Genomic DNA, 72,089 nt, shown 5'->3' on the forward strand with positions numbered 1-72,089 from the left:
TGACTGTGTATCAGATGTGGCTTAATTAAGCATGACTACTGCACATACAAAGCATACACTACTGCACATACAAAGTGTGGTTACCTGCCTGCTACAAAATAATCAGAAGTTCAAACTGCTTAAAGAACAAAAACGTGAGATAATTCAACCAGAAATGACCCATATACAGCATCAGGACGATACGTACAGAGCATTTGATAACAGTGACATTGACCACTTTGGCTGTGTACAAGGGTGTGTACAAGGCTAAAGGGTATAGCTAGAACATGGCTATAGCTGCTTGTATACTGTACACTACAAGATGGCCAAGTATTCAACCTTCTTATTGTTAAATGAATAGGAGATGCACTTGACCGCACAGAGATAGACTGCCACTGGTAGTGTACAAAGTGTAACTAGAACATGGCTTCTGCATGCAGATACTTGCCTACAACAGAGTGATCAGACTTGAAGGTACTTACAGAACAAAATACTTGATAACTTGACCAGAAATTGGTCCTGCAGCATCAGTGGGGTATATACAAATATTCAATAACACTCGAATCAACAAAATGAAGCTCGGTACCAGTAAAATAAGAAAAAGAAGAGAGAGCCACAGCAGCTGCTACGCGCCCTGACTCTCCCTGCAGTGTAGTCTCTGAGTACCTCTGAGCGTAGTTTTGATAGACCCACCATCATCCCGCTTTCAGTGCACTTGGGTGAAAAAAGAAAAAAAAAACCCAGAAAAATATGTGCCTTGTATTTTAGATGTATATCTTTCCCGACAATTTTGCATTTTTGAAAACGGCCCATTAACGATCGCCCCGTCACTGTACAGGCATGCTAACCTGGAAACATTAAACTGCACATTACTTGAATATGAGACCATTCTGAAGCAAATAATTTTCACACGACAAATGTACTCTTCAATGAATCCCACAAGGATTGGAACAATCATCCCCCAGCATTCCCACTGATCAGTTACTAGCCATCCCCTTTAACCTGCCGTTGTTATGGTACAAAATTAATGTACCTGGAGAGGTGCTTCCCATCCGAGCATAAACACCGAACGGCAATGATAAACATTGATAACATTGATAAAGGTATAGACTTTACTTCTAGACTATTCTTTTCGAAAATCAGAACCGTGCCAGGACAGGAATTCCTGGATCCGTCCCTGTTTAGTTCTTCAAAATAGTCCTTAAATGTCAGTTAGAGATAGAAGCAATCAATGTAAAAATATTAATCAGTATCAATGTTAAGTACATGTATTACTGAATTCGAAAAACTTCATTCATTCTTTCTTTCATTCATTCATTCTTTCTTTCTTTCATTCAGATTCTTTCTTTCATTCATTCATTCATTCCAGTGGCGGATTCAGAGGGAGGAGCAAGTCGAGGCGCACGCCCCCCCTTTATTTATCGTTAAAAACAAAAGAAATAAAAAGGAACAAATGAAATGAAACCCGGAAGTGGCACCAGAAACATTAGTTACGCCCCCCTCCCCCCCCCCCCCCCCCCTTTACAGACTTCCTGGACCCGCCCATTCATTCATTCATTCATTCATTCTGCCTGCAAGCATTCTATTAGTATTACGTACCAGGTATCAAGCGGCTCAGGTTCTACAAGTACTAGCCCGACCAGACGCCGCCGCGACGTGCGACACTAAATGTTGTGTACAGCGACAGGGCTGTGTATCCTCCCTGGGTATTCTTTGTTGCAACTAGCAACGTCGTTGTCGTGTTTTACTCTTCTTCACGGTATTGGTGAAGATCAGACTTATAGAATCAAATCTACGATTTCTAAGTATACGGAATTCAGTAAAATGTACGCAATAACCTGCAATAAGTGAGATTATAAAAACTCCAGTCTTCACAGCGTCAGATGATCCTACAGTCCCACCAACTGATTTCTACGTTACAATGCATAACGTTGCAGGCAGGCAGAATGAATGAATGAATGAATGAATAAATGAATGAATGAATGAGAGTTTCTCGAATTCTGTAAATGTCGAGAAAGTGTAGCCTTTTTCGATTCTGAATTACAGCAAGCAACACTCATTACACTGGTGTAAAGTGACACATATTGCAAATTTTAGCGTACTTTTCCATACTTACCGTTGTTTATCGCCAATGCGCCGTTCGTTTCAGCAAGGAGCTTCAAACCTCCTTGGTTTCAGCGCTGGCTCCTCGATCGTACACCACAGACGATTGTATTGTATACAGTGTATTGGCCTGGGGCATACCAGGATTCATTTCGTCTGCAAGCGCTGCAGTAAAATACAGCAGGGGCCTGTAAATGTAAAATGTACTCAAGAGCAATTTTCTCCTGCTTACTCGTTATAAACTCTTTGAATGTACTACAGTCGGCTGGACGCAATGTAAGAATTTATAGGCTCGTCTACAATGATTTATTTCATTGAAGATTGAGAAGAAAACCAAGGGCAAAGTGGGATCAATGCACAATAAGTATGTTAACGCGACTCTTTCAGCAAACGGAATACACGCATGTACTTTGAGCTTCACGATCGGAAGTCGATTTTCTAGCAAAGGCCGGACTTTAAATTTCTGACATGTGGTACTGTACCAGGTACTTTTAGTATCAAACTTTCAGTCTTGGAACGAAGTACTTACTGCAGGGGTCACAGAAAGTTTGATAAGGGGAGGGGGGGGGGGGATAATATGGCTGCTGCTTAGATGGCGCCCCTCTCCTCCCCTCCCCTAGTTATTCCTCCCCATCCCCCCCCCCCCCCCGCCCTGCCTAGACGGGAATTAAGAATCCCAAAGGACGAAATTCACTTGTGTAAACATATTACACTGTATTCAGGGGCGGATCCAGGAATTCCGTAAAGAGGGGGCGTGTTTACAAAATTAAAGGGGAGGCGCACGCACCCCTCCCCCCATTTTTTTCTTTTTATTTCTTTTGTTTCAACAAAAAATAAAGGGGGGGGGCGTGCGCCGGTTGTGGTCCTCCCTGGGTCCGCCCCTGGTATTGGTCTGTCTATATCCGACCTTTTTTAGATCTTCGTTTTTGTAAAGACCATTTTTTTTTGGGGGGGGGGGAGGGAGGACTGCAGCCCCTGCGCTCCACTGTTATCATTTCAAAGGTATAGGCCTACTTCATCATTGGAAGCAGCTCATAACATACAACCGACTTTACGTTCGTTTTATCATCTCAGTCATGTCATCATTTCTTTAAACATCAAACAATTACGTCTTTTTTCATCAGTGAAAAATAATCTGTTAAACACAAGTTCTCCTCAGATGTTCCTCTTATTGTACTGTATAGACCTACCGTTGTGTCTATTCTCTCCCTCTTCTGCATTCTTATCGGTCTTATAATTAGGTGATCCGAGTATCCTCTCGTATCACCTTCTGTATCTGTACGGATTCTTTCTTCTTCTTCTTCTTCTTTCTTTATTTCTCCCCAAAAGTTGTGCAGAGGTTAGCTCAGAAAGCGCTATGCCTTGGCAAGTTCAAACTTATACCATGTATATATTGTGTCCCAAAGACGACAGATCTTAACTTATTTGTTTACTTTTTTTGCAATGTTTTCAATCCAGGTTGTATTTTGTCGTTACTATTATATCATAGAATCCAGTTTGCTTGGGTCCACGATGACACGTGCTGTAGTATTTCTTTTTTCCCCTTCTCTTTTTTTCTTTCCCAATTAGCCATTGATTTCATGTTAGTTGGCATTGGTTCGTTTAATTTTGTTTTGTATCGGTTTGTAGCTTTATTCATTATTCGCTGTCTTATAAAGGTTTTCTAAGGGTCCCATATCGTGCAAGCTTCTTTGTGGGACCCTCCATTTCCATCCCCGTCCTCAATAAACTTGTACTGTAATTATGCATAATACTAAGTATATTAAACAAAAATACAATTGTGTGTTGTTGTTTTTTTTTGCGTCTGTTACTCATTTTCACATGTAGACCCCACCTTGTTAAATCACGTTTATGGTTTTTTTTTTCTCACAAATATCTTCTGTGCATGCTTGTACATTGTATGTAATTTCTCTGTTTATTTGATGGAAATGAAGATAAATTTGAATCCTGAATCTTGAATTTGAAAAATGTTCGAGTTATCACATTGATGCATATGTGTAGGTCAGTTGTATCACAAAACATCTTACCCAATAAATATTTGGCAATGAAGTGTAAAATATTTTTAGATATCACTATTTTCCTCAGTAAACCATAACAATAGACGGCTTTTATTCTAGAAACAATTTTATTACAACTATTGTTCACATTTTGTATATTTGACAATAGTTAACATTGATTATACTGATTAATATTTTTACATTGTTTCTCTCTCTTACTGACATTTTAGGAGTTTTTTGAAGCACTAAACAGGGGCGGATCCATGCAGGAATTCCGTAAAGGGGTGGGGTAGCAAAATATTTCGTTGTAACTTCTCTTTTTAAACCACTAATGCTTTTTATTGTAATGCCTTTCATGCCTTAACTGTTTGTTGTCATATAATTTCTTATTGAGTAGGTGCCTTTACATTACCACACGATCGTGATACCGAAATCATAGGCCCATATCGGTTGAAATGGAAGGGATTTCTCACAAGACAATGCGGTTATTTGATACCACAATACAAAGTAGCACTATCATGATTTATCATTTCATAAGACTACACAATTGACACATATTTAACTTGATATCCGAGTCAAATCTCTTTATTCCCAATTTAACAATTTACCGTCAACTTTGGTGTCGGCCAAACAATGTCGGACTGTGCGCTAACGAAGCCCTCTTCAAAACTCTCGTACGCCAAAACTACCCCTTGATTATCATTCAATCTAACAATCCATTGCTGCAGTTTCGGTGATTTCATAAGCCTCGGAGCAAACATCTTTTTCACAATGCAGAAAAGAAGTTGGTCGAATTATATAGCAGTGGCATCATGCACGCATAGGCCTAAAATTTGCGAAAGTGATCAATGCAATATGAATAATATTTTAATGCAAAGTAAGAACTAACAAAATATGTAGGTAATGTTAATGATATCTTCTCCTGTTTGAGTGTAGGCCAACTTGACAATGTTGTCTTTGTCATTATCATTTTAGTATCAGCCCCAAGTTTCTCTGCTTTTACTGATTATTTTGCCTCCTTTACTTTCTCTAATTTTGCTAACATCTTCTAGCCTACTTAGTTATTCTTTCCTCTTTCTTCATAGGCTTTTCATTTGTGTCTCTGATTATCATCTCATTTAGTCGCTTTTCCTGTTCTTGAATTCTTTCAGCTCCCTTCTGCTTCTTCTAAAAATTCTTTTCTTCAAGGTAGTACTTGTTCAGTTTGCTTTTGTTGGTTCCAAAGAGTCCATGCAGCGACATGTCTGGTGAGAATTTGGACGCTCCGGTCGTCCGGCCAAGAGCCTCGGCCAGGGTTCTGGTGAAGTGGGGTGCGTTGCCACAGCACAGTCCCACGTATGGGATCTTGAGTCGGACGCAATCCTGTGCGAACTGCACAATGTCGCACCGAGAGCAGAGTAAACAATCCAGGTTGACAGGAAATGCCTGCTTGCCTGCCAATGACATATAATGTGAAACGATACCATCTATTAGAGTAGACCTACTTCTCATTAAAAAAAAATGTTCATTTGGTCAACTTTGCTAACTTATGCATTCCACAAATGGGGCTCCATTTCGGTCACAAGTAATTACTAGTAGGCCTAGTATCCCAGTTGACCAGGAATAGCAACGTTTGTCTATTTTTTTTATTCTGGAAAGAAGATTGTCCCCTTATTGTCAAAGATTGATTTCAGATACTAACACAAACGCTCAGTGTGCTTAACTTCCTATTTCTTACATTCGGAGCCGTGAATAACGTTTACAGCGTTATCGATAAGTTAGATTTTGAGTCAATAATGTTGTCGTTGACATTGATGTCGTTGACATAAACGTACAAAGTTGAGTTTTACAGCACCAAACCGCATGGGAAAAATGTTTCTAGGACTTGAATCTCGGGGTTGAATCGTAACTGATAAAATGACAGGGGCGGATCCAGGAATTCCGTAAAGGGGGGGGGGTTGCCTTTGCAATATTAAAGGGGATGCACGCAATTTTCTTTTGTTTTAACAAAAAAGGGGGCGCCTGGTGCGCTCCCCCCTCCCCTCCGGATCTGCCACTGCTCAGCATTAGACCATGCAAGTACTTAGTAGATACAATAATTGTACCTGTCTTTGGATCTGGAATGTGGAGAAATGACGGATGCTCGTCTGTGGTTCGGTAAGGTACGGGTAATGCAGCTATCGGGGCCTGCAGGAAATGATACGATCAAAATATATTGTTATTTTGAGAAAGCATAAAATGTATTTAGTATAGACCGATTCAATTTCGATGGCCTATTCACCTATCGCCGCTAGCGGCGCTATAACGGCCGCCATAACTGGGGGCCAACGGGGGCTTCCAGCAGCGAGCTATAACTACCCAGCGAGTTGCACTGGCAGCTAGCAGCCTAGCGTACCCATCGCGCAAAGTTAGCCGGGCGCGGCCGCTGCGTCGCGGCCGGCGACCGCCGCGCTAAAATTGTGATTGTTAACTCACTGTGGAAAAGTCGTTCAGTGGCATTTAATGCCTCTCCTATTAGTCCAGGCTAGAAGGCACCCAACCTTGTTTTTTGATATATACAATGTTTTTTAATGGTTTCTTGTCAATTCGAGGGTGCTGATTCCAAATCCGATTGATGCCACTCGCGTAACCTTGAGCATTTTCGGCAAAATGCAAAAATCCAAAATGGCCGCCAGATATGCTAATTCGGCCGTGATAAACACAGTAATGTGCATTATATGACCAATGATTCCACCAAACTCTGTACATTTCTGTTCCTAGAGTTCCTCCATCTGCATTTGCAAGCGAATTTTCATTTCATATAGGTTCATTAAGCATTTAAAGCTCATTTTTTTATTCAAAATGGCCGCCATTCTTATGCTTATGTACTATATGAATGGCAAAACATATGCATGGAAATATAGAACAAATTTACTGTATTTCCCGTACCTACGCTATTATAAAGTGTTGCACGTGCAATATGTTGGGTGTCACTTACAATATATAGGGGGCCTCTCCATATATGAGCATTTAATATTCATAAACCTTACGATGTTGAACACAATTTCTTATATATTTCATTTTGTCTCAAAAAAGTCTCAACAATATACTGAGTTCACTAAACGTCTCGCAAGGAATCAATATACCACCATATTTTACATGCCGGTTGAATATAAAAATGTAATACTAACACAATATATTAAGGAGCCTAGATACATGGTATTTATCAAATAATGTTGAAAATGGAGGGGAAGCTATAAAGCAAAGCTTGTATTATGCATTCCCCTAAAACCATACTAACAAAGTACAGAAAAATCCTATACAGTAAGTGCAGAGACACATGGTTGCAGACAAAAACACATCGGACATTAATGACACAACTAAAAACCCTTTACATTGTAGATTTTTTTTTTCCAGCAAGGAGTTGGGGGGGGGGGGGGGGAGGAGGGAGGAGTCCTGAGGCGAGTTCGAAATGGATCATAATCTCCATTACTTTGATATGATTTAATTTAGAAGTGCCGCCTTGATAGTATCGAGCAAACCTGATTTTCTTCTTGAATTAAAACAACAACAAAAACTGTTGAAGGCATAATTAATGAAACTGTCCTAATGCAGGGACGGATCCAGGAATTCCGTAAAGAGGGGGCGCGTTTACAAAATTAAAGGGGGAGGGCGCACGCACCCCTCCCCCATTTTTTTTTCTTTTTATTTCTTGTGTTTCAACAAAAAATAAAGGGGGGGGGGGCGTGCGCCGGTTGCGGTCCTCCCTGGATCCGCCCCTACTAATGCAAAACCGTACAAACTGTTCATTAAACATCAACCAAGAAGCAATGTGAGGTGCCTCTTTCAGTTCTCTCACAGTTCCAAGGTGTTGATAATATACACTTTGACATCATGATCTCATTCAGTCTTGTCTTAAAACCAAAACTGTCATTTTTATTGTCTTTAAAGAACCCTTTAATTTTATGTTTAGCAGCAGGCGACATCAGCCCCAAATTTGCAGAATTCTCAGGCTAAAGATGCATATCAGTCCTGCAATTGTTTTAATTGCAACCACATCTGGTGATGTTCAGCATTTCCTCAGGGGTCAGAGGGCGATTATTTGCCACAGAAACAGGATGAAGACATGAAGACTTGCTTGATCACCACCCGTTGAAGCCCTGTGGCTTTGTTGCCAGGCCAGAGACAGTGTTGTAGGTAACTTGGGTGGTATCAGAGATGACATCAGACCAGCATATGTCCCAACCTGTTTTGGGGTCAAAGCTTTAAAGTTACAGTAGGGAAATCTAGGCTTGTGGGATTTCAGGCGCATTGATGGCAGGTTGTTCAAGGGGGCATTTCATGAAGTGTTTTGGCAGATCTTTTCTTTTTGAGAAACTGTTATAAGCTATTAAATCCTTGCATCTGATTGGCTGAGAGCAAATTTGTCAGACAAAACGCTTCATGAAATGCCCCCCCCCCCCCCCCAATGCTATCGTGTTTGGAAGGTCAGGGTATGCGTTGACGGCACTGGTGACACTTGCCATCCTTTCCTTCCAGTGTGAGGGAGAGTGATCGAGTGCCAGTGAAGGATGGTGGACTTCCTTAGCCAATGCTTGGAAGGCTTGCCACAGAGGGCTACCTTAAACATAGCGTTGGCAAGATGGTTACTAAGATGGAAGGCATGGGTCTGATGATAATCTAATAAAGGTTGGGGCAAAGTATCCAGAAGATGAAGTACTCCACTATTGTCTTGAGATGGGTCAGTACTCGGCTCATGTCATCCAAGGACTTTCTATGAGACGTAAAGGCAAGATCATCTGCAAACTTCCTACGTGAAGTGAATGTAATGTCACCAAATATTATGTTAAAAAGACCTCTAGTGGAGTTAGTTTATAGCCACCATTAAGGAGGCCATCATTCAGAGTCCTAACACAGCTGGTCTGGTTACCGAGAGCAATCCTGAATCTGCAAATGCTGAAGATTAAAGACAAGCAGTGTGAAGTTGTTATAACACTGCTTTCAGAATGAGGCAGCACTGTACAGATCTCAGAGTCTCCCTCGAAATCATAGGCCTATACTCAAACACATTCACTCCGAAAAAAAACGGTGGTAAAATTCATCTACCATATATAATTCATCTGGGTTAACATTAAAAACTTTGGGGCATTGTTTTCATTTCAGAGATTTGACAACAGGAAGTGAGGTGGTCCCTTTTTGCACTTTCCCCTGCCTCATGTTCTTTCTCGGATGAGGGGACTGAAAAGTTTGTATAATATCGCTTTTAGATAATGTAGAACAGGACAGCTATTAATTGGAATTTTCATTTGTGTCATCTAGGATTCAGCCTTTTAATTCAGTAAATCAGAATGAATATTTTGATGTTGAACATCTCAAGGCAAGTAAGTATCAAATGTTCATATCTAATAATTCCTGATAAACGATCTTGATGTTGGCGTCAATTCAAGTTTTGGTGGATTTTTCCAAATACCTACGGAAAAATTCAGATTGAGGTAGCAAATTTGGATGTTTGCATCAAAAAATAAAACAGCCTTTGTTAGTAACAACCTTCTGATTTTTAATCAGCACACAAATTGGTAAACAGTGTACCTGAATGACAGAAAAAAAAAGAAAATGTGTTTATTTCACACGCTCTGCCGTTCATATTGTGCAGGGGTATATGAGTGGCATCCATTTTGAAGTTTTGTATTAAGAAGAATATAATAAGCCTAAAAACAATAAACTTTCTGTTTGTTTGCTTGTTTGTTTGCTTGCTTTGCTAGTGGCACTCATCAGATTTGCATTGCACATGCAAAACTTGATAAAAGCGTAGGTATGTGACTGAAAATTCGTCTTCTATTTCTATGCATATTTGTGGCCATTCATATAGTACATGAGTACAGGAGTGGCGGCCATTTTGAATTGAAAATAAGCTTAAAATACTAAATATATCTCTTCAAATGAAAAATTTCTTGCATGTGCAAGTAGAATTACTCAAGGAACAAAAATTTAAAAAACTTTGATGGAATAATTTGTCATAAAATTGACATAACTGGGATTATCATGGCCAAATTAGCATATTTGGCGGCCATTTTGGATTTTTGCGTTTTGCCGAAAATGCTCAAGGTTACGCGAGTGGCATCAATCGGATTTGGAATCAGCACCCTCGAATTGACAAGAAACCATCAAAAAACATTGTATATATCAAAAAACAAGGTTAGGTGCACTTTCCATGGAGCCTAGCCTGGACTATATGGACAAATTGAGTAAGTCAGACATATCGATCTAGAATGAAAGCTTCATAGGAAAGATCAGAAAAAAAAAAACATATCGTGCAGTTGTTGGGTGCACAAATAACAGGAAACCGGAAATGGAAGCTGCACGTCAGTGTGTGAAATTCAGACACCACTGACGCATGATGAATATAAACACACTCAAGTGAAATACAGCGGTATAAAAAAAATGCACAGATTTTCGAAACAAACTTTGGCCTATACCTACTAGATTCTCTATTTAATTAGGCTATCACTGCATATTCGTCAAATAAAGTTGTTCATTTTAGAAGACAAGTTCAGATCAAAGATTTTGATAATTCACTGATTTTTTTTTTAAATGCTTGGTGCAATACTTAACAAAGTTAGATTATAGAATACACTTCCTGGCTATATATGACAAACATTTTAAAGCCTACACTACAACTAAATGAATGTTTCAAGATGTGTTTAATTCTTATATATATATATTTTTTTACTTCTTCACTAAGTGTTCAGCATTGAATTGACCATATTCAATTTAGCCTGGAACTCTGAATTTGAATTAATTTTTGATAAAGTGATACTTATAAATATTAAACTGCAATGAATGGTGGCAAACATCCGTTTCATAATCATATTTAGAAAGTTTGATTTGAAAATCACTTTTGTAGATTATAATTTTAGGCGTTAGTGCGATGTTAAATGCAAGGTTACTTAGACCTAAACAGTAGAAGTTTTGGTTGTTGACATCAAGCGAAGTAAATTAACTTCTTAAGTTTATACGGCTTAGAAACGCCTAGATTTGCCTTCCGTTTGGTTTACTTAGTTAGGCTTGCCGGAAGTTAGTGACAACCGAAAATGATATAGGATGTAGCTAGGGTTCTAGAAGTCAGTATAGGTCTAGACGGTCTAGATCTAGTCTGTTTCCTAGAATTCTAGACAAGATCTAAAAAACGTTAAACAGATTCTACCCCCCCCCCCCCTGGCCCGAGAAGAGGCAAAAGCCTAAAAAGGTTTAAGTTAACTGATATTAGTTGCTATTTATAGCGTCATATCTAGCTCAAGATTCTGATTCATTATTTGTATTTAATTATATCAGTTAACTTCTCAGCAGTTAATAGGCTTACTAGCAAGACGTCTGCCTGCGCCTAGCCATGGTTCTCCCCAGGTGTTTTAATCTTCTTACACAAATGTGAATAGATCTAGGCCTATATGGGGCTTACACGCGAGTACCCAAGTCATCGATTAGAGTCTACAAACACTTACGAATCGTACCGATATTTACCTTGAAATTCAAATTTTGGCTACAGCCGTATGCCATCTACCCACTCGCTCATAGTCGGTATAAGTTGGTTGATTTTTTTTTTTTTTAAATTAGCTAGCGAAAAAAAAAGTAGACTCTAGTTGTCACAAAGCCAGATGCGTCGATTGCTGCCAGCGCCAGAGATAGCTAGCTGGCCGGCTGGCGCCGGGTGGTAAAAGCACTGCCTGCCGCTCGCTGACTGACACCCTTGCCACGCACGCACGGCGCTTGCCGACCCGGCCTGGTTGGCCCCCAGTTATGGCGTCGCCTTAAGAGGGCGCACTTCCATGAACAGTCGCTTGAATCGGTCTATAGAAAAGGGTTATACGCTTGTGTATCATCACTGTGCATAGTGGCGTGACCCTTTAAAGTGGAAATCCGCCCCCAAAATGAATAAATTTCAAAAGGAAGAGAGAAAAAAATATTCCCTAGAGAACGATACAAAAGTGTCAAAAATCAGATAAGAAATGAGGAAGATATGACATTTTGAAATTGAAGTTTATCCTCCCCCAAAATTAATGAATTTCAAAAGGAAGAGAGAGAAAAATATTCCCTACAGAACGACACAAAGAAAATATGACAAAAATCAGATAAAAAATGGGGAAGATATAACATGTTGAAATTGAAGGTTTTTTTTTTTGGTGGATTTTATTGAGAGATGCTTTGCAAGCATCCGTTGATTTTCAAGAATCAGTATATTGTGTCGGGACTCCTCTGTCCGTCAACAATCATGTATAGGCTCACATACACACAGAAATGAATGACAAGGGTTGTTTTTGCAGAATATCGTATGTCTATACGCTTAGGTCCTCAATCATTGTACAGTCTTCTCATTACATAATGCTCTGTTTACCTTATTCTCTGTTATCAAAGGAAGTGAGACATGTTTTGTCGAAAAATGAAATAAACTATTGAATTGAATTGAATTGAATTGAATTGAATTTCTATATGACAACATGAGGAAAGTCTTTGTTTTCGGAACTTTTTTTCTCTGAAGACTCTTTTATTTGTCTGCTTTTACTCCAAATTGCAGCAAAATACTAAAATCAGAGCTCGGATAGGGTTTTTTGCTGTCTTATTTAGTGTGTTTGTTTGTTTGTTTGTTTTTGTTAGTCCTTTAAGAACCCCTTCCTCCATTCACAGAACGTTTACAGGTCGACTATGGTGGCGTCAAAGTGGCTTACACCGATGTTGCTCTTGACAGCTCCCTCCAACAGCCGCGTGATTTGCTCCGGACCGCGGATGCAGTTGAAGCCGACGACGTCGGCTCCAGCAGCAACCAGCTGTCGAAGGGCATCGTTGATTTCCACACCTTCCCTGCCTATGACGAATTCGCCGTCCTTCTCGATCAAACCGTGAGTTGCAAGGGTCACGACAGCTGGAACACCTTAAGGCGAATTGAGACGAACAGAAACATAAATGTGCCCTCACACGCAATGTCATACATGCACAATTTTACATTATGAAAGTCATAGGCCTGTACGTAGACCTATATGTATGTATGTGTATGTCCCTACAGTCAATTTCCGTTATAGCAAAGTTCTTGAGACCGGCAGTTTTCTTTGGTTATATCGAAATTTCGCCATGACTGAACAATCAAACAATAAAAAAAGACATAGAGTTGATAATGTTGGGGCATGGATTCTTTTTCTTTGTAACCGGAATTTCGTCATAACCGCGTTCGTTATAACGGGCGTATCGTTTGTTGCAATAACGTTATAATGTCAGGAAATCATAAGCAGCGATCAAAAGTTTTTACCTTTTCCGAGTTCCTTGATTGCTTTCGTCGCCAGCAGAGCTTCCCCGAGATGGCCAAACGTCTCGCCAACAATAAAATCTGCCCCTTCTTCGACAGCCCACTCGATCTGTTCCTATAATGAGTAAACCATTCGCCCCGAAACACAAAATTACTGTTTCAATCATTATCATCATAATCATAGTATCATTCTTGGTAGCATCTTAATCTTTCTCTCTATTGGTTTCATTGTCACATCTTCACAGTATATTTTTCATGTTATCATATCTCTTATATATCTTAAAAAAATGCCTCGTCTCGTATGATTGTCATAGCATTTCGTAACTATAAATCTTATATTTTATCTTAATAAAGTATCTTCATATTTATCAGTCTTTCAATAACTATTTTGTAAAGCTGCGGTCCAAGTGCGCATACTCAGACATCAATGTTTTCTTTCATTCGTACATTAGATTTATACAGTCATTTCTGCGATAGATCCCATTTATTATCTAACAAAGACTAACCTCGGCGCCCATTTTTGCAAGGCTTGCCATGCTTAATTTTTCTGAAATTATGCACTTTCAACGAAATACTCCTTACAGTCGCACGGAGCGAAGAGAGACATTACACCTTAATAGCGGGATGACGCATTGAATTCTAATAAAACATCGTGATTTCGAGAAGAGTATTTTACCTTAAATAGCGCCCAAGTTTCAGCGATGGCTTCCTCGTTATCCGGCAGGTAGACGAAGGTATTGGAGATGTCTCCGCACATCAGCGTCCCGGTTTCGTCGGCGACTTCGCGGGCCATTCTGAGAGCCAGACGATTTTGCTTTTCGATGTCGTCCTCCCTGTCGACCAGCTTCATCTTGGAACGATTACCATAGTACTGCGTGACGTTGAAAACGTACACACGTAAATTTGGAGAGGCTGCCATAGTACAGCGTGACATGAATCATGACTAGAATGTACTCAAGATTTTCAATTTTAATGGCAAAGGAATATGATTACGTTGCTGCCTGTGATTCCTCTTACCTTTTCATTTCTGTATTTGTTGGTTTGGTTGGTTGGTTTTTTTTTCTGCATTTTTCAACATTTCAGTACAAAATAACATCATAGATAATCATTTTTCAACATTACTGACAACAGTTAGAGTTTATTTCAACTTCAACTATTTTATTTGTTTCATTCTATTGCGCATGTATTTATAAAAAGAGAATGAAGAAAATGGTAGTTCCCCTCGTGAGAGACATGGGGGAGAGACACAAAAAAGTGTTTCAAATTAGCTCTGAAAAACGCAAATTTATGGCTTGACCTGGTACCACTCAGGCACTCACCGTGAACGCTTGTACAACGTCACTTCCGGCCCTGACGAAGTCCCTGTACATCTGCTTGACGAGATCGGGGTGGTCGACCACGACCTCGGGGGTGAAAGGGCCGGCCTTGAGGTAGCCAAGGCGCTCGAAGGCGAAGACATATCCCTCCGCGCAGATGACGGTCTCCCCGTCCCGGATCCTTTCCATCAATCCTGTTTGAAAATTAAAAGGACGTCGAAGAAACAGGCATCAACATTTCAACATTCAAACTTTAAAAAATGACATAAAACAAAACAAAGCGAAACAGATAGGCCCCTCCTTTATTGGACTTCGAGAACTGAACGCATGCAGGCTATGACGCAGTGAGTTTTTTTGTCTGTTTTTTTTTTTTCGTCCGCCCAAATTGCAGCTATCTGTTCGAAGGGACTCTTTTCTACCTGGAGTGTCACAGTATTAGTACACGGGTATATTTACCCATGCATGGAGGCGTGTGTTAACATTTAAAAAAAAGAGAAAATAAATGTAATATAACTGGAAGAAATGAGTTCAAACTCTGTCCATGGATTCGCAAAGCCAGACTACGGGATCTTTTTTACTAAAAAAAAAAAATCACATATTTTCTGTACATGCACCCAATTATAGTTCCTTCAATTCCATGAGAAAAGCTTTCATCAAAATGCAGATTGTAGAGGAATCCATACTCAATATCTGCTGCTATTCAGTTTCTACCATATTGCCTTTTCTGATTTTTAATTACTTTTTTCTTCATTCATTTTAGTATCTTTGGTACGATTTTGTGATGAGGTTAGGGATATTCCATTACATTTACAGGTGTAAGCCCTTTACTCTATGTTCTACAGGATATGACTGGCCATTATGCTATTATGCTTACATCAATTTACTGTGTATCCATGCCGGATATTATGATTCACTACGTTTTATTATATTTGATGTACATTTTTTCATTGAGAAATATCAAAATAGATTGAATTGAATCGAATTGAATTGAATTGAATTCACGGCAGCGCCCTCTATAGGATGAGGGCGTACATTGAAGAGACCCTGGATTCAGGGACCCCTATCGTCTGGATCATAGGGGTTTTATTATATCATTTTCATAATAGCTGTGAGGCATGATAAACTGCTGACTAATGCATAAGCAAACAAGACGATGACATTATTTTGCTTTCCTTTGTTTGATTTTTTTTTTTTTTTTTTGTTCTGACGCGGTATGCCATGTGTTTATTCTTTGTGTGCTCTAGGCATGCTAGGCACCCTTTGGAATTTCGAAGTCCATGTATAATGAGCGTTATGCCTGGCTTATGTGTGAGTTTTGATTGATTGATTGCGTGTGTGTGTAGGTGTGTAAGTGTGTGCGTATGTGTGTGCTTGTGCACTAACCTACATGATCTACATTTCTCTTCGTTCAAGAAAGCTGTACTTTTCACTGTACTGTCCCCCTTTGGCAAAAGGGAACAAATTACAGAAGTGTTATCTTATTATTCCTTTTTTTTTACGACTGGACAGAATGTATCTTATAGAATAATAGGGTTCCTAACTAAAATTTGACTGAACGATATGTTTCAGGGGCCCTGTCCTTAGCCCATCGACGTTTTGTCTTCAGACCAACGGGCTCATGATGGACCAAGGCGAAGGATTACATTTCACGTCAAACAACACGAGTTCATGGGCCAAAAATTAATGGAACAGCGTGGAGAGACGCTTTATTGTCGAAGATCAATACAGAATTTGTGATCTGTTGCATTAATGTGCTCTTTATACGCTGTTAGAGGTGATTCTGCAATATTCTTTTCAAAGCTAAGTGATGCCATAAAAATTCGTTTCACTTCACAGAGGTCAACTGGCCGACTTAATTCGCATGTATGAAGTTAAAGATCATACAAAGAAGCAGTCGAGTTTAATGCGCTTTGATGATTAATATTGTTACTTTTAGTTTCTTATCAATTATTCTTATTAATTTCTTATTATCTATCGACGAAGGTAGTGATGCAAGGAGTTAAGGTTTAAAGTGTTGTAATGCCAAACAAAGAACATAGATTAGATAATGAATTACCGAGCACGAAGAAAAGTGATCGATGAATACACAAGATAAATTGATAATACAGGTGGATAAGATTATGTGGATGTTCAAGTGGTCATTACCTTTCGATTTTGGCATCTCGACGCAATCGTTTGTCGATGACGATCCAAATATTGCTAATGTAACGAGACTCAGGTGATCCAGGTGACTCTAGATTTCTTGGATTGCGTGGCCGAGCTCTCCTCATTAAGACCTCGAACAGTGTTGAGTGTGGCTTCGATGCAATGACTCTGTGGAGATTTGCGTTTCGTAATGGTTGATAGCGAGTCTTCGCAAGCATGACGCGGCCGTTATTTGAGCGTGCCGTGTGCAAAATTTGCTTCTACGCGTGATCAAATCCGAGAAACGTCTCGTCCTGGGGAAAACGAGTACGGTACTCGGCCGAAATAGCGTTCGGTCCCGATGCTGGGTGTCTCACCTCCCTGGCATGAGTGAGCCAGCCAGCCAGCCAGTCAGTCAGTCAGCCAGCCAGCCAGCTAGTGATCTTGTCCGCACGCCTGAAGCAAAACTGCTTAGATATGGGGACGGGAGTCCGAGTACGGGGACTGTCAACAGCTGATTGCTTCCGCGTGCTCTCGGTATTCCCGTCGTGTAGCGAAAACTCCTTAATCTGACCTTTGCGCGATGTCTAACACAAGTTCACGTGAATAAGAGAAAGGAAGGTACCTGGGGATGAGGTAACAGTCGAAAAGGACAGGAACAATGCAAACATGAATGCGACGGGGTGAAAAAAGGGTGCTGTTCGTTATTCCGAAGGTTCGTTTTTCCGAAGGTCGTTAATCCGAAACACACAAATTTACTTATACCTAGAGGATCGTTAATCCGAAAATGAAGAAGGGTTCGTTATTCCTAATTGTTCCGTTATTCCGAAGGTTCGTTTTCCCGAAGATTTGTTAATCCGAAAATGAAATTCGAAATAACGAACCTTCGGAATAACGAATCTTCGGACTGATGAGCCTTCTGAATAACGAACCTTCGTAATAACGAGCTGTAACCGAAAAAAAACCCTCAAAAACAGCGATGACGGAGATGGAATAATGACTTGTGTGGAAAGTATGTCAGCATATGGTGAAGGGAAATTAAACAAGAGAAAACAGTTCCTCGCCCTTTCTTGGCAAAAGGAAGCAGTGTTATACCTCATCTGTTTCGGTCATATATTGACAGCCGTTACAAATTTCGATGATTGACTTCAAAGGCGATTGACTCTATACAATAATTATGTCACATTATTATTCACAAATTTTAGAAAGAGGGTTATCATTAGCTTACCTTGTTGAGCAATCATGTATACTTATAACTTTAATCTTATGGAATTTTCCTAACAACTCTGCATTTTCTTGTTTATTTGCTCTTGGAAAAGAGATTAGATCAAAGTGATCAATGTAATTTAATCGCAGAAGAATGACAGGCACTATAGATAACTTTAATCACGTGACGAAGATGCAAGAAGTTGTAACAAAAGAGAGAGAGAAGAGGAACGATAGAAATAGGTAGGATATATTTCATGATGATATCAGTGAAAGTGCATGACTGAGATATATGGTACAGGTGGATGAGAAAGAGATGTTGGTAGTGATTGTTTGCGAGGAGAGAAACGGTGAAAAGTATGACAGGATTGGGTGCTGTTCGTTAATCCGAAGGTTCGTTATTCCGAAGGTTCGTTAATCAGAAACACACAAAGTCCCTATACCTAGAAGTTCGTTAATCCGAAAATGAAAAAAGGGTTCGTTAATCCAAACATTTGTGGCGTTTTTCCGAAGGTTCGTTAATCCGAAAATGAAACAAAGCTCGTTGTTCCGAAGGTTCGTTACGGACCCTATCACTTCGGATCAACAAACCTTCGGAATAACGAACCCTATTTCATTTTCGGATTAACGAACCTTCGGGATAACGAACCCTATTTCATTTTCGGATAAACGCAACTTCGGAATAGTGAACCCTATTTCATTTTCGGAAGTATAGGGTCCGTAATGAACCTTCGGAACAACGAGCTTTGTTCGGATTGACGAACCTTCGGAATAACGAATCTTCGGAATAACGAACCTTCGGAATAACGAGCTGTAACCACAGTATTCCATGATTACATTGAATTTTGATTGTCGCGTTTTTACTACAAGAGGTAAGAGGAGGAACCATATAGGATGATGCGATTTCCGGGAGAGCAAAATTAATACAGGAAAAATGATTGTAGCAAACGTTGTAGAAATCATTGCGCTGGTATGGATTTTGGAGGATGAAAGGGTGCAAAGAATTTGCAATGATCAGGGAGAAAGCATTTAGAACTATACTAGCATCATTTGATGCTTACGGAACAACAATTTTAAATTTTACTTTTAATTTCAGTTCGTCATTTATCTCCATCCCACAATAATTGGGACAAAATACAAAGCATACATATTGTTTTACAGTTTTGTAAGAAACAAATAATGTAAGGATCGAAAAGCATATGTAAAATGTATGTGCAATTACTGGAATCACGAAGAATTTTGAAAAGGAACATTATGAGGAGCGTACTGCTCTCCAGGGAATGTTTCTAAGTGCGTATATATGGCCATGTCCAACAAAACGAGGAGAATAAGTTCATGTATTCACAATATTTGGACAAGGCAGTCCCGGCATTGATACCCTATAGAGTATAATGCTATGACTATAGTACACGTGTATTATACTCTAGGTCTTATGTTTATGCTGGCGTCACACTGTCCCGAATATGACACAAGATGGCAGTACAAATGGATTTGTCGATTTCACGAGAGCCGCGGTCACAGTGGCAAAAAAAAGAAGCCAAGTTCGAGATTAACCACATATAAATCCGCGAACATTTGCGAAACTCCTCGCGAAACTACCCACTCAAACTCAGGATATTTCCCCACCCCCGCCAAACTTATCAATCTTTTGCCAGTGTGAACGCTAGGAACTGAAACTTCGTGAAGTTTGTCACGTGACCAGTTCATCTGTCCACCTGTTTTCGGGCCATGCCTCAAAAGCGCACGGCTGTGTTTCAAATGCAGGTGCTCATCGTTACGTCACCATCACTAGCCATCAGACGGCATACTCTTTCTTCTTTCTTGCGCGCGCGCACTATTATGATAACTCCAAAGAGGTTTCAAACTTCTCAGGCGATCCTAAAAGATCGAGAAGTTGGCTACAAGTGTGAACGGACGACAAAAGATCGGGTAGACTTCGCGACCTTACACTTCTCGATCTTTTGCCAGTGTGACCGCCGCTTATGGTGTAATATGTCCCTTTGCGTTCAAGAAAAGGACAGATTACACAAACAATTGCAATAACAATGATACCACCAATGGAGCTCCAGCAACAACTTCGCATTCGTGTTTTCTTTTCTTTTTCCTTTGTTCGTGGTTTTGGGGTAAATAGTGATTTATAAAAGATTCACATCTTCATGTAGTCTTGGTGTGTGATTCGGTTGTCATCGTGTTACCATCTATGGCATCGTTATACTTGCCTCGGTTGTTAACTGACTTTTGACCAAGATCAGGGCCAACTTCGAACGATATTGAAAATTAAATGTAAAGGCCGTGTCACACCTTTCCGGGCAAGCTACACGGGCTTGTGGTGAGGAGGTAGTTTTTTAGCACGTAGAAGATTTTCCGCGGGCGAACAAGAATATTTGCAATTTTCGCATTTGTTTCTTACCTACTAGACGCGTGCTACTTTAGCTTCTGCTTGTGTGCATTCCGTGTGACCTGCGTGAGAGCTTAGAAACCGATCCGTTTTCTGTTACGAGCGACTTATAATGGGTACTGAGAAGTACCTGCGTTGGGGTTGCCTGCGAGGTGCTGCCGGTAAGGGTCTCCTACTGGTGTTCTGCGTGTACCTCTGCGAGCGAACCTCCACGACTCACTCAGAACAAGTTTTGAGCATGCTCAAGGCCTTGTCATACGTACCGTATCTGGGGAAGCTTTGCGGCTTGCATATGAGGACTGCGAAGTACCTGCGTGGGAGTTGCCTGCGAAGTGCTGCCGCAAAGGGCCTCCTACTGGCGTTCTGCGTGGACCTCTCCGGGCATCCCCGCGACTCACCCGGAAAAAGTTTTGGTCATGCTCAAAACTTGGCTGCGGTTAAATTGGACTTGCGTGAGCGCCTCCGGGAAACTACAGGCGAGATACGCGCTAGGTACTGTCAGGTGCGGACCAACTGCGGAGAGCTCCGGGTAGCAAATTTATTTCCCCGGAAGTCATATACAGTAACAAATAAAGTTTAATGTCCAAAAAGTTGTTAGGTAATGTTGAATAGTCGTCATTTACATTAAAAGGTAAGTTCATAATTTTGTTAAAGCTAAACAGCTTTCAAGATGGCCAGCAACGTGAACCTGATAAGTTATACACTACACAGAAGACTTATGTATATGTTGGGTTCTGCTTTCGTGATTATGTATGCCTTTTTGTGAGACTGCATGTTGATACAGATGTGTTGAAACTTAAGAGAGTAGAGGGAAAAGCAATGTTGAAACTTGAAAAAAAAACCCCACAATTATTATGTTACGTGAAACTGTAAGTAAAGAGGAAAATATGCACATATGCTGTATGCTTCTTTGATAATGTATAATGTACATATGTCTTTTAATTGACTGTTGTTAAAGATATTATAATTATATTATCATCATTACCGTTCTTATAGCGCATAATACCTTTGGCAATGTATCTATGCGCTTTAGAGGGGGAACAAAAAGATAAACAGGAAAAGGTAATTTCAGAAAAAGTAACATGCTGCATAAATCATCATCTACAATCACTATGTTACTATTTTAACAGATAAGTTTTCAAAAACATTTCGAACTTATTGATGGAACTTGCATGTTTTATCACTTGGGATGCTGTTCCGCAGTTCTGGGGCGGCATAAACTTTACGTTTGCCATACATAGTTTGTTGTAATGGATCGAGGGTATCACATACAGATTTCCCTTACGATTTAGGAACTCTCATAGGCTCATATTTCACAAGGAGCTCTGAAAGGTAAGAAGGAGCAATTTTGTGAAAACAGGGACAAACAAGCAACAAGATCTTAAAATTCAATACGCCAAGTAATTATGTGAAAACTTAATTAAGACAGAGTAAAAAAGAGATATGTTGAAACAAGAAAGTACTTGTACATCACTCTTGATAAATAAACCTGCAAATGAACAGGAAACTTTGGAAACTATGTTGAATTCTGCTTTGATTTGTATGTCTTTTTAATGACAGTTAATATATGTACAGATATTTTGAAAATTAAAAGAAAAAACGTTGAAACTTGAAGATAATTATAATTGCTTGTTGCACAACTTATATCAATCTGTAAAACACAGGGAGTTACAATGTTCCGTAATTTCTTTAAAATAGTGTTTACCTAACAAAACAAAACGCTCCTTGTTGAAACCCATTGAGGACAAGTGAAAGGGCTCTTAGTGCATCCAAGTACATGGGCTTGGTATGGACTCCTCCATTTATCTTCCGGAGAGATCCGTATTACTACCGCATCAATCTGCGTTTGCTCCGTGTTCAAAACATGTTGAGAACGTAGTCACATCGCGTTTAAAGGCATAATTTACCATTATTGCAGATGAAACAAAAACCCAGCTTTGTCCTTTAAAATACTTCTAAAATGTGACTTAGGGATAGAAACAACCACTATATTATAAATTTGAATCGGTAAAATCGATGTCAAGTATTGTTGAATACACAAAATGTGAACAATAGATATTATAAGAATGCTTCCAGACTAAACCGTCGACTACAGTTATGCTTTGTTGAGAAAAATACTGTTATCTCCTTATATTTTAGGCTTTATTTCAAAAAATTTATATGGTAGGATGTTTTGTGATACGACAGACCTACACATATGCATTGATGTGATATCTTGAACATTTTGCTCCCAAAGGTAAACTGGACCTGTAAGTGCTTTCCGCCATCATTGGGACACGGTTCACGGCGGTTTGAGAACCGCCATGAACCGCCATCTAAACCGGCGATGTGTGATTAGTTTGCAGGCACAAACCCTTGGTGGTTGTAAAGGAGTCTACGCCAAGACTACTACATGCACCACTTTGGCACTGTCCCATAGGCCCTGTGTTGAAGCTGTTGGGAGAGGCTGCAGTGTAGTGGTGCGTGTGTTAGTCTTGGCGCATGCAGACTCCTATACGACCAACAGGGGTTTGTGCCTGCAAACTAATGTGTGATCGCCCCTTTAGGACGGAGGCGTGGGGACAAGATCGCTGATTGGCTGGCTGGCTGGCTGGCTCACTCCTAAAGATCCTGCCCAGCATTGGGACCGAAAGCTATTTTGGCTGAGTACCGTATTCGTTTTCCCCAGGACGGGACGTTTCTCGGATTTGATCATGCGCAGAAGCAAATTTTGCACGCGGCACCCTCAACTACCGGCTGCGTCGTGTAGCGAAAACTCCTTAAGATCAGAGAGACACGGACAATTTCGGCATTTTGCTGTCCTAAATTCCAACTTGAGACTGCAGCTGGTTTGATGAGCAAACGGATTGTCTGATTTCTAATGTTCTGTCCCATTTTTCTTGGCAAATTCATAATCGTCCAGCTGCATCAGAGAAAGAGTTCGCTTTTATTTATAAGACCATAGGACATAATTGTCGATCTACAAGCATTATGCCGAAAGTCAAAGGTAAGTGCATCGAGCTCCCAAAAAGGAATATTTGTGTTTGCTCTGCACAGACGTGATTATTGTGGCGAACGCCTACTTGTCTCGTAACACATAATATTCATGCCTGCTCTTCGAGACGAAGCCACAAATCTGAACGGTTATATATAAGTTCCTGGACTAAAGTCATGACTCGCTGGCATAAATTTGTTCCAGATATCATCAACCCTAGTTCAGATGAGGCAAGCAATCTGAAATTACTTCAAGTCTGTACTTTTATTAGGATTAGACATAAAATCTGGTTAAATGCATTAATGAATCTGCACAAAATTTAGCAAAATCTACGCCTTTTCGACACTTGAGATGTTATAACTTAAATACTTCAGAATGTGAAGAATGACAATCTATGGATAGGTCGTCAATTTTATGAGAGACTTGAAGACTTATGATAATTATTTAACTGAAATAACAGCATAATATGACGGAAAATGGCTCAATGGGAGAAGTTTTTGTTCAACACGAGCAATATTTCATGACACTTAAAACAAAAAGATACGACACTTCACAAGACAAAAAGGTTATTCTTGGAAGTTCATTGGTTATGAGACTTTTCTTTATGGGGGAGGGGGCATGGAGGGGGGCACGAGATATGTGAGTGTCCACTATAATGAATGGTTTGTTTGGTTTTGTGTGTGTGTGTGTGTTTTTTTTTGTTAGAAAGAAAACCGTTTCATGCTGGCTGTTTCTGTTTTATTCTATCTTGTTTTGTTTTGTTTTGTTTTGTTTTGTTTTGTTTTGTTTTGTTTTGTTTTGTTTTGTTTTGTTTTGTTTGCCCCCCCCCCCCCCCCCTCCATAGGATTAATGGAGCGTATTCGTGACGGGGAGACCGTCATTGTTGCGGAGGGATATGTCTTCGCCTTCGAGCGCCTTGGCTACCTCAAGGCCGGTCCTTTCACCCCCGAAGTCGTGATCGACCACCCCGATCTCGTCAAGCAAATGTACAGGGACTTCGTCAGGGCCGGGAGCGACGTCGTTCAGGCATTCACGGTGAATATCAAAATCAATCCATTGATTTAATTACCTTGAAAGTTCAATATTCCAAGTCTTCATCATACTAGTATATTCTTTCATTTATATCTCGCTTTGTTTGTACCAGGGAGTCAATACAAACTTACGTGATTACTGAAGACTATGTATACAATGCCAAGTTTTCGAGCTCAGTTTTGTTCTAGAGAGAAAATGCGTTATGTACTTTGTATGTTTTTTTCCTACTTGTTACTCGCTTTTTTTTTCTTTTGGCTCTCTCCCCCCCCCCCCCCCCCCCCCAACCTTCTAGTATTACGGACATCGCTCCAAGTTGAGGCTTGTCGGCCGGGAAGACGACATTGAAAAGCAAAATCGCTTGGCTCTGAAGATGGCCCGCGAAGTCGCCGACGAGACGGGTACGCTCATGGCCGGCGACATCAGCAACACGTGGGTCTACAAGCCCGACGACGAGCAGGCGATAGCGGAGTGTAACGCGATGTTCAAAGTAAGCCTCGTATACCGCCACGCGTACTTTCTATGTTCCCTTCTACCCAAAGGTGTAATACGCAGATATCGCAAACCATTCAGATAAGGGTGACGTCACAATGTTTCGAAATAGACAAGAGCGAATGGCCATACGAATTTGGAATTTTCAATTTCATGGGGCCCGAAATACGTAAAACAGAAAGCATTACTGTAACACCCTATAACACGAACCATTGAAGTTCATCACCCTCTACCTTTTTCACGGATTTTGTGTTTACACGATTTAGGACGATGATGAAAATACATGTAACTACGGTAAAATTTATATGATGAATAAGTTTTATAATGATGATGATCAAATTGATAATCTTTGTGATAACAGTTATAAGGATAATGACTACGAACAATAAACAAATGATGATGATGCTAATATAATAACAAGTATGACAATGAAAACAACCGCATCATCATCATCATACTCATCTTTTATTTTTCCAGGAGCAAATTGAGTGGGCAGTAGAGGAAGGAGCAGATTTCATCGTCGGAGAAACCTTTGATCATCTTGGCGAAGCTCTTCTCGCCACCAAAGCGATCAAGAAATATGGAAATGGTTTGTAGAAACGTACAACTTAGCCAGCCACACACTATACGACTCACGACCATACGACTTACGGACTTTGGATTTGAAATAAACAAGCGTGTGTATTCTCTGGCTATTGTGATTCATTTCGGATCCAAAGTCTGTCAGTCGTATAGTCGTGAGTCGTTTAGCGTGCGGCAGGCTTACACACACATCACATACTGGGCTTGTTTTGTTGCTGAAGGGCCCTTATCAAATTGGCAACACCGAATTTTATGATGTATTCCATATCAGAAAACTTTAGATGTTAATGGTTATATTATTCACAATAAATCTGCTCCAAATCAGAAAAGTATTTTCGTATTGTTATAAATCTTGTGTTGTCAATATATGGATCGTTTTATCGAGTTTTGGCTATTGATAAATCTGCAGCCGAATTTAATACAGTGAATTCCCGTTATTATGAAGTCGTCGGTTTCTTTTGTTTTATCAAAATTTCGTTATTACCGAGCAGTGAAGTATAGAAAGTTATATAGACGTAATTTTGGATCAGAATTTTTACTCCGTTGTTACGAGCATTTCGTAATTATCGTGTTCGTTACAACGGGGGTGAACTGTACTGGTATATGACCAAGTGAAAGTAAGTCTAAAACGAAGAGCATTAATTTAATTTCTTGGGAAATGCTAAAAATGAAGAGTACAAACTATGATAAAAAGATGCAATATACCGCAGATTTTCAGTCTTTGGTACCTGATGAGTTAGAGTTGCTATGGCAACTGGAATTATTGCCAATCATAAGATGGGTTCCAAATGTAGGAATTCTTGTGTGTTCGTGTGTATTGTGTCCATATCAATGGTAACATAGTACCTACGAAAATCTTGACCTTACAAATATAATTTTTCCATCACCGTCAGCAACTCGGGAACGTCATCATTTATCACCTGTTATCACTGCTTTGCTTGAAGGACACGATGTGGTTTGAATCGAATTTTGTGCAGGTGTACCGGCTGTCATCACGATGGCTAACCATTACAACGAAAAGACGGCGGATGGCAAGTCGTGCACGACGGACGGCGTCGAGTTCAACGAGGCCCTTCGTCGCCTCGTCGCCGCCGGAGCCGACATCGTGGGTTTCAACTGCCAGCGAGGACCGTCCACCATGATGCCGCTACTGGAGAACGCCGCCAAGGGTGATATTGGGGTAAGAGTTCTTGCAGTCCCAACTTCCGCTTCCGTCAAAACTGTGAATCCGCTGTCATTAATACGTCATCTTGCCACGAATACTTCTTTATATCCCGATAAAGGTCCCTTCCTCGAAACGTCTCATGTTCTACAAAATGATCCAAGGTTCACGTGAGTCAATGGGGATTGCCCGGACAACATATCGAGTAATGACTGTCGTAGGCTTCACGGTTACTTGCAATGACATATAGGCTATTTAGTCAATTAACTATTAATTTAGGCCTATCATATGCCACATTTTAACTTTAAAGCCCCGAATGAGAATAGCGCTGGCTCAATGGGTCAGCGAAAATACGGTAGGCTACAAGAGAGCTCCCTGTGCTTATCTCCTAACCCAAAATGGCCGTCCCAGCGAGCCACACTCACAGAACTGCTTAAGAGTTCTGTGGCCACACTGCGAGCCACGAGAGCTTCCGAATATCGAATGGACGCACACTCTCAGTGCGCATGCGCATGAAGAGAGGCCAAAAGAGCCACGCGTTTTCTGGCCTCTCTCCTCCAATCACCGCAGCTCGCGGTGACAATATTTGTGTATGATGCGTACACACACACGCACACATACACGCCGCAGCGTCTTCTGGCCTCTCTCCTCCAATCACCGCAGCTCGCGGTGACAATGTTTGTGTATGATGCGTACACACACACGCACACACACACACTTGTCTCAGTGGTAGCATTGTCCCACACGTTTATGGATATAGCACCGATCTGGCATTGCGCAATTGCATGCACAAACTTCGGTCGTTCGGAGTTTACGTACCATTAGGGATGGCGATCGGCTGCCTTTAAGTCCTTGCAAACAGTCAAAAATGACTCGAGAGAGCACGGAGCCTTCAAAGACATGCACAATACCTTTTTGGATAATCATGTCGATATATATTTTCTACAAAAAAGCGAGAGAAAAAAAAAACTGGCCATGTGCAGTGACCTTTGATCTTTTTCATACAGGCGCCACTTGCTTCGATGCCCGTTCCGTACAGAACCACTGAAGAACACCCGACGTTTATCACAATCACCGACCCACTTACTGGTATGTATCATCTGCTTAATTTCGAAACACCCAAAGCCTGCAAAAAAGGAGAATTTCGGACTAAAATTATATAGTACTCGAAGTCTACGTTGACTCCAACCAAATGAACGAATAAGCTCGTTATTCCGAATATTCGTTAGTACGTCCCTTTTTTTACTATCGAACCTTCGGAATAACGAACCTCATTTTCCCCTTTTCCCCCAAATTGACGAACCTTCGGAATGACGAACCTTATTTCTTTTTCGGACTATCGAACTTCATTTCACTTTTTTCCCCGGATTGACGAACCTCATCTCATTTTCTTTTTTAAAAAGAATTTTCGGGCTAACGCAACCCTCATTTCCGGACTATCGAACATCTATATATTATACAGGTGTACGAAATTTTTGTTTTTTCGGACTAACGAACCTTCAGAATAACGAACCCTCGGAGTAATGCCACAAATGTTCAATTTAACGAACCCTGTTTCACTTTCAGACTAACAAAAGTGTATGGGCCCTATACACGGATGTCGTGCGTTTCGGAATGCAGAACCCTCGGAATAACTAACATAATTTCATCTGTTTGCTCAAATTGTCTGTCACTTTCACGTTTTTTGCCAACATATCAAACCAGGGTTCGATTATTACCTATAACAAAAAATAAGCAATATTCATCAAAACAGATATATCACCGTGTAGATCCATTCATGTCCCCATCAGATAGTTGCAATTAATGATCACTTCTTAGGATTAACAACGACTGTAACTGTGGGAATAAATATTCTCTAAATGTCAAATTCATTATGCCTACTTAAAATGTAATAAAGTGTAAGTGTGTAAAATTGAAAGCCCTTTAAAAGATAACATGAAATCTTATAGGATGTAATCTCCGTATCCACATAATTCTGATTAAGTGCATACGGGTAAATTTATCACATTCAGTTTTGTTTTGCCTTATAAATTAGGCCTTATTAGAAAACTGCAAAGGTGAAAGTTATTAGGGCCTGTACATAATAGATTATTGTTCTGGAATCGCGTTATGCTAAAGATATTTTTTTTTTTCACTAACAGGACATACAAAGCATCAGTCAAGAGCTTATAAACTTCCAAGAATGGGGGGGGGGGGAACTGCTTTCATTTTCCACTAACACTCTTTCATGGTCCGAGCAGAACTAATAGCATGACAAACATTACATCCTGTTGTTATATTTTTAAAAGGCCTCCAGCACAAAAGGTGAAAATTTATTTTCATTTTCATCAGCGTCATTTTAGGTTTAGTGTCAGCTGGAAAACGTGACCACAAATTTAGGTGGCAGTTACAGCGCTTGAGTGTTTACTACATGAACATTTCTGCATGAAAATAATTGCATTTTCTATTCCCCCCTTCTGTCTTCACAAAAGGGAAAAAGGCTTTCCCAGCTGATCTCAACTGTCTGTTGTGCTCCAGAGGCGATATCAAGAAGTACGCCCAGCAGTGCGCCCAGCTCAAGATCCAATACGTGGGACTGTGCTGCGGCAACGCTCCTCACTACACCCGAACCCTGGCCGAAGCTTTCGGCCGGGTGACGGAGGCGTCCAAATTTTCGCCCGACATGTCCAAGCACGGGATATACGGCACGGACAGCACCAAGCTCAATACATATTATCTGAATAGGCTGGAACAACTAGACTAGTAGTCTTATAAAAGCTCTTATAAGCTTAACCATGCTTATTTTGATGTTGTAAACCGATAAACTGTGTTCCTTGTTGTATTGACCGTCTCTCATACATCCGTTTTCTTCAAAACATTTCTAAGGTCCTATTCTACAAAAGAAAAAAAAAATAGAGGAGTCATTCACACTTTCCATTGAAACGGTCAGATTTACTCAAATCAAAGCTGGAAAGTTTACGAGGGAGCAAGAGCTATCATACTGAAAAATATGAAAAGTAGAGTATCAAATGCAATAGAAAATATCATGTTTGACAATCATGGTAACACAAAACAAAGTTAAAATTGTTATAAGCATAATACCACCACCATATCATAATTATCATCCATTATTTTCCATTATCACCATCATTACGTGATCATTGTATATTATCAGGAAGTGTCAAAGTGTGGATTCAATGAGTGCAGATGGGTTTATTCTTATCTTCATTTCTAAAAGGGGAAATGCAGTCCAAATATAATCTAGTCTGATAAATACGGGACGTGAAATCTTACGAGTTCAGCTGTAAAAATTTGTCTGAAATTAGATGAAAAATAAAGTTCATTGGTGCAAAATTGAGCAAAGAAAACGGGATTCCATCCCAATGGAATCCCATTTACTTAGCTCAATTTTGCACTTATGATATTCATTTCTGGTCAGTTTTTATGTTTGCATTTCTGTCATTATAAAGGAGATGGCTAGTAACAGATCAATGGGAATCAGTGGGAATGCTGGCGATGATTGTCCCAATTCTTGTGGGATTCATTTAAGAGTACAATAAAATTGTTATTTTTTATTTGCTTCAGAATGGTCTTATATTCAAGTAATGTGCAGTTCAATGTTTCCAAGTTAGCATGCCTGTACAGTGACGGGGCGATCGTTAACGATCGCCACGCCACTGTACAGGCATGCTAATCTGGAAACATTAAATTGCACATTACTTGAATACGAGATCATTCTGAAGCAAATAATTTTCACACAACAGTAGATAGTTAATGTCATCTTAAATGAATCCCACAAGAATTGGAACAATCATCCCCAGCATTCCCACTGATTCCCACTGATCAGTTACTAGCCGTCCCCTTTAAGTCTGAAACATGATGTCATTCCTGGTTGAATAAATGCAGAATAGTGATCAGTCGGATATACCAGGATTTGAGCCTTCGCTTGGACATAATTGCGTTTGAATGAAAAACTGGAAATGTCAAAAATAATTTATGTACAAACTATATGTCAAGTTGTGAGGCGAGAATGACATGTTCACTTTGCCATTATATCAATATTGACCGTTCAAAAACTGTATCTTGAAAAATTAGCAAAACTTCATAATGTCAAAACTTCCTTATTTTTCTACCCGATCAAAATGTTACCGTTGAACTCGTAATATTTTACTCTTTCTTATCAGACTAACTTATATTTGGACTGGATTTCCCCTTTATCCCTTTGTTCCTTTTTTGAATGCATGCTAATATCTGGGTTTCTTTCCGCTTCCATAATGGCATTGATATTCTGATTGTGTATTTGCACGATATTGTTTGTATGTTGTTTGATCCACTCTCCAGTTGTATGATCACATGATACAAATCTAGAAATTTATTGTATAGGCCTACGTGTTCCTTGTTTTTCCTTGATGTATAGATCCATGTAAACCTGCAGGGTGCCTTTAGACAGCAGTTTTGCACAACTGAATAGACCAACCCTTCAGGATAATGTAAAAAAAATAAATGAATCAATATATTGTTATAGTAATGATTTTGTTATTAGTAAGAATATAATAAGATGGTTGCCGGTTGAGTTCATTTTTTCCGTTTTGGGTGGGGGTATTTATCACTTTCAGTGACAGTATTAATTTTTGATGAAATTTATGGTTAATTGTGTGGTTATAATAGATACGTAGGCCCACCATGGTATTATTGCTTGTTTGATTAGTAAGCGTGTAATTTTCAGTGTATAGTTATTGTGTGACTGTATGTATATATAAAGGACTCGGTGGAAGAACTGTGATACTTGTCCACATAGTGTGTTGTATTTGATGTATATGTTTTTGTTTTGTCAACTGTAATGTTTGTCTGTGCAGGGTCCCCCTGTAAGAACAGCACCTGCCTACTGATGGGGCTACCCTATTGGAAGAAGACTGAATAAAAATATATATATATATATATATATATATATCAATAAATTAGTATTTTCATATCAAAGAACGAGAAGATTAAGCAGTCACAGTTCTTGTTGGACCATGGTTTCACTCTTCGGCATTTTATAAGTAATCAATGCTTAAGTATTCAACGCTTCTCTTATTGCTTGCTAGACTCTGCTTATCAGTTTGTCAGTACAACAGATGACACCGTAACGGGTGTGTGTCTGTTTAGTTTATTCATCTGTTCATTGTAGGGACTATAACATCCGTCCTCGAAAACTATCGGCCCTGGAAACTTGGCACTGTCCTCTCTGCCTGGTTTACAGGACGCACTATATCGTTCAAACAAAATACCTTCCCCTCCAAACAAGGTTTGTATCTACTCGTTCGTTGATATACCATGCAAAGTTCAGGGACATAGGAAAGTTTGTTGATACCTTCCCTGTTCATGCACTTCTCAGGTCTGAGACAACAGCGGCGCAGTCTTTTAGCATAGGGCGGCTCAGTCAGTTATAGGCGAATCATGCCTTGCAATCGAATGACTCGGGTTCGCGGACGCGGGTTCGAATCCCATACAGCATACAGTGAGTGTTGCTGAGCAATGTTGTGCTTTATCACCCCGCCCCCTTTAGCAAAAGGCACAACATTAGCTGTCCCTCGGAAAGGACATTGAATAAGGGTCGCATGTAAAAGAAGGAGCTGCACTCATTCATTGCGAAGAGCAGGATTAATTATCCATAAGAAGTGGTTCGCCCCAAATATGATACAGCAGCTATACATATGCCTCATGGAAGTCACTATAGTCCTGCTGAATATAGGCTATAGCACTTTCCAGCCATCTTGTACAAAAAGGGAAAATCGAAAACATAGCAGATAAACAAACAAACTTCGCCCATCAATTCCACGAGGAAACTTATATGGCATCCACAGCTCACAAAACTGCTGAGTTGACAAAACTATATTTAGTAGTTCAGAGGGTTCAAGTAAGTCTACCAATGTTATTGAGCGAACGGAAGAGGGAAGAGTCATGTGACTACGGACTTTGGAAGTAAACAATTTTCTGTCGCCTTCAGGACCTGGGAAATTAGATCGTGTTATTCCAGCGGGAAATGACATGGAACGTGGCGGGCTGTTACCACCGAAATCAGCTGAAGATCAGAGGACTTGAAAGCGTCCCTCTCCTCTCCTCTTCTACGGACGATTCCTAGTATTAGTTTGTTTGTTTGTTTGTTTGCATGTGTTTTGTCCATTGGCATGTATTCTGTTAAAGAGGAATGAAACCCAAATATTACGTACGTCCTGATTGGGTGAATACAGCAGCAATTAAATGAGTCGAACACATCAGTGAAAGTTTGAGGAAAATCGGACTATCCGTTCAAAAGTTATCATGAAGTTTTAAAGCTTTGGTGCAGCTATCACTAGATGAGAAGACTAATACAGCTTTTGTATGTCACATAAGGAGAATGATATGGGTGAAAATGTCGAACGATGTACAATTGGCTATTTTCGGGCTTTTCGATATTCAAACCCTTGTAAAATTGTCACCTTGGGGTGCTTTTCATGGTTTTAGGTATCATTTGGTAGGGGATGGTTGTACCTTTCAGAAAATATATACTTTGTAGTGTTCTTACTGCATTTTCTTTAAAAAATAATGCCTTGAAGCTGAAAAAAATTGACAAAAATGCATATTTTGGGAAAAAAATCCCAGATTCACACGTCTTAATTTTTGTTCTAATGCAATTCTACAGCTTTGTTTTTCCTTGTGAGTAAGCCCACACACTTCAACTATTTAATCAAGTACTTCTGCCATGAACGTGTGTATTATTTATCTTCTCAGGAAACGTTGTATTCACTTATGTCTGAAAAAGAACGTCTCTGAATGAATTATCTTTTCCTTGACGCCAAAAATTCAGAATGACTATGAAAACAAGTAAGGCCATATTTATTTAGCGTCTTATCCATACTACCATTCCATCAAAATTTGTGAGTGAGCTGTGTAAAATAATCGTGTGGTGGCTCATTAAAGAAAATTATACTGAATAACCATCAGAGATGTTCAGTTGTTTAATGGTGTCATTAATGAAAGTGGATTATGCTTGAGATAAAAAGTGGTTATCAGTATGTCAGTGTGAGCCAGGCGACTATGATGATTGGCAACTTTAGTAGCATACTGTCCACAAAAATGAGTTCTGGTTGAAAACCCGAATTGGCGAATGTCTCTGATCAAAACGAATGTCCCTGATTGAAATTCTCTGAAGGGATATTCCCTCATCTGACACTTTCGCACTGCATGATACTTTCTTTGCGTGCTTATTTTACGCACTGACGAGCCATCCTGGAATCGAGTCAGCACAGTTCAACGACAGATATGCCCACAAATCTTGAAAATGTGAGTAATAACAAAAACTTTCCTGGTGTTTGTGCCGATTTATTACAATTATTATTCCGTAGATTTGCCAATCAGTATCATTTGTGAAATCATGTATTTTAATCTTTGGATTAGAGGTAAATTAAAAAAGGATAGACAGTAAATATGTAAGAATCTGCACGAAAATCAAAGACCGCACGTCTCTGAGCAAAATGAAAAACGTCTCTGAAAATTACTGTTTCATGAAATAAAGACATCCACTATACAAATTATGAGAACATTAAAGTAAATTTATGTCTGGATGGGCTCAGCTAGTACAAAAGGAACAAGTAGAACCAAGTTAACACGGGCATGTTGTAATATTAAGAAAAATGAAGCTTCCTGAAAGATGTTGAAAATATGTAAAAGAGTTTCAAATTTAAGATTTTCTGTTAATTGAGCAAGTGTAAACACATTGCCAGGACAGAAAATATGTTTTATGACTAGTAATAGGTCAATAGTCTATGATTATTATGTAGTAGTCACTTAAGTTTACGTATTTTTTGTGAGAGAGGCAAAAATGTTAGAAAAATAGGTTTAGGTCAGAAACGTTCTCTGAACAAATAGGATCTGCTCTCAAACCAATATCAATGACCCACCATGGCGAATTGGTGCCTACGTTTGTAGCACATTGGTTCCTCAATCCAAATATAATGCCAATATCTTGTAAAAATCAAACCCATTAAGTACTGATAAGCAAAGATGTTTACGTCAGAGACGTTACATTGAACGTTTTACACATTTTCAACTACTGCAATAAGGAGTAGATCTTTCATTATTCCACAGTATATGGCCCTCGTATACATACATCGTTCTAGGTAATTTACGCAATCTAAAAACAATGTTGATTTTATAATTTTGATCAGAGACGTTCATTTGTGCGTACATTGTTCTTCCAGTGCATGATAGATTCATTTTAATATCATTTTAACTCTATCTTTTTTTTTTCTTACAGCAAGATGGGAAGACCGGAAGGATTTTGAATGCTCCGAATATTAGAATTTCGTCCTGCTCAGGATCTTTAGGCTCAGTCACGTTCATGGAGCCTACAAGTTCCGGACAACGGCCGTGGTACTGTCAAGACCGGATGGACATCTTGGAGGTGCCATCTGTTTATAAAATAATGACTATCCCAACCCCTGTTTCAGGTAGCAAGCGACGCAGTCGGTACCATGCACTGATTGAGGACATGGAATACCAAGTGGAGGGGAAATACAATTTAATGTTATAATGCGGACTCTGTTTTTAATGCACATCACTACGTTTGCTTTTGAGGCTGTAAAATCTGAGGCTTACACGCTAAGAGATAAATGTTCAAATTTGCACCTAATTTGTAACAATAGCAGCACACCTGCGGTGCATACTTGCACCCTTAATTGTGCTGAATTGCACCCTTAATTAACTGCCTTTTTGAAGTTTTGCTAATTTCTGCAAACAAGTTCTCGTACAGTTGATAAGAATTTGCAAATGAGTGAGCTAACCATGTCATAACCTCACAATTTTCCATTGATCGTGTACAAAAAATAAAGAAAATTCAATTTTTCTGTCTTTGAAATCTGAAACATGATGCTATTCCTGGTTGATTACCTTCAGAATAGTAATCAGTTAGATATACCCGGATTAAAGCCTCGGGCATAATTATGTTTGAATGAAAAACTGAAAATTTCAAAAGTTTATGTGCAAACATTATGGCAAGTTGTGAGGGAATGACAAGCTCAATTTGCCATTAGCATATTCATAATGACCGTTCAAAAACTGTTTCCTGAAAAGTTAGCGAAACTTCAAAACGTCATAACTTCATTATTTTTTTCTTGACCCCTTAAGATTTTATTCTTTCTTGTCAGCGGCTAGCTCATATTTGGGCTGAATTTCCCCTGTAATGACTCCTTTTCTCTTAGAAGTAAGGTGAGATGTTCTAGTGGTATTATTTTTGAGGTTTGTAAGCCAAATACATGAGAAAAGGAAAAATACTAACATCTATGATGAAACAAGAAAATGTCTATTAAGAATGTCCCTTTACTTAGTTTCCTCTACAACACTATATACTTATGTATCGCCTTCGAGTAGAAAGAAGGATCGATAATCCCCTACCGATGTGACAGGTAAAATGTGGTATTGTAATGTTATCATTGTCAACCTCTTGAAAGAGGTTTTCAGTTCATTTTTGGTCAAACGTTTGCTGTGCCACACCGTTGATATTCTGTTGAGTTTGGCGTTTACAATTTATATCTGCCATAGTATACAAAAAAAAAGAGCACAGCGGAATTTGATGCTTCTAGGATGAGTATAGGTTAATTACAGCTTTCTGAGACGACATCATGACAGTGGCCCAGGTACGGTCCCTAATAAAAATCCGAACTGGCCTGACAAAAACATACAATCATATTTGAGGTATAGTGGTCAAATTGAAATAGTATTAGTAAATTCGTGTTTACCTTTGTTATAGATTTGGACTACATTTTAAAGAAAACATATACAATATTGATAGCATGTGGGCACACCTTCGCATACACCGGAAGGTGAAATACAAAGTAGTGGTTATCATAAACAAAAACATTTCTTGACATATGCCTCGGTAAATGATTTCTCAATGAATGTGGAATGTTGAGTTACGAGCATCTTTTAAAATAGGGAGTTTGGTGTTTAATTCTAGTGATAACTTACAGCCGAAAAGTCCCTGATGGAAAAGCAGATGTCCTCTGATATAAACAAATAATTTAGGTAAGGTAGTCAAATTTGCAAGTATTTCATGTAATTTTTATTTGTCTGTCTTTCAAAAGTGTTGTAAGATATGAATAATATAACAAGGACAGGTTTGTTGTTGATTTTTGGTGTAGAAATCGAAATTCCTCTTACAATTTGGAGGTTTGTAGTTACAATCGGTTATTATGAAAAATAATTCAAGTTGAAATTACCATTCTGAATTGTTCACAAAAGATAAACATGTGTTTAATGAAAGAATAATGTTGTTTGTTCACAAACCTCGTAATTATGGATCAAAGGACATCGTTTTTATTGTCTATGTCTGAGGAACGTCTATGAGTGAAACCTGAACGTCTCTGATCAAAACATGGCTTACTTTTAGCATCTATAAAGGGCTTTTATGGGGATTTGACCAAGCGAAATGCACTAAATTCATTATTAGTATCTAGTGAACATTAACATTTAAACAAATGAGACCCCTGCTATATGTTTTGTTCAAATGAGATGAAAGTGAAGATAAGAATATAAAAATCTCTGCTTACATGACAAAAACTCCACTTTTACTTTAACTTCCGTGTGTATTAGCTTTTGTAAACTTCACAGGAGGTAAACAATATTTTAGGAACAAATTAACACAGTCTTCAAAAGCATGAACAAGATGAAAACATATTCATTTGAATGTTTTTCTACCCTTCATTTGAATTTTCACTAAAACAATGTTTATTTTAGTCAGAGACGTTCGCCAATATGTCACAGTTCTATCTAATCTTGAATAAAAACAACACCCTTCGAGATTTCCCAGTATAATCGGGTTTCCAAGAAAGTTGATATCAATGACATTTGACTGAGATATATTTATATCAGCGAGTGACGTTTTTTGATTTTGACCCCTGATTTGCCCAATTGTACATCGTTCAACGTTTTCACCCATATAAAGAAAATGTTGAAAATAAATCCATATATTTTCACTTTTTTTAGCGCAGTAAAAGAGCACTTGACTAACCTCTTTAAGAAAGCGGGGGGAATATTTTAGGTTACTAGCCTTAACTTATGTCAGTAACAAATCGAGGAACTACCACTTTTCATTAAAAAAAAAATGCATCCAGCGATGGTTTCACCTCCACCTGACTTGATTGGCAATCGCTTCTTAAAGGGGAAATCCAGTCCAAATATGAGTTAGTCTGATAAGAAAGAGTAAAATATTACAAGTTCAATGGTGTAATTGTGATAGATATCGGATGAAAAATAAGGAAGTTATGACATTTTGAAGTTTCGCTATTTTTTCCGGAAAACAGTTCTTGAACGGTCAATATGAATATGCAAATGGCAAAGTGAGCATGTCATTCCCTCACAACTTACAACATAGTTTGTACATAGAATTTTGAAATTTCCAGTTTTTCATTCAAACGCAATAATGCCCGAGGCTAAAATCCTCGTATATCTAACTGATCACTATTCTAAAGATATTCACCAAGGAATAACAGCATGTTTCAGACTTCAATGACAGAAACATTGAATTTTCGTCATTTTTTTTTGGACGCAATCAATAGAAAATTGTGAGGTTATGACACCTTGATAGCTCACCCATTTGGATATTCATATCCACTGTACAAGAACTGTTTTGCAGAAGTTAGCAAAACTTCAAAATGTCATAACTTCCGTATTTTATATCCGATTTTCAGTCAAATTTTTACAGTTTAACTCGTAAGATTTTACTCTTTTTTTATCAGACTAACTTATATTTGGACTGGATTTCCCCTTTTAAACATTCTGGTGGATGGGATCCGAGACCTGCACGCGTGACTCTCACCATGCTGAATCTCCGAAAGCAAAGTTCGTGTTGTTATATCATATCATTAAGTGTGTGTGTGTGTGTGTGTGTGTGTGTGTGTGTGTGTGTGTGTGTCTTGATATCACAATTTAAAACTTGGGTAAATATCATTATCTAAGAGTGTGCATGTATATTTACACATATCTGTAGTAGTTGTATGATGACTTGATAAGAAATTATGCCAGCTTGCAAGATTCATCTCTCTCTCTCTCTCTCTCCGTCACTCTCTTCTGATGAGTTTCTTGTTGCTTCCTACATTATGTCTCTGCATGTGATATGCTGTTCTTGTTCAGTGTGAACAGAGCCTATCACATGATGTTGCAGTGACCCAGAAATTAACTGAGTAATGTGATAAGAATGCTAGCCATAATAATTATCTGTAATCTACACTCTACATAAGTACATTGTCCTCCGGCGCAAAGGGTCCTATGAGTTCTGTTTCGAAAAAAATAAAAACATACCAAAATCGCTCATTTGGGGATCAACTAAGGTTACCGAAGAGGTTACAGTTCCTAATCAACATGAAGGTTTGTTATTCCGAAGGTTAGTAATTCCGACAATGAGATAAGGTTCGTTGTTCGACAGATCGTTCTTCCGAAGGTTCGTTAATCCTAAAACAAAATAATTGCACTCGTTATTCCGCAGGATCATTAGTCACTGTCAGCACGCATCCTCTTTTTTCTGATTAACGAACCATCGGAATAATTAACCATTTTTCATTTTCGGATTAACGAACCTTCGAAATAGTGAACCTCTCTTCATTTCGGATTAACGAACCTTCGGAATGACGAACCTTATTTCATTTCCAATTTAACGAACTTCCTGAAAAACGATTCTTCGGGATAATGAACCATCACCCCCAGAAGACACCGCTCACTCCGTGTTAGCGCGGGTAAAGGTGACATCGCGTAAGAAAGTCGACAGATCGACAGATACATGTACAATATCGATGCAGAAACTAAAGATCTATGTATATATCTCTAGTGATGTAAATATACGGTGCAGACCCGATATAATTAACACGGATACAACGAATTCCGGTTATACCGAATTAAAAACGAAGGTCCCAACATTATCTGCTCTATATTTGTTATTGTTTATTTGTCCGGTTTTAACGAAATTTGACAACATTAAGTTTACTGCTGTATGTCTATGTATCTCTGTTATACGTGTGATTTGTATATGTATGTAATAACTATGTATCGATGTAACGTGTATGCACGCAAATAAAACAAATTTCTAGAAACGGCCAATAAAATCGAATCTAATTGAATTGAAATTTCGATATAACGAAAGAAAACTGCCGGTATCGAGGACTTCGCCTAACGGGTGTCGACTGTAATTGTGTTCCTCTCTATCGTTCTCTCTTTCCTAGATTCACGTTACCTCGATTTGGTCCTTCGTACACCTGTTCATAAATTGAAGGGGTCGGTGCAATATAGTGCTAACCCACGCTTTTGTCAAAATTGAGTTACATGCATTTTCACAATCCTTATTCTTCACTCTAACCTCCGTGAAAATATCATATTTGAATTCAACCAATAAGATGGGAAAAAATGCATGCATTCATGTTTTATAATGTACAATGTATGGACTTTCCAAACATTCAACAGCGATTATCTCAAAATGACTATTGGGTGGGTTAGCACTATATTGCACCGACCCCTTCAATTACTTTTTAAAGATTTTTTTTTTTTAAATCCTCGAATGTGAACGCATTTACATTGTGAACATAATAACTGCATGCTTGGAACAACGAGCAACAAAATTTGGTTGAACCACAGTTTGACACTTTATTATACAGCAATACATTGGCACTTACAGCGTCACATTTTAAAAACAATACAACTTGTATTCCATGAACAAATGATAAGAGCGAGTCTCACTCACAAACTGAATCATAACTGACTCCGCATTCTCGACAAACATAACTCACTCATTCATAAATATAAGACATTATTCTTTTCAGGACAAGCTTCTCAAAACGTAATCAAACTTTAAAATTAACAAGTTCCTTGCGGTCGTAAAAGAGGTTTAGCATTTCATCTGAATCATTACATGATTTTTTTTAAAATCCCTTTTTCTCTTGTACTAGTAATTTCTATCACAAATTCCCCTCTGCGAAACTCGGGATGACTTCATATACTGCGAGTACGTAGCCAGTTGATGAGGCAACATAACCTCCTCGCTACCGCCGAGAGAAGAGAGATACTATAGGTAGTCTCTCGATTACAGCTGATTTCTTAAAACCGAGCATGTGCACGTACAGTCAACCTCGCCTTAGTCGACCTCGCTAAAGTTGCAGAAATTGGCTAGGTCGACGAAAACTATACCCCGATGGACATATCAAACATGTTTATTTATATTCTGTAAACCGAAAATCACGTGTAAGTCAAAGGATATTCTCCCGTCCGTTTGGATCGGACTTTGAGGTTGACTGGATAATTTACGTATATAGGTACCACGATGCACACATGTATATATAGGAAATATAACAGTGGACTTCCCAAACGCACATGAAGTAAAAAGAACGAAAACGTGGATGTGCATACATTTTTTCCCTTTAAAACAAAACAATTGCACTGACATCGTGAAAAAATAAATAAATATGGAATGCTCTTAACCATGTGGGCAGAACAAAAAAATTGTTATCAGGGAAAAGATGACAGTGTTCATAATATATCTCTTCCTCAAAATCGGCCATAAATGTATACTTCTTCCTCGATTCCGTGGTCAACATTTGTCGTATTCTGCTGCCATTAAACATAATATAATTATTTTGAAGGTTTCTGTGATGCACTGAAATTGGCTTACCTCCATTCACACAGAACAGTATATAACCTCCCCCCCCCCCCTCGACAAAAGCGGCGAAGCATAGGACATTATGTCAGACAAACCAGCAAATTGACCACTAAATACACCCACTCAATGAAGAGAGAGAGTTGCTGTATTACTAAATCGCAGGGGAGGAGCACATGCCTCTCCTAAAGGCTGCTTTTTCCCTCAAGAATTCCATTTGATTCCATCTTTCCACATTACATGGATTGTCATAGACTTAAGAGCAAAATCACTTGTATGATCGAATATAACTCTTGATAGAACAGGCCCATCATAGCATGGCTTCTTTGAAAGACCTGTTTGAACTACATATTATACTCATCATTCAAGTGCGGAGATGAGAGATTCCAGAAAGGTCTGTTCACAATCTTATTGAGCATCCCAAGAAGATAAAGTAGCCCCCCCCCCCCAAAAAAAAAAAGAAAAGAAAGAAAATTGCCTTTATTATAATTTTGTTTCATCTCAGGCATCATTAGCGCCCACCATGGGATAATTCAAGACACCATTTATTCTTCAACCATCGTAGAACTATGGCAAATTCAATACTGTCTCGGTTCTACATGTATTAACAGAATGACTTCTTTGAAGAAGGATGACATCATACCTGAATTTGACAATCTGGACAATATTTCATGAAAGTTGTCAGCCCTGACAAGTTGTCGGTCTCTGACAATTTCAGCAAAATCCTCGATTTTGATTGACAAGCTCTGGTCACTGACTGTTACTACACTGTATGTCAGAGACTGGCAACTTGCCAAGACAGACAACTTTCATGAAACTGTGCCCAGGTCCTATATCTCTGGCCCCCTGAGAACCTTGAGATTAATTTCTGAATCTAGACATCCTACAACCAATTCGATGACTCTACATGAACAATCTGTTGGCATTGCTAAAAAGAGATAAATTTGTGAAATGATTTAGAGCTGAAGTAGCAGAAACTAAGCAAAATGCACCATGGGTAATTGACATGCCTACATTGGGACGCGAGCTACCACACTATCGTTTCAACTACAATGTATCTACACATTTTGATGAGCGATTACTCTGAACATGTAGTGTGCAGTTCATCTTTACAACCTGTGATATCAAATTGATATGTACTGCATTAGTCATTTGAGCACATTAATTGTGACCTTTTCTTACGGGCTTAACCATACACCATACGCACAACCTTCGCTCAATTTCAGCCAAGATTTTGATAATGTACGTTCATAATTTGCATGTGCTCAATATGCACTTTAAACATTGGGGTTGACATAGTAGATGTTAAATGAGCTGAGAACAAGGTGCTTGAAGTTCAGAGGGGTACAATTGACTATTTGCATTAAGGGCGAGTTTATACCCAATAGACAGGCCTTGTGGATTTGGTGAATGCTGAAATATTAGTAGAATTCCAAGTGAAGTTCAGGGTAACTTTGGAAATCCGTTTGTAAATTTTGAGTAAGTCCATTATGCCATCATCGCTAGACAAAAAGGCTATGAGATATGTATCATCACATTGGTGGATCAAGAATATAGAAAATAAAACATGAAGTCCACGTATTTAGTTTTTCTAGCAGAGTTGAAGAGCACCTGACTCTTTCAGAACATAATACAGGGTTCCACACTAACTTTTTTGTTTGGTGACCCGATGGGGCCACCAAAATCCTCAATGTCAAATTTTTGGTGGCCCGAGAAAAAAATTTGGTGGCCCCGAAAAAAAACACAATAGAAAACATTAAAAGTCCTGTTTTTTTAATGAGTCAAATATCTAAGTTTTATCACAGTAAGAATTGGAAGTTGGACATATCTAGAACGTACTCATAAATAAACCTCAACAAACTCGCAACACTCACTCTCAGGTACTCATTCAGTCCTTTTCATCCATCCTTTAAACAAATTTAACTGCTAATTTCCGGCGAAAAAAGATACGAATTAATTGACACACTTTTCCAAAAATTTTGGTGGCCCGAGGCAATTTGCCCTTTTGTAAAATTTGGTGGCCCAACTTTCATTTTTGGTGGCCCCGGGCCACCGGGCCACCGTTAGTGTCGAGTCCTGCATAATATTATGTCAGTGAGAAGTCGAGGGAATTGCAACTGAATGACAATTGCCCTACATTGACGTAAATTTCATTAATTTGTAGAGTCGAGGAAATTCTCATTTTTCATGTAAACAAACATGAAATTTGGTTGGATTCTCTCTGTATTTTCTACATATCCTTCCACTCTGTGACATCACAAATATTGCTGCAGAATTCTTTACCAGCGATGGCTGCACATGGACTTTACCACAACTTCTGAATTTCATTTCTGAACAGACTGTCCTCAAACTTCATTGAAGTGCGCTATTATTCCTGCACTGACTGAAACTACAAGTCAGAGTGGAGAAAACTCGTCTTTAAATCAGATTATTGCTCTTATCAGAGATATGTTTATCAACTACAGACGTGACAATCCCCATTTAATTCTCTCCCTTTTTATTTCCATTCTGTCAATGGTAAGGCCTGCATTAGTTGAACACTTTAAATGTACGAACAAAAAGCCATGGTGTGCTGTGACTATCAAATCTGGGCAAAACTTTGTTGCATAAAGTGTAACCCTGCCTCCATTAAATTTGTAAGTCTAAAGTTTCTGCAATTTTTTTTTTCTCTTCATGAAGGACATTGAATATGAACTACATGATTTTATTAAATTTGTTCAAAATATGAAGAATATTAACATGAATTTTTCAATTTGAGACAGAACAATCATTCGCAATCTTCAGAAATGTGGCTCCCATTCACAAAGCACCCATTACAAATTTAGCAATTCAGAGCTTTTGGTAACCCTGCTTTGAAAAATATGCAATGGTATATGACCCAAATATGGTTCAAATTAAAGAGAATTTTTGGACATACAATTTACAAGCAAAGAATTCATTAGACTTGAAGTCTGGAGTCAATTGAACGTAAGTAGATATGTGCATTCAAGCTGGAAATTTTCCTGGAATCCGCACAGGCTTCTGCCTCTAAGATTATGACTACATATCTGTAACATCTGCTATGAAACTGCTGCAGTAAAATGACTGCAGTCCACTCTTGTGAATTTCATCTCAAGAAATGCAGCATATTACAGTGTACTTTATTTCTGCATCTTCTGTTGTTGCTTATTTTAAGCCCATAATTGTTTTGCACAAGTATAGACTGAAACATATACACATAAATACACACACACATTGGTCATTAGAAGCAAAAGAAAAACAAAATCACTTAAATTACAATAAAAGGGTGATGCTACAAAATTAATAATGAAGAAACTAAGAGTTTGACAAATGCTTAAAACATCAAAAGATTCAGATCAAAGAGTAAGTTCAGGTGGAACAAAGGTGATCACACACATTGTGAATATGAATATATCTCAATAAATCTTGACAAATACGGTGTAAGCAAATAAATAACGTACATATGAGGTGAAATTCTGTTCACGGAGCAATTTTCCGGTCTATGGGAAACAACAGCTTCAAACAGCCTCTGCCAATAATCACTGACAAGAAAATTTAAGAACAGAAGAAAAAAGACAAGTAACTGATCATGCTGTGATGTAAAAGTGACACTTGGTTTACCATGAAATTTTGAATTTCACCAACAAAGAGTGGAGAAAATATATTTTACCATAGTTAGCTGACATGACATAGTTGCATTCCATAACACACATAATGAAGGTAGCTTGTAAATATCACTAACAGAGAAATAGCTTTTTCTTTTGTCAGAACTACACATCATTAAATCGTCATCTGCCCAGCAGAAGAGCTCTAGCATAAAAATTTGACACAAAGTCAAAGTTGGTTTGTGACATAATTTGAGAGTTTTGAAGGCTCTTCCTTATGATTTAACCATAAATGTGTGTGTGTGTGTGTGTGTGTGTGTGTGTGTGTGTGTGTGTGTGTGTGTGTGTGTGTGTGTGTGTGTGTGTGTGTGTGATATTTATGAGTGTGCAAGCCCTGGGGCCATTTTGCCCAGCAGGCAACAAATACCAATGTCCTGTTGAAAATGACAGACACAACATACAGAATGACCCATTCCATGGGGTTGAAGTGCTACTTCGACGGAAGTCAGACATCCGATTAAAAGGTAAGGTCAAGAAACTTGTGACTTCCCCAAAAGTGAGCATTTAAAACAACTGGGGTTAGCAACTGCTGCATATAATCCGGACAAAGAAAGACACGGTCTGTCATATCAACCGGGATTCGTCAAAGTGCTTTGAGGGGAACGCATATCTTTTCAACTCAAATTTACGATGGCAGCCATTTACGCACGGACACAATAGCGAGCTACGCAAAACCATACACAACTTGGGTGTCTTTACACCTCATGCGCACAGAATATACCAAAATTGCGTACTATGATTTTGCGAAGTACTGCTTCCCTCATATGTAATTTGTTTACAAAAGAATATTCTCCTTGGGGGAACACTACGAATAGTAGTCACCACCACATGATAGGTAACTGGTATATGATTGTTAACCCATATGATACAATACAATCAACTATGGACTGGCTACTGTCTATTTCTCGGAACATGGGAGAATGACCTTTAACCTTGTAGCGTATTGGGAGGAAAGTAACCCGTAACTCGTACTGTCCGTGTATGCATACGTGGACTCATAATAGGTGTGTGGCCTTTTAGACTGGATGCTAGACAGGATTGAAAAAGTCCTTTTTGTGATTGGCTAAAAGCTGATGCGTGATCACATGGTAATATCATTCAAAATGTGAACAAGTACATGTATCTATTGACCAGACATACATTTCACTAACAACTGGTCACTGATATCTTCTGAGCACCAAAGGAGCTTACATTTACACATAAAACAAAAATGCGTTTTCGTGTACACCATTGCAGAGTGTGCTACACATCCTATAACCTGTTGAGGATGGGCTGTTTTGCTACAACATGCATTCCCATAGACACCTGCCCCCTATCCGAGTATACTCAGGACTCATCCTCAATGGGTCAATACAGGATATCTACATTTATCTTTTAGTGATCGTAAATTCTGTAATCTCATTGGTCAATCAACCACTGAATATATCCCGTATTCCGTGATAAGGTCTATTGTGCGCATGCGCTAAATCCACCACTGAATATATTCCGTATTCCGTGATATGACGTCATATTACACAGCTAGCTGCGCGTGTACCAAAGACGCTTATAGGAAAGTGCGCGCTAATCCTGTACAAAACAAATGGACAGCGCGTGGTCCTCAAGCGTATTACGCACATAACCTGAGACCACTAGACGCTTGATAAACGACAACAGCAACTTACGTATCTGGCTACTGCAGTATCTTATGGCTTGTACGTATTTGTACATTGTATGCGCGCATACAGTAATCAGCTCGCGAGACGTAGGCCTATAGTCAACATGGTCATGGCTGACAGCCGGCGATTTCAACATCATTCACGAGGGGAAATCAGCGAGAAGAAGGTTAGCACTTACACTAAAAGATAAAATCGTTACCCCCTGCTTGTTCTTACGAAATACGGGAAATATCTACGGTCTGGTGCCATATTCCATTCGGCCTTCGGCCTCATGGAATATGGCACCAGACCGTAGATATTTGCCCGTATTTCGTGAACAAGCAGGGGATAACTAATAGTATTGCATACTAATGTGACACAAAGTACTACAGTGTAGAACTGAAAGAATCCATCCATGTAGGCATTCCATAAAAGACTGGTGGTTCTTTTTCCCCGCCAAGAAATAGCTATGTCATGTAGACACACTGACCATGATGATACGCTGGCATGGAATTCAGATATGATTGGAGCTTGAGTGCCCCGTAACTTCTGGCAAGTCTGTGTTTGATGACCACAACAAGCCCACATCGATTGATGCAATAACTTTTGCGCACACCCTGCATTAACAGCACCATATATAGGTGACCCACTATTGGTTCATCATCTGTTTCAGGCCTTCTCATTGGTTCATTGGAGAAAGCGGGTTGGGGGGGGGGGGGGGGGGTCTGCTGGTTACCACACACATTCAATAATGGCATATGGAGTATTCCTTCCACCACCAGTGGCAATACATGGCCTGAAATATTTACTCCTTAATTCAGAGCATGGCTGAAATACCCCTTGGCTATTTTCATAGCCCTGATGACAGCAAAAATAGACACAAGCCACGTCTTCACAAATAATCAGCACAAATTATTCTGTGACAAATTTCCCTCCCTTCTCATAGGAACATAACAAAACAACAACAAAAATTGACAAAACCTTACACTTGAAGACACCTTCTCCGAGTACAAGACCAATTACATAGTCATGAGAGTGAGTCCTTGTCAAGAAAAATAAATATCCACTTGTTGAAGGAGGCGTAATCTCTTGGTATGAGAAAACAAGTGTCTAAACAGTTTGAGGTATTCCACAGAGAATGATCATATGTGAACGCTGCTTCAAGGTCCGAGTCCTGAGTTCGTGGTGGCGTCGAGAATCATATATCGAGGGCCTCCTTCAGTAGTTTGGCTATGTCCTTCTCTTCATCCTCTCCTGGCCCACCTGGAAAAAAAAAAATGAGAAGAATTAAGACTAAAAAAGAAAACAAAATAAAATACTAGCTTCTCGCTTCATTTTATATTAATTTTCTTTTCTGAGACCAAAAAAAAAAAAAAAAAATTGCTAGATTCTCCCCTCACTTCATATTAATTTTCTCGTACAGTCAGAAGAGCTTTCAAAGCATATTCCTAATCATGACAGCTGTTGTTAAGTGAGGCTCACTTTACACATTCACTTCTTTCTTTGCCAGGGGCTTTGCACAATGTGTATACAGTTATGTGGTTTCCTGTGACAATTCAGCACTCAAAGCAGACAATGGGTTAATGAAACACCGGACATGTTGTCCTGTGAAAGAACACACAGCCATTCTGACAATACTTAATAAGACTGGTTTAATTACATATTCAAATTTTATGCACACCTTTCTGACAATGGTTATTCTTGACAACCACAAACCTTGCCCGAGGTTTATCTGATATAGCAACAACTACTGTATGCAAACTGGATTCCAAGTATCATGAGGTGTTTTTGAGGTAAAGGCTAATGGAATAGTTCATAACTACTTCAGGACAGAAGAAACATCCATGAATTTGAATGTTACTGTTGATACACAGGTCTACTTGAAGGAATACTGTACATGAATCACCTATAGAATAAAGGGTAAGGTTCAAAGTTTTGCTTAGCTGAACCTGGAGTAACTACTGTGAAGGAAGAAATTTTTGTAGCATGAAATTTTAACGAATTAGTGCCGACGGCCTTTGAAAGCGGCAAGAAATTTTTCACCAATTGCCACTGGCATTCAATGCTCATAGTGTCAACAACAATTTTTGCATGCATTTTTTAATACCTTCCCAATTCTTGGCTCTCGTGAAATTAGCAAAATTAAAATGCGCACGAACATTTCTGGGCCCTGTTTCATAAAGCTGTTCGTAAAGTTACGAACAACTTTCGGGCGACTGGTGATCAGTTCTGATGTGCTATACATACCAGAATTTCCATAATTCAGCACAGACCTGATCACCAGTCGCTCGTAAGTTGTTCGTAACTTTACGAACAGCTTTATGAAACACCCCCCCGGTTTTACAGTACACTGTATTCTCCTTCTTATCTTGGTATAGGTCTTTAACAATATAAAACCCTTCTTCTTGACATGACCCACAAAAAGACAATTGCTTTGAGTTGCAAAAAAGCCAAAATGGGTCGGGTCAGCAGGTAAAATTCAGGGCTACAGGCCTCTGACAATAAGCTACCCAGTCAATGATAACTAAGATAATAGTGTTTCAAACAATGCAGTTCAAGTGCCTGCATTCAAACAATGGTATAACCTCATGCCCTGTGCTCCAGAATCAACCCTGCAGAATGAAGTTTCCTTTTCCTTTTCATTTGTTTTTTCCCCATGTGCATATTGAAATACACAGGAATCTATCTACTGCAGTGGGATACACCGATATTACATGGCTGCCATTAACAAGTACATGTACACACAATGTGCATGCCAATGTTAAAATGCTGAATATTTCCTGTGTTTAGTGAATGAGGTCATTGCCCTTTTTTTCTTTGTGTGTATGTGTGTGTGTGTGTTTTACATTATTTTTATTGTGCGCATCACGGCTGCATGCACTTGAACTATCAAAATTTATTACAAGCTAGTAGCACTGCAGCATTTACGAAAGAAAAAGACAGCAAAAGTAATGCGTAGGCCAAAGTTTCTGAAATATTAATTTCATGTCTTCATCTAGATCTAGATCTACAGATAAACTTGGTACATGTAGCCCCTGCTTGCTCCCACAAAATACAGCAAAAAAAAATATCTATGTGCTGTATTCCACATGGTCTTCAACCTCATGGAATATGGTTCCAGTCTGCAGACATTTGCCTGTATTTCTTAAACAACCTGGAGATAACTGATAAGATACAATTTATCTTCATATTTCTGAGACTTGTAATTGCGAGTAACTATTCATATCACACTAAACTCCTGGGCCTTGTATCATGGGCTCAGAGGTGGTACTGTATTACGTCCACTATAGATTTGTCATGCAGCTGTCACACACACACAAAAAAAACACCTTAAAATACTACTTGCCCACAGATAATCTGCATGATGAGGGATCATTGACATTGAGCAGCTTAGTTCAGCCTTTGTGGTAAATTTAAAGCCAAAAGTATAGGATTCCTGTTAGATTATTATGAAAAAATGGAATATAAGATTGCATCAGCTGTGAATATCAAACTCTGAACATTTCAAAAGTAAGACTGTCTGAAGCAACTGTCGATGTTTAGATATTAACATACTTTGGATTGTTAAGTTGTTTTACATCCTTGATAAGACTTGTGGGGTGCAGTTCATGCATGGGGGTGGCCAATGCACCAGCACATTTGGTATCAAAATGAAGACATTCTGGTAGTTGATCTCTCATCCATCTCAAACTCTCAAGTGGAGGTGGAGAAGGAGAGGAGTAATAGATTCTCCACATCGCATATAGCCGATATCCAGCGATATCGGCTATCGATAGCAAAAATTCCCTTCGAAGTACCCGGATGTGCTGGGAAGGGTACTTCCGTTGCTGGCGCGCTAGTTGGCGATCGATGCTTTCTTGCTTTTATACGACGGCTTCGTTGGCTTTCCTGGCGAGTGTCTCGAGTTCTTGTCGTCGTTTCACAGCATTTGGAACACCGCGACTGTTCAAAAATTTTCTCAGCTGTGGCACTGTCATTCCCTGAAATTCATCAATGATGAATGTGTGAACAGTTCAGAAAAAGAATGATGAAACTTCGCACTTTCATTGAGGGTATAACGTTTCAAAGCTGTTACTGGAAGTGAGCTTCCCAGCAAAAATACCCGGATGTTGATATCGATAGCTGATATCGCTGTATATCAGCTATGCGATAAGGAGAATTGAGGGATCCCTCCCCCTGAAATAAATCAGGTGAGGGGGGGGGGGGGGGGGGGGCTTTACCTGTCTTTCCACTGGTCATCTGCCTCTCCAGCTTGAGCTTATAGTTGGCACAGGACAGCATTCCCTCCTCAATGGTGTTCTTGCTGACCAGTCTAGTGACCGTAACATCTCTGGTGGATGAAAGAAATAAGTCCTTACACTGTCATTGGTGGGCTAAAACTGTACTATAATATTACAGCTGGTATTACAGTGTAGAAACACTCGTACACAAAATTTGCAATGAGGAAGTTGCTATCAGTTATAATTGTCATAATAATTATTGTCATTATCACTATCATTATCATTATCATTATCATTATCAATATCAATATCATTAGCATCATCCTTATCTTAATCTTTATCATTAACATCATCCTTATCTTAATCTTTATCATTACCATTAACATCATCATCATCATTACTATTGTTAATACCATTCTCATTATTATCATAATTCCAAACATTTCTACAATTTTCACCCATTTATTTTTTTAAAGCATGAAGAACATACAAAGTACAAGCTATATTTTGCAAAAATATAAGAAAAATTGGGCATCTGCAGTTCTTGAAAAAAAACAACATTATAGTGTCTCATAAAGTTAGTAAGAACAACAGGTCTCACAGTGTTTAATAAATTTAGGAACAACAACAACTCTTTTAGAAGGTTTTAAAGCAAACGAAAGAGATAGAAATCAAGGAAGAAAGTATATTTGACATTGGGGTGTAACTTTCAAATTTTAAAGGCATAATTTACCATTTGCAGATGAAACAAAAACCCAGCATTAGTGCTTTAAAACAGTACTAAAATATGAGTTAGGGACAGAAACAACCACTGCAAAAATTTGAATCCGTACAATCGACGATAATTGCTTTTAAATACACAAGATGTGAACTATAGTTTTGATAAAAATTTTCCAAACTAAACTGTCTACAATTATGGTTTATTGAGAAAAACACTGTACAATTACGGTTTATTGAGAAAAACAGTGATATCTCCTTTACTTTTTAGGCTTTATTGCAAAAAAAAAAAATATATGGCAGGATGTTTTGTGATACAACAGACCTACACATATGTATCAAACTTTGAACCTTTTTTGAAACCACTGCTCCCAAAGGTAAACTGGACCTTTAAATCTGACCAATCAGAGCCAAAGGTAGTTTACCTTGTCTGGCCAACCCTATGGCAGCGGTCTTCGGCCTGCTTGTCGTTGTACGGGTTGAAGTCGATGTCGTGGAGGATGACGTAGCTGGCCGACGTCAGGTTGATGCCCACGCCACCTGCCCTCGTCGACAGCATGAAGATAAAGACGGAGTCGTCCGAGTTGAACTTGTCGATGAGTGGGGCCCTGGGGAGAAAAAAAGCAGGGTATGGCTTGTGTTTCTCATTCAAATGAAAAGCATGAAATGCTATATCAGTGATGATGAATACTGTGGGTACAAAAACTTAAATCTCCTCCTTCCTCCTCCTCCTCCCCCTCCTTGTCCTCCTCCTCGTCCTCGTCCTTCTCCTCCTCCTCCTCTTCCTCCTCCTCCCCCTCCCCTCCCCCTCCTCCTCCCCCTCCTCTATCCTCCTCCCCCTCCTCTATCCTCCCCTCCCCTCCCCCTCCAACTCTTCTCCCTATGACCACCAAATCTGACTACCTCATCCCTACAATTTGTCAACAAAAACCAGATGACTTCATGGCAGACAAAGAGTAGTCACCTTTCAGTTATCTTGCTTGGTGCAAGAAATGCAATGATTGTAGCAATACACCCACCAATAACAACAAGGCAATCGCCAAATTGTGTCTCGCCCATTCGCGTACAAGGAATTAATATTTTTTATAACTCCCAGAAGTTATTGACCTGCTTATGACCTTTGACCTTGTGGTGACCTTCAACACCCTAAGGAACATTTACCATCCAAGTTTGGTCGCAAACGGACAAAGGGATCAAAAGTAATGAGCCATAATCGAAACGCGCCATAAAAACTTAACATTGGGCCCTAAAAATTTGTTGACCCCTTTCTGCGACCTTTGACCTTGTGATGACCTTTAACTCCCCAAGGGACATCTACCGTCCAAGTTTGGTCACAAACGGACATAGGGATCAAAAGTTATGAGCCACAATCAAAACACGCCCTAAAAACATAACATTGGGCCCTTAAAGTTTGTTGACCCCTGTCTGTGACCTTTGACCTTGTGACGACCTTCACCTCCCCAAGGAACATCTTCCCTCCAAGTTTGGTCACAAACGGACAAATGGATCAAAAGTTATGAGCCATAAACGAAATGCGCCCTAAAAACTTAACATTGGGCCCTAAAAGTTTGTTGACCCCTGTCTGTAACCTTTGACCTTGTGGTTACCTTCACCTTCCCAAGAGACATCTACCATCACCCAAGTTTGATTGCCATTGTAGCAACATGTGCTGAGTTACGTGTGATAAGAGAGTCTTGCAAGTAAACTTTAACGTATGACCTCAAATGACCTTTGACCTTATCATGTGACCTCTTGTGGCACTATAACATGAGGGTACCCCCAGTGCATCCATCACCCAAGTTTGATTGCCATTGTAGCAACATGTGTCGAGTTACATGTGATAAGAGAGTCTTGCAAGTAGACTTTAACGTATGACCTCAAATGACCTTTGACCTTATCCTGTGATCTCCAACGGCACCATAACATGAAGGTTCCCCCAGTGCATCCATCACCCAAGTTTGATTGCCATTGTAGCAACATGTGTTGAGTTACATGTGATAAGAGTCTTGCAAGTAAACTTAAACGTATGACCTCAAATGACCTTTGACCTTATCCTGTGACCTCCAACGGCACCATAACATGAAGGTACCCCAAGTGCATCTATGACCCAAGTTAGGTTGTAATCCAAGCAACTTATGTGAAGTTATTTGTCAAAAGAGAGTCTTGCAGGTAAACTTTAACATAGAAAAGAGAGTCTTGCACATACTCTTTAATATATGACCTCAAATGACCTTTGACATCATCACATGACCTCTGACACACCATAACATGAAGATACCCCTAGTGCTTCTATCACCCAAGTGTGGCTGTCATTGCTGTAACAGTTGCCAAGTTATGCATCATAAGAGAGTCTTGCAGGTAAACTTTAACATTTGTGACGGACGACGGACGACGGACGACGGACGACGGACGGACGACGGACGGACGACGGACGGACGCCATTTGGATCCCTTAGTCTCGCCTTCACCTCCGGTGGGCGAGACAAAAATGCATACACACATTTCAATTATCATATACTTTAATTCCCAGACATACTAGACCCCATCTGTTCCGCATACATTGTGGCATTCTATCCAAAAAAGTATGAAGGAATGGACAGCACGACATGCATTTTTATCAGTACTACAGTAATATAGTGACGCAATACTACTATGATCTGTATGTGCTATTGAAGAGACTTCATATCAACAGCTCCATGACATTTGCTACTGCAACAATTGCTCCCATGAAATATCTCCCTGCTATTAAGCCAAACATAAACTCTACCCATAAACAAAACCGTAACCCTAATCCTATTTCTCACATTAAACTTTGACCTAAACCCTATCATAAACCTATGGCCTTACCCCTCACCCCAAGTGCTTGGAAAAAATAACACCAGAGCAATTGTCACAGGAGCAAATGTTGTGTCACCCATATCAACACAGCATCATACCATTTCCCAAACTCCAATCACCACCTCCATTTGATGTGTGTGTGTGTGTGTGTGTGTGTGGGAGGGGGGGGGGGGGGGTTCAAGTTTCTAATTGGGACATGCTCATTTTACATACCTCTCAGACACTTGTGTCTGGCCGTCCATCCTCAGGAACTTGTGTCCTCGCATCTTGAGGTAATCCTCCACTATATCTAGCACGATGACAAACTGGCTGAAGAGAAGGACTCGGGTGCCCTGGACAAACAACCAACAACAACAACAACAACAAAAACTAACAAATTATACGGTATACTAACTAGAAAATCACTCGGAGAGTGCAGAGCTCATTTCCACTCATTCATGAAAGCTGAAAATTGGCCCTATATCCCAATGATACAGAAGCCCTTCTGTTGTGTCTAAGAGTCTACCTCATCACCAGCTTACAGCACGCTACACCTCGAGTGCACGCTCAGTGCATGTATGATTACCTCAGACATGCACAGCTTGAATTCCCAGGTTTGTCGGCACTATTTGCCAATGATAATCCTTCCAACAACAAAAAATAAATAAAAGTAAATAAAAAGTATTCGGGATCCACACGGTTACCAGATCCCTACCAAAATTTAGTCATCTGTTCCACGTGTCATGTGCTACTTTCCCTCTAATCTTCATCCAAATCTGTCTACAACTTTTTGTCTTATTTTGCAAACAGACAGAACAACAAACAAACAAACAAACACACAAACCAACACTGGCAAAAATATAGCCTCCTTTATAGCGTAGGTAATAAGCTAATAGACAAAACAATCAGAAATTAAACAATCTTTGATCAAATCACCCTTCTTTTTTCTGGGGGTTATAAGGACAAGACCAGAAGGTGAAACTTAGCATTGAACAAGGAATAAATTATGAGCAAAAGGGCTTGCAAAATGTACAGACACAGACAATATCCCAAATTCAGTTAAACTTTGAAATACATACATCAGAACGAATACAAATCAACTTTGCTCTTCCTTGGGAAATGGTCATGAACAAAATCACGACTGACTGTGCAAAATATGTGATTTACATCTCTTATAGAAACATTATGCTCTCAAATCAAAATGTCAATCGCAAGATTGTCTGCAGAGAATACATACAGTAAAACCAGACATTTTTGTGGGCATGAAACTTTTGCGAATTTTGCGAGGGGCTAAAATTTGTGAAATTAAATGCACCCAAAAGTGTTTGTTTACAAAATGAATTCAACGCCAGTTGCGATTCGTGACAGTTTCATGCTATGAAAAAGGCCGTCAGTTCCAATTAGTGAAATTTTCATTCAACCAATGTTTCTGGTTTTGCAGCATTAAAACTACTTCTAGCAGTCAAAGCCACTGTTAGGATAGGCATGTTAAACAGAAGAGCCAGAGAAAATGCTTATCAATGTAAAAGCAAACATTTTCTTGTGAGCAATTTTTTCGCGCTCAGCCTGGTAAGATGAAATTCATGTCTTTTTAATTCCACATAATCAAAATACATATATGTACTACGTAGCATTACAAACATACATGTATATTACAAGCAGAATTCATGATGTTTTCATTTTCGCTCTAGTCTTTTGTTGCTCAAAATGCGCAAAAATTTTCGCACTGCAAAAATGTCCACTTTTACAGTAATTCAAAGAAGAGGCTCAAAGGAAGTACAGCCACATATGAAACTAGTGGATTACAATCACATCTACTGTTCCCACCTTTTGCTTGAGCTCCGGTAGCAACTTGTCCAGGTACCTGAATTTACCCGAGTCCAGAATGGTTTCCTTGTCCAACCGGTACTCAGCGATCACGGCGTACTCGTGGCACAAACGGTGGAGCTCGTAGTCGTTCATCACCTGCATGTCCTCAAAGATGTAGTCCTCGTTGGCATCATAGTGGGTCGGTTCCTATGGCAACGGGAATGGAAAAAATCTTGTCAATACTGCCGGGTTATTCACATCGCCGTCGTCAAACGACGACTGGGTGTTTTTACATTCAAAGCATATACTAGCATTCATAACAGGAAGAAAACTTACAAAGGAGACAAACTGCATTTATTGGCATGGATGAGTACAATAGCAAATCATCATCATTGGCAGGAAGAATTTTTGCCCATAAAATACTCTTGATCAAATATCAAAAAAGTGGGGAGGACCTGAAAGAGAAGTTCTCTCCAACCGTTCCATTTGCAGTGAATCCACACCCACTCTATGAGTGCACAATACACTCCTGAGTAGGAAATGCTTCATCAGACTTTACTGATCAATTCTTGCCGTCTTTCTCCTCCTCACATTCTGCAAGATGAGTTTGGATGAATATTGCCAATTTGCTGCTTTATTGCTAGTCACGTGATGGGAAAAAGGTCAAAAGGTTTACAACGTTTTTGCCCATTCCCAACATTGTGTGTGTGAGATGGAGCAATTTAAGCAGGTGCTCACTTTGCTCTTTGGAAGAATAAATTACAATCTATTTCACTGTTAGATTAAGCATTGTTTATGTGAGTGGCTCTCTCACGCATGGAGCCTCCATTTTTTTCCCCTCTGGGACAGAATGGTCGACCCTTTACCCCCACTGAAGACCAGTCCCGAGAATACTTCAGCAAGGTGTCTATGGGAAACGTGTGCCATAGCAAATTCAGCTCGTCGTCACAGGGTTGATAGTGGAGATGACATAGTAACACACAGCATTGCTCACCCAGACTTACTGTGCCTCAAACCAAAGCCTCTTGACTGTGGAGGAGACAAACTATCTACTAACCCAGCTACACGTCAGCCCAATGCCCCCCCCCCCCCCCAATCCCCTATCTTAGCCCTAATCCGGCCGGGCTTTATTGGCTATGCCAAAACTGGAGGGAGGCAGATTCTGCTACTTTTCTACCATAGTTAGCATAAACTCAATCAATCAAAGTGATTAATAGAAAAAAATAATCAGGTTTTTATGACTTTCAAGACAGAGCACTTTTTTTTTTTCCAGAGGAAATGTACACAAAATTACAAAATTGTGCCTGTTTTGGGGTGACATGCAGTTACAAAAATGTGTGTGGCTTTGTAAAAGAATGCACAGATGTTGCAAATTTGGTCTCAAAAGTTGCACAAGACTTAACGAAGCAAGTCAAGGAACCTCAGAATGAGGCCTTCTCGCATTACGGAATTATTGCACGAAACGCTGATATGGGGGGGGGGGGGTGCAGATTCTGTCCCCCATTGGCCCTTATTGGGTGAAGCTGTTTTTGATACATCACACATTACCCATTGACATCTGCACAAGGCATACTTGTGACTAGTCTTCAATGGATTACACTACAGCCAACTCACCTTCAGCATGAGTTTGGCCATTTTGCGCAACTTTCCGTCATCATAGCGACGCCTAATGAGGAGAGGGTGGTTGGCCTGCTTGCGAAGCTCCATCATGGCAGACGACAGCTTGCCGGCACTCATCTTGCTGTCACTTGACTTCAGGCTGCGTGAGAGGGTAGAGACCAAGTCAGTGTAGCCGCGAGCCTGCTCCTCCGTCATGGCGCTGTGTTCAACGAGTTCCAGCTTCTTAGGCAGCTGCTTGAGAACCTAGGGATACAATTTCCAGGAAAGCCTGCAGGTAATGACCTTTGTGTATTGCTAGAGCAGGGGCCCGTTTCATAAAACTTGTTATCAGTGACAAGTTGCGGTAGTTGTTATAAGCTACAGAAATCCTTGCATCTGATTGGCTGAGAGCAAATTTGTCACAGAAATGTGGCAGTCTATACAAAACACATGCGGGTTCAGTCCGACACTGATCAAGAGACATTATCTTAAATGGGGAATGAAACTTAAATACATGTATACAATACTAGTATGCAAATTGAAGGAATGCAGTAATATTAGCAGCACATATCAGAGTAGTTTGAGGTAAATCGGACAATCCATCTAAAAGTTGTGAACTTTTTAGGAAGTTTTGGAGCAGCCATCGCTGGATCAGAAGACTATAACACTTACGTATATGATGTCATGTATGGGAAATGACATAATGAAAACACATTTTCACTTTTCTGGCACAATAAAAAAAACAAAAAAACACTGGACTTTCTTTCCGAAAGCAAGGAGAATGATATCACCCCTAAACATATAGTATGTCAGTAACAAGTCAAGGGATTGTGTACTTTTCATAAAAGATAGAATTTTGTGGAATTCTCTTACTGTAAAAGGGGATATTTCAGTGTGACTAATTTTTCATGCTCGGTTGGGCAAGAAGAGTTTCGCATGTTTTTAATTCTGCGTAATCAAGACATCAACTACTGAAACATACGGCAAGCAAAAATATTCTCGTACTTTTATTTTCGCGCTAGTTTATGGTTACGCGAGATGCGCGAAAATTTCAACACCGCGAAAATGTCAACTTTTACAGTATATTCTTTCTATTGTTGTACATAAGAACAGGACATCATGGACGGTAGTAGTCTTTAAAATTTTAAAATTCTTATCAGCTTTTCAATGGACGGTCTGATTTTCCTTAAACTTTGCTGATGTGTTCTGCTAATGTACACTTACGTCGGCCTTGATCCGGCGCAAGACAAAGGGCGTCATGATCTTCTTGGCGTGGTCTATCCTCTCCATCTCATAGCTGCTCTGCTCATGCAGGTTTTCAGTTTTTTGCTTCTGCAAGGTGAGAGAGGAGGACGCGGAAATAATTTCAGGCTTCCAGGCTATTTGATTTATCACCAACAGACAACATTACGAAGTCAAGTCAGAAAGAAAGATCAAATGAAAGAGTACAGTGCTTGGAAAAGATATGTTATCGTTTGAGATACTAGTTACAAAAGCTTGCAATTAAATTCTGTTCAACTAGACTTACGTATATACATTGTACTTGTGAAAATCACGTAGGGAACAGTTTCTTATACAATTCATACGAGGAAAAGTCCTTGACCTACGAACAATAAAGGCAGTAGCATCGCCCATTCATCCATCACGGGCGAATGTTTATCAGCCAGACAGAGCTGAAGAAGTGACATGAACGAGTCATGAAACTGCTCTCTCTGTGATTTTCATGAGTAAGTCCAGTCGAACAAAGTTAATTACATGCTTTTATCACACTACCTGAATAAATCAAAATCTATATCGATACTGGAAACGAAAACAATTTTTTATACCATGCCACAAAAATTACTTTCAATCACATCACTGTGCTAGGAGAGATGGAACATCAATTCTAAAAGATCTGTTATAACACATTTTCATCCCTCTGCATTAATAATCTCTCTCTTTTTTTTCCAATCACATCACTGCTCAAAGGATCTAAGTATTCTTTTGCTTATTCCCCAAGTGTTTTTCTTCAGATTCTCTCTCTCATAACACGTCAACTCAACACTGTTAATTTTCAAAAGGTGATGTTTCGGTCTTCGTCCAACAATGGATCGTTAATGGACAGACACTTAAAAAGAACATGATGGAGTATCCAACAAGAGCAACTTGTATAGACTTTGTCAATACACACTCCAGCGTCACATACTTAACCCGTTGAGGATGGCTTGATTTTGCTTCAACATGCATTTGATCCCATACTAGACACTTGCCTGAGTATACTCACAACTCGTCCTCAACAGGCTAATGTCATAAAAAGTACATAGACTGAACTTTCCCTCCCTCTCGTCTCCCCTCCCCTGTCTCTATGTCTTAGTTTCTGTTAATCTGTTTCTGTAAAATGACTTTCACATCTTTTTACTTTCTTCTCAAGCTTTATGACTAACTGCACATCTATTCGATTCTACATTTAAACTTTACGTCTTGTTTGCACACCGGTGATTGATGTGCACAATCACTTTGTAATGGATGATAGAAAGGCACTACTTAAGTGCTTGTCGCATGGAGTATGTTCTCCGACCAACCATTCCACCTCTAAAGTGTTCTGAAGGATTCAAAATAATGTCTGCTCTGATTGAGATCTCCTTTTGGCACACTTCCTTGTTATCAATTTCCCTCCATTCGCCTCTTTATTCCCTGTGGTTTTTTGTTTGTATGTTTGGGTGGTTTTTTTTATCAGCATAGACCAGTTGAAGCAGGTCACATGCTCAAATAAAATAAACCAACCTGAACTGAATCTCTTTCCTTTTTCCTCTTTTTCTATTTTCTCTCCTTATTTCTCTATGTCTCATTCATTACCTTTCTAATTCTTCTGCGCCAATAAACGCTTTATTCTCAATGAAAAATTAGAAAAGCACTCGTAGAGCGCAGACCTCCGCCAAGCAGCTACTTTACCTTATCAGCTTCTGCTAGGCTTTAGAGCGCATATGAAAACCTCAAATATGCACAGCTTTTTCTAAGATAGAAGCAAACCCAGTCCAGCAAAGAGGTCTGCTCTCGTACAGAGAGTTGTTACAAGAAGCATATGAGTCATTGTATAGAGCACAAATATTACAAGAAACTTCACAGAAGAAACCGGTGATGCGCAAATTCAAATTAAAAACTTTTGCTAAAGAAAACGTTCGGGCAAGAAAAATAACTAACTTAGAAAAAGAAAAGCGCATGATAACCAAGTGTTATAAACACGCAATGGCATTTTCATTAGAAAAAAAAAAAAACCTATTTCAGAGTTGGGTCATTGTGTCGAAAGTCCACGTGCAATTTGTACGATCGACGGTCTGCCATATAAAGGTGCCAAGTCTGTAGTATACGATTACTTTGGAAAACGGTACACAGCTGATTACAAGCTAATAGATAATTGTGCACCATTTAGTGACAATTCATCTGTGTGTGTAATACTGGAAGGAATGAACATGATTCACTCATCCCCCTTACATGAGTTTAAGATATTTAAAGAATATGTTGACTTTTTATGCCGAAGATACATTGGATTTTATTTACGTAGAGGGTACAAAGAAGGACGAGTTCTTTTTGATCAATACAGCACCCAAGGGATCTCTCCGAAATACTTAGAGAGAATGCGTCGTGACACGGGAAATATGCAAATGTGGGGGGGGGGGGGGGGTGATCCCCCTTCCAAACCCTCCTGTTGCCCGTTTCTCTGAATACTACTTTGTGGAAACAATTCAATGTATTACCAAACGAGTGCACTACCATATTTCATCTTCAAGTCTATAAAAAAAGAAAAAAATCCCTCGTGTGGGAGGGAGTATCCCTCCTCCATGTACCAATAACTACGAGTGTCATATCCTCTGATTTATATATATTATCTATCTAATCTACATGAAATGAATGAATAATTTAATCACTATGTTTTTAGGTGGAGCAATAGACTGCAACACAGAAATTTACTGTCATGTGATAAATTGCACATTATTTTGTGGCACATGTAATAGGCACTTATATCGGACATGTATGTAGTACAGATACCAAAAAGAATTGTTTTACTTCCTAAGTGATAATTTACAGTTTCAAATGGAACTCACCTCATGGTAGACATCAAATGCCTTGGCAAAAAAAAGAAAAAAAAAAGAAAGAGGCTACATTCAAATCTCTTAATTTGTATACTTTACACATAAGAACTATTTTTAATTTAAAAAAAAAAAGGTTTCTGAATATACTTCGGATGAAAAATCACATGTTAATCCTATACTGATATGTATTTACAAAATCGTGAGATAAAATTGTTATTGCCGGACATTTTACGCGCAATTTTCAATGCTAGGAACATCGGTACTTGCGTGCTTAAACATCTCTTAATATGATTTGTGTATGTGTGTGTTCTGCATGCTTCAAAACATATATTTAGACAATTGAATTTGGTATTTGGGTTTCCTGGTTGAAAGGTAATAAAGATATACAGGAAATGGCTGCCATTTTGGAGCCCTCTTGGGTTACGGAACTTGTGTGAGTCAACATCTCTTATTGTATTTTTTATTGAGTTCTTCATGTTTCAAAACATGATATATTTAGACACTTAAATTTTGTATTGGGTTGCCTGGTTGAAAGGTAATAAAGATATTCAGGAAAGGCGGCCAGTTTGGACGCCATCTTGGATTACGGTATTTGTGGGCGTAAACATCTCTTGATATGTATTTCATTGAGTTCTTCATGCTTCAAAACATATATTTAGACATTTAAATTTTGTATTTTGGTTCCCTGGTTGAAAAGTTAGAAGAATTTCAGGAAATGGCGGCCATTTTGGACGCCATCAAGGAGGATTTATGAGGACTTTAAGTATGATATTCTACACATATTTCTGGACCTATCCTGAAAAAAAAAAATCAGGTTGTTACCAGAAATGTCCAGGTTTTAGCCTATTTTCACCTAATGCTCTTGGACTATATGGAATAGTGAATAGAGAGCATACGATTCTAAGAGAAATTCAAAGTACATTATACAAAATTGGTTTGGACTAAAAAAAAATACATGTGTAGTGGCAGATAAGGTGGGTCCATCTTTTATTTAGGGCCTCTTTGTTTATGCATATATATCAGCAATTTGAAGCAAATTTGTATCAAATGAACTCTGAATTCCTAAAAGAATTGAATGATCTTTTATATTGCAGGTTTCTTATTATTCGTTTGTTGATATTTTTTTTAGTTGGAAACCTGAACCCCCATCTCAGTCAATATTGTACATTAATCTTGAATGCCTTCCCTTTTCATGCTACTGACTTCGGCCCTAAAACAGATCTTCTGTTTAAAGAAAGTAGAGTGGATGCAAGATATGGGGTATCAAAAACTCACGTAAATTTTTGACTTCGAATAATACCCTAACTTGAATATCCAAACAGTGCACATGTGTCCAAAATCTGGTGTTCCACAGAAAAAGTTACATTTTCTCTTGGTACACATTAAATTTCATATATACATGTATATGCATTTTTGTAATGGAAAATACATATTACATGCACATGTAAAAGACAGATAGACAGAAATTAAAAGAGATATGAAAATGAAAAACAGCTAGTTAACTACCTGTAACATGGATTGACAGGAAACAGACAGAAATATGGTTTACTGTACCCCAAAATGGAAACTATATAGATAAAAAGTAAAAAGGGTAAAAGCTGTGGGCTAACGGAGAAAAAACAACATAGAATTAAGAACAAAAAATAAAGAAGAGATTTAGAGTGCGAAGGAGAAATATAAAGAGAAAAGGATACAAAGGAAAATGTTATTTATCTCGAGTTATAACAGCTTTAAATCCACATGTATAGGATAGCTCCATTTTAGTCCCCTGCATACACATTAATGTTTATTTGCAGACTAAGCAACATTTTTTTTTAAAGTACAGCTGTACAATCATTTTCTTATCAGAACAAAGCACATTGAAAAAGCCTGTTTATCCACGCTGTACCCTAAAAGCAAAACCTCCCTCTCTCTTCCTTCCCACTTTAAGCAGTCTCTTATGAATGTATAACTACAGTATTATCATGCTCTTTCGTTGAACTATTCTTTGAAGTTTTATCTAAATAAAGGCTAATCGCATCATACTGTCTGTGCAACAGCTCTAGATGATCGACTCGTACGTATGTGTGCATGCTATTTAGCTAATACATTGTACAGTAATTCATTTCTTCACGCCACTTGTTCGAGCGCAATTTAAGTACGAGGCTATAATATAATTCAGTTAAAGGAACATTATCTTGTAAACAAGCAGCTTGAAAAGTACTCAGGTCGAGGTATTTTTCGTCACAAGTCTTGGCTCTGTATTGTATAACAATTGTCTTTTTGCCAATCATTCCAATGTCTCGATTGATGGAATAAATCAAAATGTTGTTACAACGAGTATCAAAATCATGAAGCCAGATTTGAGTGTCGCTCTCTTCGTGATTATGTACAATATGGTGTTTAGAGACCCCTTGGTACGTCACCACAAACCAACTCCATCCCTGCTCTCCTGGATCACCTAGACCTACATAAAATCCTCCTGATGTTATGAAAATTTGGCTCTCATTCTGCAAATATGGTCTAACACCATGTATGATTTATTGTTACGACAGATGTCTGGAAAGTTTATGCTTATTTGGGCGGTGCTTGAGAAATTTTTCCCAATTCTTAGGTAACGGTGCATTATCGTCTATTGATTCGTATAGGCTGGAGGTTCATCCTTCATACAAGATAAAATGTTATAAACGCCATGACCTTGAAAATGACCTTGAGAATGACCTAGTGTACATGGTTATCCTTCATTGAAAGTCAATATGAAATGTGTGATACTGTTCTATTCAGTTTTGGTTACAGATCATATTTGCACATAAAGCACTTTACTGTCATATATATGTAGCCTACTATAGGGCCGGAAAGCTATCATGAATCATTTACACTAAATACCGTTGTTGCCATGGTAACAAAAAGGAGCAATCTTTTCATTTATTTAGAAAAAAACAACGACACACTTTGTAGATTGTGAACTTTAATGATTTGATCATTAGGGATTCTCGCAAAGGAACTGACTTTTATTATATAAATTAAATGCTTTGACCTGGAGTATGACCTTGAGAGTGACCTTGAGAATGACCTTGAGAAGGATTTAGAGGGTAAACTAACCAGATACCCTCTATTGAGAATACCTTAAATGCTTAATCACGATAAATAATGAGAAATGATAAGTTGAATGGTCATTATTTCACATTGTTACACATTTTAAACACAAATTTCTATCACGTGGGCCTGTTACAGAGCCAAAAGCTCTTCTTTGCACAAGAGACTCAACTTCCGTTTCCATGGTAATAACTTAGCAGACTGAAGTCATGTGGTAGAGTTAGAGTCAGCTTGCTTCCTAGTTTGTGTAGCGAACTCATAGTAGTATGTACAGTTCCTTGAAGGATTTGACAAAAACTCTATCACAAAAATTGGTGATGAATTTGTATAAATTTTGTGATATTCAATAATTTGACCTTGACGTGACCTTCATATCCTCGAAGAATAAGCCATGTTCATATTTATTGCAAAAATCTTTAGTAAGTTACTTAAGCCTTTATTCCAAGACAAGATTATCCTACTAATTCGATTACTTACAGAAAATTTTAACCTTTAATATATTGTCTCATTCTCTAGAAATGACATTGAATCGGCACATGGTTTAAGAGGTTGTGATATATCAACTGCGTTGCCATGGTAACGATCAAGAGTTGGAACCTAAGATCATCATTTCCGAAAAGTAGAGACTTGTACCTATCCAACGGTACCAAGATATCTTGCGCCCCCTGGGGGTGCTACGAAAATGCAATTTTCAGGCCTTGGCTCATGGACTAAATGATTACAAAACACACACACACACACACACACATACACACACACAGAAAGATACAGTTAGAAAGAAAGGAAAAGAATAAGGAAAGAACAAGAGAGAAATATTATACAGGGCGTGGGCCTACCTGAAAACGTTTAAAAGGGTAGTTTTCGTTATCAGGCGCATTCAATCGTTTCAATTCAATCTAGCTTATTCGTTTTTCAACATAAAATGAATTAATTCATTATTATGAATGAGTACATAGTCATCAAAAACGAATACAAGCTACATAAATGCATGAACGTATTTTGTCACGCAATGCAATAACAAAACGTATGTTCTCCTATTGTAGATTAATTACATGCATTAAGCGAAGAACGTATAGGGGTTTCCTAGAAAGCAATAGTTTGATGTGTACCACTTAAAGTATAAGTACTATAAAGAAAATAGATCAAAGAAAACTAGAGCAAGGAAGAGAAAGAAAACAAATTCAAAATTACTGTTTTGCAAAGTGATCTAAGTAATTACCTATACTCAGGATAACTAGAAGCCCTTAACCCTACCCCCCCCCCCCCCACACACACACACTTCCAATGTTTTAGTTATCGTTTAATAGCTTTTAATTATATCAAATGGTCTACATAAATGATTGGTGATTGGTCATAACGTCGGGTGACTGGTGATTGGTCACAACGTCGCGTGACTAATGCAGCGAGAATCAGAATTGTTATAATGCCTGCTGTTACGTCACGTCAGGTCATGTAATTCCACAATTAACTAGTAAAATAATGAGTATTTATGTAAAATCATGAATTATAATACGTGCATAATTGCTGCCTCTTCTTGTAATATAACGTTTACCAGCGGCAAGACATTTTTTTTTTTCAGATGCGATTGAATTATGATCTCTTGGGGGAAAATATAACTTTCGCGGGGATGTCAATAACCTCTTACCAGGCAATATCTTTATAATATTACCGGGTATAGTAAATTGAATTACTTTATGCCTTTATATTTCATATCTTGCGTTTCTTGCTAACAACGACTAAAGCTACGGTCACAAAGGTTCGTACGAACGATGCGTTCGTACGAATGTCACTGTTCGTACGAATTCTGGAGTTCGAAGAGATTCGTAGATGGGGCACAGATTCTTACGGCCTTCTTACGAATTTCGTAAGAACACTGTTTAATTCGCAAGAACAACTTAAAAGACAAGTTCACCTTCATAGACATGTGGATTCAGTGAATGCAGCAATATTAATAGAACACTCAGCAAGAGTTTGAGGAAAATCGGACAATCCGTTTGAAAGTCATGAATTTTTGAAGTTTCTGCTTAGTCACTGCTGGATCCGAAGACTACTACAGCTTGTGATGTTACAAGAGTACAACGATATAAAGAAAGTATAAGAAAAATTAAAGATATTTTCACTTTTCTCGCATACTAAAAGAACACTTGACTTCCCTCTTTCAGAAGGCAAGGGGGAATAATATCACCCTTAACATACGTCAGTGACAAGTCGGAGAAATGTGCACCTTTTTCAAAAAATAAAATCTTGTGAAATTCTCTTTATATTTTCCTTGTATCGTTGTACGCATGTGACATCATACACTCTAGTAGTCTTCTCATCCAGCAGTGACTATGCAGATACTTTAAAAATTCATAACTTTTAAACGGATTGTCCGATTTCCCCAAACTTTCATTGATGTGTTCTACAGATATTGTTGCATTCACTCAATCCACATGTACATGAAGGTGGATTTGTCCTTTAAAGGGAATGGCTAGTAACTGATCAGTGGGAATTAGTGGGAATGCTGAGGGATGATTGTTCCAATCCTTGTGGGATTCATTTAAGAGTACATTATATATCTATTCTTGTGTGAAAATTATTTGCTTCAGAATGGTCTCATATTCAAGTAATGTGCAGTTTAATGTTTCCAGGTAAGCGTCCCTGGTCAGTGACGGGGCATTAATTTGCACATTACTTGAATATGAGACCGTTCTGAAGCAAATAATTTTCACACAACAGTAGATATATAATGTACTCTTAAATGAATCCCACAAGGATTGGAACAATCATCCCTCAGCATTCCCACTGATTCCCACTGATCGGTTACTAGCCATCCCCTTTAAGACCTTTTAGAGAAACGAAATGATTTTCAGTTAAGCCGTGGTCACAACTCGCCGTACTTGCAAGTGCGTGCTGTCTACTTGCAAAAATGTGAGCAAAATTTGGGGATCCGTACGTAGTAAGTACCACCTCATTACGGATTTTGGAGCACACAGACACGCCGTTATAGCACTTTTAGGACACGAGGACCTTTCGCTGCGTTCGGGCTACGTACATTGAAACAAGTGGAAAGTAAGAGCCTCTTGCGTGGTAAGTACGCCTTCATGTTTTGCCTGCGTTACACGCACGCCTATCGAACTTCCTCAGTACTTTTGTCTTGCGTACTCCGAGCGACCACCAAAAAAGTACTTTCCACTTGCGTGCATCTCAATATATACTTGGCCCATTTTTGGCACGCAAACCACTCGTAGTACCACGCACGACCGGATGTAAGAGAGCCTTACGGCATTGTTACGATAGACGTAAGAGCCCTCTATGAACGACTTAAGGCGTTCTTACAATCATAGTAAGAATCTAAGGCTTTTAGAATTGTCTCTCGACCCTACAAAATCTTGCGTAGTTCTTACGATGTTCGTACGACGTTCGTACGAAGTGAAACAAAAAAAATCTTGGACAAGACCATCGACCAGGCTAAGAACTTACGAACGGTCTACGAACGGTCTACAAACGCTGGTTTCGTACGGCCTTCTTAAGAAGATCTTACGAAATTGTCTAAAAATCGCTCGTACGGCGTTCGTAGCAGTTCCTTTTGGTATTTGTGACCGAGCCATTACACTGCGTGACAGGAGCCAAACTGCCACACTTTGTTTACGTGTTATGATAGCCTCCATTTTCAATGGTACTATCAAATTTTATGACGGCACCCCCAAGTATGGATACATTAGGGTGAGCTATTACGAACGAGTCGAAGTTTGTGATTGGCATATGTGCCTTCCAAGAAATAGAACCGGGCATCCGGGAAGAAAGTACTGCACATGTGACTACTGTTTCACTCTCGTGCACACGTACACCCACAGAGGAGAATTTTTCACGTGTAGGAAATTATAGTACAGGACTAATACAAACTTATGATCATAGCCCTTGTACGTATCTAAACTGGTCAAACCTTACAATCTACATTACATTACAAAGAGACTCAAATCTGTGAAGTCTTCTCTGAATCCTACACTCTGTTATACGCACTCAAAGCGACAAAATAAGATACTTAATAATAAAACTTGTCATAGAACTATCAAATCATGAAATTTTCACGAAAGGGGACATCTGTTGCAACCTCAAAATGCAACTTTAAGTGATGATGTCGTCAGCTTGAGTCTTCGTTGATCTCTATACAAATCTTCACAACATTTCCTCTTTCATTTTGATTCTAAGTCAAGACGAATAAGATGGCTCCTGAATTGTTAACACCTTGTTAACACCATAGCATAGCTAGAACTGTGAGGAAACGATGTAGGACACCTATATAGCATCTCCTTTTCGATTTTGCTTACGTTGTTGGGACCATTATGGCAATGCAAATGTGTACTACATAAATTTGGTGAAAACATGCATGCACGTGAAACGTTGAAATCCCGTAAACTGTTTAATTTTAATTTTGGTTTTGCTGAAACAACTAAAAAAAAATGTCTTGATTTTACCCTTAATAACAAAAACAAATTGTCCCCCCCCCCCAAAAAAAAAAAAAAACAACAACAACAACAATAAAACTGTCTTGATTTTACCCTTAAAGAAAGAACTAAGGAATGCACGCAATTACTACACAACACAACACACCACATAGACACACTAGCACGAACAATACTACGACAAGATGCCATACTTCAGAATATGATATAGGGAGAGGGATGCAGACTGAGTTACAAAAGTGTGTTAAATACATAAAAAGAAAGAGAACAAGAAGAACAACAACAAGAGCAAAGACGTCAATAAAAAGAACCATGCTATTACTACTTTTTAGATTGTAATTGTTTGTTTGCCTGATTTATTTTCTTCAACATAATTTTGTACATAAATCAAAATTCTTTTCAGCAATAACTTAGAAAACATCAAATTACAATGTATATGATCTAATGGCGAAAAAAATAAATGAGTACATTAATTCTATTACCAAAATATATTGTATTATCAAGTACGTTACCGTAGGGTATATAAGGCAAGTAATTACCAAAGAAAATATTCTGAAGGACTGCCACAACGAATGCTTGAAAACGTGGCAGGTCAGGAAACCTGGCCTGCGAAATCAATATACTTCCAGAATTGTTTTGTACTGAATGCGTCCTGTCGAAAACTCAGACTAACCAAACGCTGCATGGAGAAAAGATGTGGCACTATCAAAGCTTTTCAAGAATAGTGCAATCCCTTACCTTTCAAGACTTTTGAATTCTAAATCAATGTAAATTGTTTTGAATTGTTATGACGACTGCAACAAGTTTCTGGTTGTAAAGAACGATAATTCATTCTTTTACGTTTTCTCCTTCTCCTTCTGTCTCTCTCTCGCTCTCTTTAAGCCCCTTTTCTTTCTTCTCTCCTTCTACCTCCCCTTTTCCTGTTCAGAAGAGGCTATCAAGGTCATAACCACTATATAATTACCTGATTATTTATAAGTTTTGCCGTGTTGAATTGCCTTTTTTTTTAATTGGTGAACCCCTCAGCTGTGTAATACCATGAGGTATTCATATTTTTTTTTTTTATTCCGAAGGGCATCAGTCATCCGTTTTCTGTATCTCTCCCTCCCTCTCTTTCTGACCAGACCCCTTTTACCCATTCTACCCTGTCCTTCCCATTTTCTCTGTCAGGTGAAAGCTTGAACCGTTGTTGTTTTGATGGGGCCACCGTTCTGATTACGCTGCTGATGAACTACTAAGTATCTTCTTATATCTTTGCAATTTTTATATGTGTGGTCCACGATGTGCATTTTATCGAGAAAGTAGGACAACAAGCTTGCCATTTTCACCCTGCTTCCCCCTATGTTCGCACACATGCATATGTACGTATGTCTGTATTTGAATTTATGTACGTTATTATACATATCTACATATTCCTTTTTCTATCTCTCCTCCCTCCCCCCCCCCCCCTCTCTCTCTTTCTCTCTACTCTTCCTCTTTTCTGTATTGATACTTATTTTGTGAATTACGCACACTATCTAATTATTTTTCCCGTATTTCTGCAATTACGAATGGAGATTCTATATGAAACTTATAGTTTATATGGATACTTTGAGACAGTTACAGAGGTATTGTTTCAATATGTAAATTTGGTGTTGTTAGTTAGGGTCGTTTAATGAAGGATGTGGGTCACGGGGTCTCGGACTAGGGGTCGGGCGTCGGGTGAAAGGGCTCAGGCTCCCGAGTATTCTATTTTTAAGACAATATGGTCATTTGAACGAAAAGTGGTCAAGATATATATGTGACCGTACACCACAAAACAAACAAAAAGTCGCACCCCTTGATTTTAAGTGAGGACTCAACAAAGGTGAAATGGTCCAACCAAGTCAATCTTGAGTTTTTCATATATTCTGAAAGAGCTATCCTTCTTCTCCATTATTCTTCAGTTTGGTATTTTAACATGAATGGGAAAGAGTGTTTTTAGCAGTTTTTCTACAACCCTTTTGGGGGAAGAGTAGAATGATCAGGTTTGACTTAGTGGCCGCTTTTCATGTCTTGAAATCCTTTGCACACCCTTCACTTTCAAGTCTAATAACTTTTGAAAGGAAGACGCTACTGCTTTGAAAGTTAGCATTAATCATTGACAGAATGTGCTAATAGAACATGCTAAATTTCAGCTTAATTTGATAATCCCTTCATTGTTGTTGCTCCGGTGGTTTACATCCTGTGTTTTGTCCCTTTCATGCAATAGCTAGCACGGCTTGGTAAAGATTAAAGATAAAATGGAGTTCCTGTTAAGGTGCATTTCACAGAATGAAACCATGATTCAAAGTATCTGGATATAACTGCTAGTCAGTATGATGCTTGGGGAGCATTATAACTCATGTTTGATTACTAGAACGTCAATTTAGATGAGAACTGCAGTAGTGACTCTCGCAAAATAACGGCTCGTTTAAACGGAAGGATTTGGTCTCGAGCGCATGATTCACAACGCCCCCTTGCGGTCCCGAGAAGAAAGTCGGTTTTCGGATACTACTGATACTCTACTACTCACAGAACTCTTGAGAGAGTTCTGTGATATACTACTGAAGCGTACTGTACACAAGCGCGACCGCATCCCAGGTTACGATCCGCGATCCGTTTATAGCAGAGCAAGCTGTCGACAACTGCGTACATTGTGTGTATAGCCACTGTGTGCGTTTTATGTCCGACGTCCAGTAGTGTACGATCGAACGATACCCCTGTGCGGTGCATGTATGTTGTATGTACGTCCCGTATCATGGGGGCATGGATGGGCCAACCGTACACTGTGG

The 72,089-nt window shown here is 39.0% G+C and overlaps 3 protein-coding genes across 3 annotated transcripts; 1 reads left to right on the top strand and 2 right to left on the bottom strand.

Annotated features, from left to right (window-relative positions):
• Nucleotides 1–3,524: 3,524 nt before the first annotated feature.
• Nucleotides 3,525–16,921, bottom strand: LOC139731666 (betaine--homocysteine S-methyltransferase 1-like). Its single transcript, XM_071642558.1, has 7 exons — nt 16,791–16,921; nt 14,649–14,839; nt 14,006–14,200; nt 13,333–13,444; nt 12,758–12,960; nt 6,164–6,245; nt 3,525–5,512 (listed from the first exon to the last, which is right to left on the bottom strand). The coding sequence occupies exons 1-7, from the start codon at nt 16,804–16,806 to the stop codon at nt 5,247–5,249; spliced, it is 1,065 nt and encodes a 354-aa protein (XP_071498659.1). The 5' UTR covers nt 16,807–16,921; the 3' UTR covers nt 3,525–5,246.
• A 5,974-nt stretch (nt 16,922–22,895) lies between these two features.
• On the top strand, nt 22,896–29,864 carry LOC139730520 (betaine--homocysteine S-methyltransferase 1-like). Its single transcript, XM_071641370.1, has 7 exons — nt 22,896–23,359; nt 24,192–24,382; nt 24,672–24,866; nt 25,346–25,457; nt 26,428–26,630; nt 27,620–27,701; nt 29,084–29,864. The coding sequence occupies exons 1-7, from the start codon at nt 23,344–23,346 to the stop codon at nt 29,353–29,355; spliced, it is 1,071 nt and encodes a 356-aa protein (XP_071497471.1). The 5' UTR covers nt 22,896–23,343; the 3' UTR covers nt 29,356–29,864.
• Nucleotides 29,865–47,277: 17,413 nt separating this feature from the next.
• On the bottom strand, nt 47,278–58,997 carry LOC139731174 (SWI/SNF-related matrix-associated actin-dependent regulator of chromatin subfamily A containing DEAD/H box 1-like). The gene is made up of 7 exons (XM_071642058.1): nt 58,932–58,997; nt 57,723–57,971; nt 56,127–56,315; nt 54,534–54,652; nt 51,909–52,091; nt 50,767–50,876; nt 47,278–47,809 (listed from the first exon to the last, which is right to left on the bottom strand). The coding sequence occupies exons 1-7, from the start codon at nt 58,995–58,997 to the stop codon at nt 47,745–47,747; spliced, it is 981 nt and encodes a 326-aa protein (XP_071498159.1). The 3' UTR covers nt 47,278–47,744.
• Between the last annotated feature and the right edge of the window lie 13,092 nt (nt 58,998–72,089).

Source organism: Diadema antillarum, unplaced genomic scaffold (assembly GCF_040938485.1).
Source record: "Diadema antillarum isolate AM-2024a unplaced genomic scaffold, OU_Dant_1.0 scf00000022, whole genome shotgun sequence".
NCBI lineage: Eukaryota > Metazoa > Echinodermata > Echinoidea > Diadematoida > Diadematidae > Diadema > Diadema antillarum.

What these genes read in the sequence shown, in the direction of transcription:
- LOC139731666 (XM_071642558.1), bottom strand. An exon ending in AAACTTGGGCGCTATTTAAG is followed by an intron (nt 13,445 to 14,005) that starts GTAAAATACTCT and finishes TACTCATTATAG; the next exon opens with GAACAGATCGAGTGGGCTGT. An exon ending in CTGTCAAGAGCAACATCGGT is followed by an intron (nt 6,246 to 12,757) that starts GTAAGCCACTTT and finishes CATTTCCTGCAG; the next exon opens with GCCCCGATAGCTGCATTACC.
- LOC139730520 (XM_071641370.1), top strand. An exon ending in CCGCCAAGGGTGATATTGGG is followed by an intron (nt 26,631 to 27,619) that starts GTAAGAGTTCTT and finishes TTTTTCATACAG; the next exon opens with GCGCCACTTGCTTCGATGCC. An exon ending in AATCACCGACCCACTTACTG is followed by an intron (nt 27,702 to 29,083) that starts GTATGTATCATC and finishes TCTTCACAAAAG; the next exon opens with GGAAAAAGGCTTTCCCAGCT.
- LOC139731174 (XM_071642058.1), bottom strand. Translation starts at nt 58,997, where the DNA reads ATGGAGAGGATAGACCACGCCAAGAAGATCATGACGCCCTTTGTCTTG. An exon ending in TGCGCCGGATCAAGGCCGAC is followed by an intron (nt 57,972 to 58,931) that starts GTAAGTGTACAT and finishes TTGTATCCCTAG; the next exon opens with GTTCTCAAGCAGCTGCCTAA. An exon ending in TACCGGAGCTCAAGCAAAAG is followed by an intron (nt 54,653 to 56,126) that starts GTGGGAACAGTA and finishes TTGTTTGTCCAG; the next exon opens with GGCACCCGAGTCCTTCTCTT.